The sequence below is a fragment of the Eleutherodactylus coqui genome, chromosome 6 (genome assembly GCF_035609145.1).
Source record: "Eleutherodactylus coqui strain aEleCoq1 chromosome 6, aEleCoq1.hap1, whole genome shotgun sequence".
NCBI lineage: Eukaryota > Metazoa > Chordata > Amphibia > Anura > Eleutherodactylidae > Eleutherodactylus > Eleutherodactylus coqui.
This window is the reverse complement of record NC_089842.1, coordinates 218,530,022-218,602,110: the sequence shown is the minus strand read 5'-3', so window position 1 is coordinate 218,602,110 and position 72,089 is coordinate 218,530,022. Positions and strand designations below refer to the sequence as shown.

The following is a 72,089-nucleotide window of genomic DNA, read 5'->3' as shown; positions in this document are numbered from 1 at the left end:
CTGCCTGTACGTGAAATACTGTCTACTTTGCCTTGTGTCAATGGAGTTGTTACCAAGTAAAGTTATTCCAGGCCCTGACCGTTCCCGGGGACCTAAGGTACTCTATCATTGTCTGTGGCTCAAGTATTTCCCTGCCGATGTTCATACTGGTGGGTGCCGGAACAGTGGCATGGTATTAGTGTATCTTGACGCCATCTGAAGCTAGGGGTTTGACAGAACGCCCCTGTCACACCCCCAGCTCCTGATAGGGTCAAGGCTGGCAGGTCGTAGCTGCAGACAGAGGTGAAATGACTGGGTTGTCTGCAGCCCTAATAGCACATATTATCCATACTCTAAGCTCACCAGCTCACATTTGCCGGCTTCCGCGCTTGTGCTCCGCAGCGTGGATGGTCACGTCGGTGTCAGACGCTCGCAGCTGCATCGCTGACATTTACTGCACCGTCAGGCCCCCGCCGTGACTGTGACGTTTGTGCACGGCGTCCCCCCCCCCCCCCCCCCCCGCTGACAGATGTCGCTTCTTGTCCGCCGCCGGCGTGACAGTGACATGTGTGGCAGCCGCTCCCCCACTGACAGCTGCCGGCCTCCGCGGTGATGGTCTGGCAGCGGGAAAGCCGCATGAGGTGTGTGGGGAAATGGTTGTTGCAAGGCGGCAGCGTGTACTCCTGCAGTCGGCGCCCCGCGGATAAGACTGAGTCTGCCCCAAGGCATATCGGCTTCCTGTTGGGCCCGCGAGGTGGAACTCACTGCGTTTGCGGGTGGCGGTGCCTGTGGTGCAGCGCTGGTAGCTGTGGTGCCCTTCCAGGACCTGTGTGCCAGGCTGCTGTGCAGCCAATCAGGTACAGGGGTTGTGAACCCCCTGTCAATCTTGACTCCCCCAGGACCTCCTGGTGGCGTCAAGAAACACTAATACCCGGTGGCATCACCTGTGACAAACTCTGCACCTGTTCTACTGTTTATTGTGCATCCCTATCCTAGGGGTGTCCAGAAGAGGCCAGCGCTGCCCTGGTCTTAGCTGCATGTGTCCCTCCGGGAAAGAGCGTGGTAAGAGCCGCCATGACAAGCCAGCATCTTGCCCTCCCAGCTCCTCAGCGTATGCCATGTGTCCTGGGTCACCCAATGGGACGCTGCACTACCAGCTGCAGTGCCCATCGCCTCACTACCAGAAGCAGTGCCCCCCGCCTCACTACCTGCCACAGTGCCCCCCGCAGCACTACCAGCCACAGTGCCCCCCTGCCTCACTACCAACCACAGTTCCCCTGCCTCACCATCTGCCGCAGTGCCCCTCACCTACCAACCACAGTGCCCTTCACAGCATTACCAGCTGCAGTGTTCTCTGCCTCACTACCAGCCGCAGTGCCCCTTGCCTCACTACCAGCCGCAGTGCCCCCTGCTTCACTACCAGCCGCAGTGCCCCCGCCTCACTACCAGTCGCAGTGCCCCCGCCTCATTACCAGTCGCAGTGCCCCCCGCTGCACTACCAGCCGCAGTGCCCCCCGCTGCACTACCAGCCGCAGTGCCCCCCACTGCACTACCAGCCGCAGTGCCCCCCACTGCACTACCAGGCGCAGAGCACTCCGCCTCACTACCTGCGACGGTGCCCCCCGCAGCACTACAAGCCACAGTGCCTCCCCGCCTCACTACCAACCACAGTTCCCCCCGTCTCACTACCAGCTGCAGTGCCCCCCGCTTCTCTACCAGCCACAGTGCCCCCGCCTCACTACCAGCCGCAGTGCCCCCACAGCACTACCGACCGCAGTGCCCCCTGCCTCACTATTAGCCTCAGTGCGCCCTGCCTCACAACCACCCGCAGTGTCCCCTGCCTCACTACCAGCTGCATTGCCCTCTGCCTTACTACCAGCCACAGTGCCCCCTGCCTCACTACCAGTCGCACTCACTACTGGCCCCTTTCTTTGGCACTGTAGAGAATGCACTGCGGGCCTATGAGCCTCGTCTACATAGCTTTGACGCCATTCCTGCAGTAGTGATGCATCTTCCTGCTCCTACAGGTACATTTGTGTGGCATCCAGGACCTGAGCCGGGGGAGAGGTCTCCTTTTGTTCACCTTGGCATCCTCGTGGTTGGCAGCAGCATGTAGTTTCAGCGCTGGTTATAATTACGGGTCGGGAAGATGGCGCTGCCATCAGCATGTGAGACTAATGACGGGATTTAGGCCGGATCATAAGGACAAGTCAGCAGTCAGCGCACGGGCCGCAGGACATGGCGTGATCCAGGCATGATGGCGGCCTCCGGTATACTGTGGGTTATACTACAGACACCCGCTGGAAGGCAAAGGAGGAGACTGTCAGCCCCCGAGGGGTAACGCACCCTCCTTTATATGTCTTATATGGGAGGACTCGGGGGGCCTAATGGAGGCACCTGACCGCATCTCCCAGCATCCTCCACCGGTCTACTACAGCGATTAAAGGGGAGTTCCATCCATTACAGGAAAAGTGTCACCAGGACAGGTTTCTTTAAGAGGAGGACGTCCGTACAATGTCCAACCCAAGGTGAACCAGATGGCGCAGTTGTATCCCCTCAAAGAGTTATGGAGACCAGCCTGCCTCACCAAACACTTCTTGTCATGTGACTGAGACCCATCTAGTTGAACACTAACTGTCATGTGATTCCTCACTGCTCTGCTGAATGGCTGAGATGTTCCCAGAGGGAGGGGCTTATATTCTAACCCAGTTCCCTGGCTGGCACTTCAGGAGGGTATTACAGTATCTATTTGAACCTACCCGCAGTTCCGCTGTGCGCCATTTCTTCATCTGCTTTTAGATGCAGGTATCGTTGGACGCACATGCCGCGTCGCTGCGAGTGTGCAGGATTAGTGATGAGTATATAGGCAGGTTCTCGCCAGGCTAAGGTTCAGTTGTTTGGCACCACAATGTGGCGGTCTCACATGAGGAGTTATCTGCCGGTGTAACTCCACCTTTACCGTGGCCAGAGCGGTCTGACACAGTGGGACGGGAGGATGACGGCTGCAGGAGGTGAACTGCTGTCGCCTGAGGGGGGCGGTACAGAGAATCACTGCGGGGGAGTTATTGTAAGTAATCACCAACAGCCGCTATTGCTGAAAGACAACCGCCAGGATCGTATTACAACCTAAAGGACTGTTTGAGCACTGCATTGTACATCACCTATCTCTACCCCCGCCATCTGAAATAACCAACGCTCAAATACCAGTCCGCCCCCGGCGCGGCCAACATGGTCCACAACAACATGAGGTACCTGTGCCCACCGAGAGCCCCCAGAACTGTGGACTGCTGGTACAGGCCCCATGTACCGTTAAAATCATATCTCGCCATCGTTCTACGGTAGATGGCGTCCTCCACATCACCCAACGGGCACAATCTATTCAGGGGGTTGTTTGCTGCCTTCTTGGAGGTGACATCAGTATCGTCCATCGTAACCTTCTAGGAACACGGCAATCATCATCATGATTTATTGTAATCCCCGTCATTAACCCTTCATTATCTTATTTGTATCTTTCATGTTTTTTTTGGATACAAAGTTTATTTTAATTTGAAATTACCATTTTTTCTCCCTGCCGCCGCCGGCTCCGTCCTCCTTGGAAGTGACCCAGGGAGTCTTAATCAGAACCCCATGTGGAGAGAGAGGATGTGGGAAGAGATGGGGGGGATCCTGGCTGCAAATGATGAAAACAGCTGGATGGTAGAAGAAGCGGGGAGACGAACACAAGACCCAGCTGATAAAGTATGGGAGGCGCTCTCTGACCGCGCCGTAATGTAAACAAGATGAAGGCTGGGTATAATATAATGACATGTGATCAGACATGAGATCCGCACACCTTATACTACATGACATCATCTATTGCTGCTGACAACCGGCCTGTATATCATGTCTGAGAAGTGGTCACAGCCCTGCCCCCTGCTGATGACATCACTGAATTAATGACATGTGATCAGACATGAGATCCACACACCTTATACTACAGTGACATCATCTATGACTGCTGATAACTTGCCTGTATATCATGTCTGAGAGGTAGTCACAGCCCCGCCCCCCGGTAATGACATCACTGATATAATGACATGTGATCAGATATGAGATCCACACTCCTTATACTATAGTGACATCATCTATTACTGCTGACAACCAGCCTGTATATCATGTCTGAGAGGTAGTCACAGCCCCGCCCCCTGCTGATGACATCACTGATATAATAATCTTTATTTGTATAGCGCCAACATATTCCGCAGCGCTTACAAAGACAGGGGAAATACAGAAAGACAAAAGTACAAAAATTTCAGAACCACGGTTACATGTAGTAATCAATTGATGGAGACAGTAGGGTTGAGGGGCTGCAATGAGCTTACATAGTACAAGTAATGGGGTGATACAAATGGTAAAGGGGCTGGAGATGTGCACTGTATGGCGAGGTGGAAAGTAAGGGATACTATACATATAAACAATGGTTAGAAATTAAGCCGTGTGACTGCAGAAACGGTGTGACTGCAGGGGCAGTTGATGATGGCTAGCAGGGATTGCAGTCAGTAGGTCAGGGAGCATGTTATCAGGTGGAGTACAGAGGGGTTTGTTTAGGGAATGCGGTATGCCTCCCTGAAGAGGTGCGTTTTTAGAGCACGCCTGAAGTTCTGCGAGTCCTGGATTGCCCAGATAGCCTTTGGTAGTGCATTCCAGAGGACCGGTGCTGCTCTGGAGAAGTCTTGGAGGCGGGAATGAGAGGTTCGAATTAAAGGAGCACTCAGCCTGGTTTTGTAAGCAGAGCGGAGAGCCCAGACTGGGTGGTGGATTGACATGAGGGAGGCAATGTAGGGTGGCGCTGCACTGTGGAGGGCTTTATGGATGAAGGTAGCGAGTTTAAATTGAATTCTGTATTTGACAGGCAGCCAGTGCAGTGACTGGCACAGGGCAGAGGCGTCCGAGTAGCGTCTGGACAGCAAAATGAGCCTGGCTGCCGCATTCAGGATAGATTGGAGAGGGTATAGTCTGGCGCCGGGAAGGCCGATCAGCAACCAGTTGCAATAATCGAGCCGAGAGTGGATGAGGGCAACACTGAGCATTTTTAGCGTGTCCATGGTGAGAAAAGAGCGGATTCTTGCGATGTTCTAGAGGTGCAACTGACATGTTCGGGCCAGAGGCATGTGATCAGACATGAGATCCAAACACCTTTTACTACAGTGACATCATCTATTACTGCTGACAACCGGCCTGTATATCGTGTCTGAGAGGTAGTCACAGCCACGCCCCCTGATGGTGTATATCCTGTCCTGGTTGTCACTATCTCTGTGCTGGGTACAGATTTCTTCTCTTCTTTCTCAGGATTCGAAGTTTCCACTTAAAATGAGAAAAGCAAAAGTTCTGGGTCTAATTTTAATATTGTGTCCCATGTGATCGGCGCATGTCTTGGCCAACATCCAGAGACTTCTCATCACCAGTCTTGGTAGATGATGAGTCTGGATCAGCGTCACTCGTGATTCTCCGTCTTCCCATGAGTAATATTTGCAGGAAGAGAGGATTCTGCGCGTCACTGCGCGTATGACATGGCGGTAATATACGAGCTGGGACGTCTTCCCCGTCATCTCCACTAACATGAGGGAACTTCAAGACATGCAAAGCAGAATTCTGGAAATAAGCAGATGGAGACGTGGCTGACGGCTAGGAGAGATCAGGACGCAGCGAATGTTACGCAATGTGTGCTGACTGGTGGAAGCCTTGATGTCATACGGGCCGGGAACAAGAACAAGCTGGTGTCCTCTGATATCTTACTGAAGAGCCACATGTCTTCCAGGAATATCTGCTGTAAACATACCTTCTTAGAGGGCGTCTTCAGGATAATTGTAGGTGGCAGCATTCATATACTTCGCCAAGAAGGGCATTATGACCCTTGGGTTGCCCCTAGATGTCCAGTGTGGCTGGGTGACAGGTGGCCAGAAGGGGTTTGAGGTGAACATGACCAGTGAAGTTGACTGGCAGGCCAAAATGGCGGTGATATCCCCCAAAACATACCTCCCAACTTTTGAACAACAAAAAGACAGAGCAAACTTTTATGACAGGCCACACCACTTTTATTCAAAGCCACACCGTCTGTATGCCACAAGGCCGCGCTCACACGAGCGTATGGCTGCGGTTTTTGATTGTGCAGGACAGCTTATGTCACGCACGCACCTCACGCATGCTTTTATACGCAGCCTTCCCCCTTTCTTTTTTTTTCTTTTAATTTCCTGCTCTGTCGCTTAGTGATGTTACGTATAAACGCTGCACATACGCAAATGTAAATGGATCAAGAAACTTTCATTAACGCCATTCACCACATATTTTGCGTGCGTAATACGCTATTAAATTACACTCCTATGAGCCTGTAATTATAATATCCCTCAGTGACCACCTCACAGTAATAGTGACCCCATTAAGGCCGCCTGCACACGGGCGGAAATCCCGCGGCGGTATTTCCCACGGGATTTCCGCCACTGAAAGTTTGCATAGGAGTGCATTACAATACGCACTCCTATGCAGACGGCCGCGGTTTGGCCGCGCGAAATCTCACGCGGCAAACAAACCGCGGCATGTCCTATTTTTGTGCGGGGCTCGCACTCACCCGGCCGCCGGCTCCGGTCTGCGCATGCGCCGGCTGCGCGGCAGCCGGTACATGAAAGAGCCGGGGCCGCCAGGCACGGGTGAGTACGCGCTCGTCCCTGCAGGCTCTCGGGTCCCGCGGCGAGAATTCTCGCCGCCGGATCCGACCCGCTCGTCTGCAGGCGGCCTAATAGTAGTGACCCGCCTATTGGCTCTAGTAGTAATAGTGACCCTGTTGGTGGCCCCAGTAGTAACACTGTGTCCTATAGCAGCCCCAGTCCTAATAGTCACCCCCTAGTAGACCTCCAGCCACCCGACAAGCATTTAACTCACTTGTAGTCCCTGGTGGCTGCTATAACCAGTGTGAACTCAGACCTCACTGGAGGCCCCTGAGCAGGCTGTAGATAGCCCAGGAGGCCTGCGGTGGTGAGGCATCAGCCTGTGGGAGGAGAGGGAGGCTTGCAGACTTCGGTCCATCCAAAGTAGAGGTCTTTTTTGGGGGGGGACTGTCCCCGGCTTTGGCTCAGTAATAACACCCCACTCCTGTGTAGTTCTGCATTGGACCTAATTGCATTGGGGTAGCCTGTCACATACTGGAGCCACCTCACTGGAGGTTGATGGGCGGACAAGATGGCCACCACCAGCCAGTTACTCCTCGCTATCCTCTGTGCTAGAACAATTCCTCCGGCGTGTTTCCCAGCTCTGAAGTCGCCCGTTTCAACCTGACTTGAAGACCCCCTAGAGATCCAGCGGTATCCCCCCATTACGTGCCAGCTGCATCTCTAATGACCAAACCTCTGATCCCCCATCATGGTAATGAATCAGCTAAGGCTGCCATCAAAATTACGTGGCGAGATGTTCAAACCACCAGCATCCGTCCGGCCAGCTGTTCCGTCACACTCTTAGTCACCGGATGTGTTGTATCTCACAGAAGTACCGGGATTTCCGGGACAAAGACCTCCATGCGGTGGCATCCATTAACACAGCTAAGCTGCATACTAGGTGTGACCACCATAAATGTCCCCCCTCTGTGATCATCATGTGTGACCTTGCCATAGACTGCAGTGGGCAGATATCCCTCTCCGTTGTGGTGATTTTCACCTGCAGCAGCCACATATCACACGGGATCAGCCACGATGCTGGCATGTACCAGGCTGAAGGCGCACGTGGCACTGCCCGCTATGTGACATGGTCGTCCTCATTAGGAGTAAACTACTAGTAAAAGCTATCAGGGGTTCTTCAGACCACCATATTGGTGCGTGTTATGGCGTGTGTAAAATACACGCTTGTAATACACAGAGAATAGAACATTCTGATGCCAGTGGGCCCAAACAGAAATACATACAGACATACATGTACTTTATATATATAATGTACATGTGTGTCTGTATGTATTTCTGTATATGTGTGTGTGTGTGTACATGTGTCTATATATATATATATATGACACATGTACACACACGTATACATAGACACACATACACACACACATGTACACATATACAGAAACATGTACACACAGCTGTGAGTGTCTGATGTGTATTGTGGCGGCCGCGTTCACATCGCTCTTCTGCTCTCAAGATGTCTCTTAATCTGCGCCGTGTGATCTTCTCTGGGTTCACGCAGGGTTGACGGTTTCTGAAGGTATCGCAGGTCACAGAGGCGTCGTTGTCATACACACAATAAAAATCTCTCGTGACATCGCTGTGAAGCTCTTAAAGGGTCCTCATCATCATCATCAACCATTCATGTCTTCCACTCCACTCACAGCCAGGGCAAACTGAACAACAATTCTGCTGCTGTTCAGTTTGCTCCACACTCTCCCTTCCGCCCCCTGCTGGCTCAGTAATAACATCCCACTCCTGTGCAGTTTGGCATCTGACTTCATTGCATTGGGGCGGCCTGTCACATACTGGAGCCACCTCACTGGAGGTTGACGGGCAGACAAGATGGCCGCCACCAGCCAGTTACTCCTCGCTATCCTCTGGGCTGGAACAAGTCCTCCCACTGGTTTCCCAGCTCTGAAGTTGCCCGTTTCTTCATCACGTCGGGTTTTTATTTTCCTCGCACTAGTATTGTGATAGACGGCCTCGTGCAATGTTTCCTGGGAAAGTCTGGGTGGCAGACACAGGCCCGGCCTCACAGGACATCCATGACATGGACCTCGTATTACCAGACATGGTGGGTTTCTGCGAAGGACACTACTTGTCCGTAAAAATGACTACTAACAGGATCCAGCACTGTTCTGAGGGGTGGTATGATAATGGCGTTGGCAGTAAGTGGGTGGAAGCAATATGGTTACAGCAAAACCACGACTTTCTTGTCTCTATAGGTATATACAGACAGATGCACGGTGTGTGAAGGGGGTCCTGGTCTTCTTGGGTTACACTGCTCGGCATGTGCAGGGGGTCCTGGTCTTCTTGGGTTCCACTGCTTGGCGTGTGCAGGGGGTCCTGGTCTTCTTGGGCTCCACTGCTTGGGATGTGCAGGCGTCCCGGTCTTCTTGGGTTCCACTGCTCAGTGTGTGCAGGGGGTCCTGGTCTTCTTGGTTCCACTGCTCGGCATGTGCAGGGGGTCCTGGTCTTCTTGGTTCCACTGCTTGGCGTGGGATGTGCAGGCGTCCTGGTCTTCTTGGGTTCCACTGCTCAGTGTGTGCAGGGGGTCCTGGTCTTCTTGGGTTCCACTGCTCGGCATGTGCAGGGGGTCCTGGTCTTCTTGGGTTCCACTGCTTGGCGTGTGCAGGGGGTCATGGTCGTCTTGGGCTCCACTACTTGGGATGTGCAGGCGTCCTGGTCTTCTTGGGTTCCACTGCTCAGTGTGTGCAGGGGGTCCTGGTCTTCTTGGTTCCACTGCTCGGCGTGTGCAGGGGGTCCTGGTCTCCCATTAAAGTGTGAGGTAGTAGGACTCCCCTGAAACTGAGGACCCCTTTAAGGTGTCTTTTTTCTATGTATGATGTGGAGTTCTGGGTGATAAACGGCTTTCAGATAACAAAGCTCTAATTGAAGCTCTTCTTGGTCACACAGGCCCCATTGTCCACGACTGGCAGTGGTGACGGCGAGCGTCGCGCTTTCCTGTTACTTATTTGGGCTCTTTGTTGGTGCTGAAATAAACCGTTATGATCTCATCCTCAGCGACGGATTCATCGCGGTGACACAGAGACATCCCCAGCTGGAACAACCACACTGCCACAATGACACTTGTCAGACAACGTCCCACTTCCACTTGCAGGTGCAACAGGAAATTGGGACCCCCCTCCCCCATCTATGATTAAAGGGGAACTCCAGCCTCAGTGTATAAGTTGAGAACAAGTGCAGGAACCGCTCCAAGTCACACAAGTCATATCCTCTATAAGGTAGGGGGGGGGGGGGGGGCTGTTCAGTTTCAGTAGACAAAACTGACTGTACATTATTTACAATGTATCCATAAAGTCCTCACACCCTCTCATCTTTTTACATGTTGTTACGTTGTGGCCTTGTGCCCCCCATCATTTTGCATTCAGAACCCCATAATGACAAAGTGACAACAGAATGGTAGTGTGAGAGTATTAAGGTGATTGTTACACTTGTCATTCATGGGTTAATATAACATTAAGTCTAAAACTTTTAAAGCAGCAGAGAGATGACTGTTCTATTCTTGGTAGTGAGGGACATTCACTAGAGACCATGTCTGGTTATAGTGTCTGCGTTCCTTTTACTGGGATAGAGCAAGCAACGAGTCACATTATTATTCATTAAACGTTATCATGATTTCTTACGTTCAGGTAGGTGGCTCCCATGATCGGCCACTAGACGCTCTGTGTCTGCTCGCACTATAAATAAAGTTAGAACTGGGCTGGACTCTTTAGAAAGAGCACAGTGGTGACATCACACAGCTTATGTCTCTTGTTCTTTCTCGGATGATCATCATTAATTAATTTGGAGAGAACCTGGATCCCAGCAGCCTTATTACCAAATCTAAAGTACTCTAACAGTAGAAATCTTTGTACAATAAAAAAAATGAAAAACTAGAATTTTGCATTGAGATAAGTATTCACATCCTATGGTATGACATGTCACATTCAGCTCTGGGGCCTCACATTTCTTTTGATCATCTCTGAGATGTTTCTACTCCCTGATTGGAGTCACCTGCAGTAAATTCATCTGATTGGACATAAAAGACCCCCCTGTCTATATAAGGTCTCACCGCTCACAATGCAGATCAGAGCCAAAACCAAGGAGGGGGACAGAACTGCCTGTAGAGCTCAGAGACAGGATTGTGTGGAGGTGCAGATCTGGAGAAACTACAAAAACATTTCTGCTGCCCTGAAAGTTCCCAAGAGCCCAGCGGCCCCCATAATACTTACATGGAAGAACAACCAGGACTCTTCCTAGAGCCGCCAACCCCCCAAATTAAGGGGGAGAAGGGTCTTGTAAGAGAGGTGACAAAGAACTCAACGGTCAATCTGGCTGAGCTCCAAATATCCTGTGTGCAGATGGGAGAAACTTCTAGAAGGTCAACCATCACTGCAGCCTCCACCAATCTGGGCTTCATTGCAAACAGGCCAGAAAGAAGCCTCCTCAGTAAGACTATGAAAGCCCCCTGGAGTTACCAAATAGACCCTAAAAGACCCTCAGACTGCGAGAAACAAGATTCTCTGCTCTGATGTAGATGGAACTTTATGGCCACTAAATGTTCTGTCTGGAGGAAACCAGGTGCCGCTTATCACTGGCCCAATATCATCCCTACAGTGACACATGGTGGTGGAGCATCATGCTGGGGGAGGGGAGACTGGTCAGGGTGGATGAAAACCAGGCGCCGCTCATCACCTGCCCAATACCATCCCTACAGTGGAGCCTGGTGGTGGAGCATCATGCTGGGGGAGGGGAGACCAGTCAGGGTGGATGGAAACCAGGCGCTACTCATCACCTGCCAATACCATCCCTACAGTGAAGGATCATGCTGTGGGAGGGGAGACCGGTCAGGGTGGGTGGAAACCAGGCGCCACTCATCACCTGCCCAATACCATCCCTATAATGAAGCCTGGTGGTGGAGCATCATGCTGGGGGAGGGGAGACCGGTCAGGGTGGATGGAAAGCTGAATGAAGCGAAGTACAGAGATAATGACAACCTGATCCAGAGCACAAGGACCCCAGACTGAGCAGATATATAATTAATTTCCAGCTGTCATTCAATAGGAAGCCTTACCAGGGAGCGACAAAAAAACTAAACTTTAGTGAAGCAAAATTCAATCCGTTCAGAACTACTACCGGCAACATTAATTGGGACAACATCCTCAAAAATATCAGTTCAGACCACAAATGGGGAAAGTTTAAAAACATCCTAATTACCTCATGTGAGCAGTTCATACCCTTCAAAAATAAAAGAACTACAAGTAGAAGGAAACCAATGTGGCTCATTAAGACCGTAAGGGCGGCAATAAGTGAAAAAAAAAGCATTTAAATTACTAAAACAAAAAGGCAGCGAACAAGCACTAAAAACATACAGGGAAAAAAACAAATTATGTAAGGAAAAGATAAAAACTGCCAAGGAGGAGGCAGAGAGACCGATCACCAAAGAGAGCAAAAATAACCCTAAACTATTCTTTAATTATATAAATGGTAAAAGGACCTGCACTGAGTGCACTGGCCCGCTAACAAATAATGCAGGAGAAATCATAGAAGACGATGGGGGGGAAGGCAAATCTATTAAGTTGTTTTCTCAAGTGTATTCACGAATGAAAACAAAATGTCACATGAGATGCAAGGGACAAAATGAACCCCCCACTAAATATCACCTGCCTAACTCAAGAGGAAGTGCAGAGATGGTTAAAAAGGATTAAAATCAACAAATCACTGGGCCCAGATGGAATACACCCAAGGGTTTTAAAGGAGCTAAGTTACATAATAAACCGCTATTTCTTATATTTAAGAACACTATTGAGACAGGGGTTGTACCGCTGGATTGCCAATGTTGTTTCAATATACAAAAAGGGATCAAGAAGAGAGCCTGGTAACTACAGGCTGGTAAGTCTCACTTCAATAATTGAAAAAATATTCGGGGAGTTTCTGAGAGATGCCATCCTGGAATACCTCAAGGACAACAACGGCATAACACCTCATCAGCACGGGTTCATTAGGGGTCGATCATGTCAGACCAATTTAATCAGTTTCTACAATGAAGTAAGTTCTAGGCTGGACCTGGAAGACTCTATTGATCTCGTATATCTGGGTTTTTCTAAAGCATTTGACACCGTGCCACATAATAGGCTTATATACAAAATGGGACAGCTCGGTCTGGGCAAAAACGTGTATCTGGGTAAAGAACTGGCTCAGAGATAGGAAGAAGAGGGTAGTAATAAATGGTTCATACTCTGATTGGGCCACCGTCACTAGCGGGGTGCCACAGGGTTCAGTATTAGGCCCCATTCTGTTCAATATATTTATCAACGACCTGATAGAGGGGGCTGCACAGTAAAATATCAATATTTGCAGACGATACGACATTATACAAGATAATTAATACAATGGAGGAGAATATGCGCCTGTATAAGCTTGGGTAGAGAAATGGCAAATGAAGTTCAATATTGATAAATGTTAGGTTATACACATGGGCAGGAGAAACGGATGTCACCAATATACACTAAATGGGGTACAGATAGGGAAAAGGGAGATGGAAAAAGACCTGGGGGTACTAGTGGACTGTAGATTTAACTGGAACAATCAATGCCAGTCAGCTGCTGCAAAAGCAAATAAAGTCTTGGGGTGCAATAAAAGAGGCATAGGGGCGAGGGACGAGAACATTATCCCCCCACTATATAAGGCACTTGTCAGGCCCCACATGATTACTGCGTACAGTTCTGGTCACCAGTGTTCAGGAAAGATGTTACAGTGCTTGAGGGGGTTCAAAAAAGGGCAATAAATGGAATGAAGGGACTGGAATACCCAGAGAGGCTATCAAAATTGGGATTATTTACCCTGGAAAAAAGACGGTTAAGGGGCGATCAAATAACTATGTATAAATACATAAAGGGACAATACAAGGATCTCTTCCACGATCTGTTTATACCCAGGACTGCGACGGTAACAAGAGGGCATCCTCTACGTCTAGAAGAAAGCAGGTTTCATCACCAACATAGAAGGGGGTTCTTTACTGTAAGAGCAGTGAGACTGTGGAACTCTCTGCCTGCGGATGTGGTGATGGCAAAATCCATAGAGGAGTTTAAGAGGGGACTAGATGCCTTCCTAGAGCGGTATGATATTACAGGAATATAGACATTAGGTGAACAGCGGGTTGTTGGTCCGGGTCTTACATTTAGCTAGGAAACATTGATAGTTATAGTGTCAGGAAGGAAATTTTCCCCCCAAATGGGCTAATTGGCTTCCTCCTCATTTTTTTGCCTTCCATTGGATCAACAAGGATGGGGGGTGGAAACAGGCTGAACTAGATGGACGTTGTCTCCCTACAGCCTAACATACTATGTTACTATGTATTGGGGCCACTAAGGAGGTGTACTATGACCGCTAAGGCGACTGAGAGGGGGCGCTATTACTACTGGTGCCACTTAGAGGTAAAATTATACGTTGTGATAAGCCGTAGGCCCTGTTCTATCGGTCGGTACCTTAGGTGTTATTGGAATAGCTGCCCCTATAGTGCAGCTGTCAGTGACATCACACGTATCCTCGTCGCCTGTAGCAACCGGTCAGTGACCTCAACTCTGTTCCTCAGTGAAGGTAACATAATGAAAGCTGGCTTCTGATTGGTTGCTTTGGGTAACATTAGGTTTTGGTCTGTGAGCTCTACAGGGAAGAGTTAAAAGTATCCGTGTAGTTGGCGAGCTCGGAGCGAAGTCACCGACGCATTCCTGAGTAGTTACTGGAATTCATGTTGTAGCGGGTGATTCACGGTGTTGTGGTCGCTGTCTGACCGCAGATACAAGATGTCCGTCCACCTTCAGACTCTCCGTGTGGACGCCATCTGTATTCAGCAGCAGACGCTGCTATCACAGCAGCACATTATAAATGCACTATGGCTGGCGCTAGTAGTAGATGGCGCTGTGGTGGGTGCTGGCGTGGCGGGTATTTTACATCGACTTCTATGGGACTGTGTGGGGTTGCTTTAGTACTATATGGCCGTATATTGTGCACCGCTTAGCGCTGTTGTTTGGGCCTGTATAGTTCGTGGAGGGTGAAGTGATGACCCCGTGTGATGCCTCATGTAAGATGAAGCTACGGTCCTGTGACAGTCTTTATAGTGCGATGCGGCAGGTGAGGAGTTAATCCTCGCACTTTCGATAAGGACCATCCGGACTTCCCAGGAAGTGTTTCCTATCCGCACATTTCCCGCTCGTCCCGACACGTATCCGCCCCATTATCACACCCAGATGAGGGGAACCAGGACCACAAAGGGAAATCCCATCACTGCTTCCTACAGCAACACCCTGAGCCCCATAGAGGGTGGAGCCAAAGCACCATATGAGTACATGTGTACGTGTGATACCGCCGACAGTATCTATTGCAATCCTGTGTGATACTGCTGATGGTATCTAATTTTATCCCATGTAATACTGCACACTGTATCTAATCCTATCCTGTGTGATACTGTCTGCTGAGCCATGCATCTAATCCTATCCAGCGTGATACCGTGTGCTAAGCTGTGTATCTAATCCTATTTTGTGTGATACCGTCGGTTGAGCCGTGTATCTAATCCTATCCTGCGTGATACCGTCAGCTGAGCCGTGTATCTAATCATATCCTGTGTGATATCGTCGACTGAGCCGTGTATCTAATCCTATCCTGTGTGATACTGTCTGCTGAGCCGTGTATCTAATCCTATTCCTGCGTGATACCGTCGACTGAGCCGTGTATCTAATCCTATCCTGTGTGATATCGTCGGCTGAGCCGTGTATCTAATCCTATCCTGTGTGATACCGTCGGCTGAGCCGTGTATCTAATCCTATCCTGTGTGATACCGTCGGCTGAGCCGTGTATCTAATCCTATCCTGTGTGATACCGTCGGCTGAGCCGTGTATCTAATCCTATCCTGTGTGATACCGTCGGCTGAGCCGTGTATCTAATCCTATCCTGTGTGATACCGTCGGCTGAGCCGTGTATCTAATCCTATCCTGTGTGATACCGTCGGCTGAGACGTGTATCTAATCCTATCCTGTGTGATACCGTCGGCTGAGCCGTGTATCTAATCCTATCCTGTGTGATACCGTCGGCTGAGCCGTGTATCTAATCCTATCCTGTGTGATACCGTTGGCTGAGACGTGTATCTAATCCTATCCTGTGTGATACAGTCTTCTGAGCCGTGTATCTAATCCTATCCTGTGTGATACCGTCGGCTGAGCCGTGTATCTAATCCTATCTTGTGTGATACTCTCTGCTGAGCTGGGTATCTAATCCTAGCCTGTGTGATAGTCTTCTGAGCCTTGTATCTTACCCTATCCTGTGTGATACAGTCTTCTGAGCCTTGTATCTTACCCTATCCTGTGTGATACAGTACTACACTCCCCAGCATATAACACAATACAGTGCCATCTGCTGGGATCGTTATTCTTGGCATTACCCAGGGGTACAGGATTCTGTAGGGGTTTTCGGCTCTTGCACAATCTCATAGTAGTGCTGTGAGCTGGGGACAGCGGGGTTAACTCTGGCACAGATGGGGGGCTCCAGTGTGTTCCCGCTGCTCTGCTCCACGTATTATGGTGGTGACTCCGCGAGCCGGGCGATAATGAAGGGAACATGTTCTGCTGCGGAATGGCGGATTTAGGTTACTGGGACAGGAGTCGAAGCCAAACCCGGAGCAAAAAAATGAGGCGGAGGTCTGCTTCTAGTTATCCCAGTGCCAGCCGCTACATACAGCACATGGGGGCGCTCTGCACCGCTTAACCCCTTATAGCTGGGCAACGACTTCAAGGGAAACTCCATGGAAGTAGAAAGAAACATTATCAAAGAAAGCAGGGGACGTCTGCAGAGGCTTCTGTAAACTGGCTCACTCCGAGGTCTGACCTCTGTGGGGATACAAGATGTAGCATTACATCCTGTTTTATACTCCAGAGCTGCACTCACTATTCTGCTGGTGGAGTCACTGTGTACATACATTACTTATCCTGTACTGATCCGGAGTTACATCCTGTATTATACTGCAGAGCTGCACTCACTATTCTGCTGGTGAAGTCACTGTGTACATACATTACTTATCCTGTACTGATCCGGAGTTACATCCTGTATTATACTGCAGAGCTGCACTCACTATTCTGCTGGTGGAGTCACTGTGTGCATACATTACTTATCCTGTACTGATCCTGAGTTACATCCTGTATTATACTCCAGAGCTGCATTCACTGTTCTGCTGGTGGAGTCACTGTGTACATACATTACTTATCCTGTACTGATCCTGAGTTACATCCTGTATTATACTCCAGAGCTGTACTCACTGTTCTGCTGGTGGAGTCACTGTGTACATACATTACTTATCCTGTACTGATCCTGAGTTACATCCTGTATTATACTCCAGAGCGTCTTTGTATCGGCTCGTGAAAATCGTGGATGCCTAGCTGTTTAGCGGTGACTGAAAGAAACTACATGTCTTTAATATAAAAGTAAACAAAAGACGGCTATTATAGGCGATCTATGTTAAGGAATTGCAAAAGAGTTATATGAAAAAACTAGGTGCTACAAACGATTGTATTTTGTCATTGGAATGTAAATAATCTCTTGGTCATCCTTGTAGTTTTTTGGATTGACCTATTAGCGAGCCTAAGAGAATCTGTGGTTCTGTTTAAGGAAAAACATGGGTTTTGTGAATTGACATTTAAAAAATTCTGTATGTGTCAAGTTTACTAATTAGTGAAAAATAAAACAATGGCCAGTGTAGGTGTTTGCCAGCTATGGCATTGGAAAAAATCAGTAGGTGATTAACGTATCACGATTAAACACTCCCCTCAAACTGCTGAACGGCTGATCGAATGTCATTTAAACCAAATGAAAAGTGATCTGCCGAACGATGGATTTTAAGCGGACGGAAATACAACGATGAACGAATAGGTAATGAAAAATGCACGATGGCCACACGTTTACACACAACGGCTTTTGAGCGATAATCGTTGTGTCTAAATCGGCCTTTAGCTTGCTGACTTTTTCTAATGACAACCAACAGAACTGTGAGTGCAGCTCTGGAGTCTAATATGGAGACACTTCAATGGCAAAGGCTCTCTCATGCATTAGCGCGGCATAGCACCGCAATTTAAATCGCAGCTCTCTGCCGTGCTTTTATTTTCGCTTTCAGAGGCTCCGAAAGCGGCTTTAGCATACCCCATCATTGATGAGGTGCGCTAAACGCATAAAATAGAACAGACAGCGCTTGAAAATCGCCGTGATTGAGCGCATGTCTGAGAGGCTCCATTGAAAACAATGAAAGCCTCTGATAGCGTTTAGTGCTGCGATGTAAGCGAAGCGTTAAACGCTGAGAAAACCATCTATGTGAGAGGAGCCTAACGGACTCTCAGGAGTATCTGCTGCATGTGAGCGGCACCTAAGGGGTTAATTCCCACAGACAATCCGGACAGCTGGACGGAAAATCAGAACAGAAGAAACTCCTCCAAATGTGGAGACCAGCGGATGGAAACACTGACTGCTGGCAGCGCCCTGATTATCTGTGGTCGCTGCAAGACAGCCGCAAACATAGGTCTGCCATCCAGGACAGGCAAACAGCGCCACCCCTGCCCTCCTGGTGCTGACTATAGTAGTGACTCCCTCACTACCTCCTGATAGTGATATATCCTGTAGATTATTACACCACTGATCTCTAGAGATCTGCAAATCTTTTTATTATAAAAGTAAACAACATAAAAAGATAAGAGAATAACAAAAAAATTGCCAAAATAAAGCATAATCTCATACCAATACAAGACAAAAAATACACAATAATCTAAAGCAAATAAAGTATATTTACAATATATTACAAAACCAAGAGAAGAGCCCGTCCGGCCGCAGAAACATTCATACCCATTTATATACAAACAAAAATATACAAAACATAACTAATAATTCTGCAGACTCCGTGTACTAAAAAGAAAACACAAACACATATTAGTTATCAAGTTTAAACATGTACCCTATACCCCATAGCCATGTATCCTATACCCCATACCCACACCCTGGTCCACTGCCAACACCTACCAATATATATGTAATACAGCTCTCGTTCAAGTCCTGTAAGCCTTATAGTCAACTTTAACTTGAAAAGCAAAACAAAAAGCTAGTGAGAAAGACCCCAGCCCCTCACCAGGAAAAGAGTTCTTCAGGCTAGGGAAACCCAAAGCAAAAGCCCCTCCAAAGCAAGGCCGCTGTTACATTTGTGTGGGCAACTAAGCACCGGGCCCACACGAACATGTCCATGAAGGATAGGGAACACATGGAACTATCACATATTTACACCTCTCCCTATCTTCTACTAAGGTTAGTGGCACAGACCTACCTGAGTGGGGACATTGCCCCTATAAAGGGTGGCCCAGCGGTCTTCGGATCTGGGCCCTTGCCGCTCCTAGGAACCACGCACCCAGGATAGGACACATAAACATGCCACCACGTCAGGGACAACTGGACAGAATAGGGAGACACACAGAGCCAGAAAACACGTCATACAGCAGCCAAAATGCAAACACTAGTAGCAGGTGTTAAGTTATAAATGCCAGGTATTAGTTGACATTTTGATCAAAATATGGAAGCTAGCGGGCCTCGTCACGGCTCCTGGCTATACCGCTAATACCTACACTAACCAGAAGTCCAACGACACCAACCTTTCTTTCAGCCACCTCGCATAGAACCTGTTCACACCACAAACAGCCACCGTGCAGACATCACCCATTTGACACACAAACGAGACATAAGACGTTTGAAGGCCGTAACTGACAGACCTGACAGAGGAAGGGAAGAGGGGGTCTGCATATGATACAGACAAGGACTACAGGTGTCCAAACCATCTTTGGGAAGAAGAAAGACACAAAAGACCTACATGCAAACACAGCTCTGAGTGGGTACAAACCATATATGTCCAAACAGTACAAAGACCAGCATCAGAGGTTTGCGATATTAATTTTCAAAAAGGTATTCACAAGGAATACCACTGGGTTGACCATACCCAACCCGCCTAGCCTTCTTGTATGGTAAGTAACCTCCCTCCTAACTGGGTTCAACCTATTCCCCCATAACAGATGAAACATCCTCACCCCCGCCAACGGTCTCCAATCTACCCTTCTGATGAAGGGATCGACAGAGAATGTGTAGAGCAAGGGGTTCAGAGTGCATCCCTGGTGGACACCAGACAGCCAACCCAACCGTTCACCAGCGGGAAAGTCTCAGTCCCTGAATACAAAGCTTTACTTAATTTACAAACCCCACCGGCAGACCGTATCTCAAAAGAACAGACCAAAAGGAACTCGTGATTTACTCGATCAAAAGTTTAAGCCTGATCCAGGGAAAGTAAAAACCCCTCCCGAGACCCCCCTGCTCCACTGCTTCCCGGACACTCAGCATGGTGCTAAACGTGCTTTGACCGGGAACAGAGCAGTGCTGAGCCCCAGAAAGGAGCTGGGGCGCAAATTTCACCAACCTACTGTAAAGCACTTTTGAGGAGCGCTATAGGATGCCAATTCTCAATGCAGAACGGATCTTTACCCTTTGACAGAATAATTAGGGTTTACTTGCTCATGGACCCAGGCAAAATGCCCAAGGATAGACAGGCATTCATTGAAAACCTTGGTCAAGAGGGGAACCAAAACTCAGATGTTAAGCTATCTGGACCTACAACTTTTTGGACTGAAGCCCATCAATCACCAGTCTAACTTTCTCTTCTGTAATTTCTTCTGTCAAAATGCCAAGAAAGGGATCCTACTCCTGGATCAGGAATGGTTTCCGCCAGGAAAGCAAAATTCTGTCCCGATTAAGTTCCCTCCTACCCAAGAAATGCAAGTAGAAGGATCTGACGACCTCCAGGATCCCTGATCTGGACCTTTTCAGGGACCCCGTACCGACTAACAGACCTGGATATTTCCCAAAATCCCTCTCAAAAACCAAAGATGCGTGTCTATCATACTGACATCTCTTGAATAAGGGTTTCACCCTGGAGATCTCCTCGTGGCTACCTCCAGTCAAGACCAAATGCTCAAGTTTTCTCCTCAGGCTCTGATACATACGCTTTCTGTTCAGGCTTCTGAGGTTGGAAATCTGTCGGAAGAACCTTCTCATCCGATGTTTGAACATCTCCCACCACTCTGACTTACTGCTGCATAGGCCCAGTAGCGGTTCCTGGCTCTGAAGAAAATCCTCAAACAACTGTCTTATCTCCGCTTCTTCCAGGAGTGACAAACTAAGCTTCCATAAACCTTTTCCCATCTGAGAGGTCTCTGTGACATTCAGAAAAAAAAGAATCATACAGTGATCAGAGAACTCCACCTCCACCACTGATCATGGTGAGGAGACGGCTTCCTCCTTTAAATAAAACCTACCTATCCTAGACCTGCAATTACAACCTTTGAAGTAAATGAATCCCATGTGGCCTGGGGTGTGCCGAACGTGGCCAGCCGATCAATGGAACCTCCTCTATCACAGAGCCTTGTGACATTATTAAAGGCTCCTCCAAAAACCACTTGCCGGCCTGTAAAAAGGTAAGGCTTAATTCTCATGAAGAGGTCTTTGCGCTCCCACTCTGACTGGGGCCCATAGATGTTGATAAGACGCAACTCAACCTCCCATGAGAATATCCAAGATCAGGCACCTCCCCATTTCCAGCTCGATAACCCATCTGTATTCTACATGTGCGGTCTTAAAAAGTACCGCCACCCCGCTATACGGCTCAGCTGGAAAAGACCAGTAGGAGGCTCCGCCCCTCCATTCACGCTTGGTTTTATATATGGCTGACAAGTCACTCAGCCTAATCTCCTGCAAAAATAAAATGTCAGTTTCAACTCGGCTGAGAAAATCAAAGGCCACAAATCTAGCCGCATCTGACTTAACGCTGGCAACATTAATGGATGCAAGCGTCAACAGGGTGAGTGCCTCCATCATTGGTGGTCGAGCTCGATGGCTTTCCTCTTACTCTCGCCCTCCTCCCTATCAGAGGAAGAGGTCTCACCTTTATTTCTTTTTAAACAAATAGAAACATCCACCTTCACCTTTTGGACCCAGGGCATCGGCCTTCCCAGAGGAATCCAGACCCTCCTTAGAAAGGGATCCAGCATCCCCCGGGACCTTCCACTTAAAGACCTCCACCTACACTTGTGCCACTACTTCCAGCACCTCACCCTCGGCCTCTACCCCTGGTGGGGAAGAGGAGGTGTTATCGTGGGCTTGGAACCGATTAGGGAGGTCGACTAGAGGGGAACCACTTGGGCCTTCCTTTGATATCTGTCCCAAAATGAGTGGGACCGAATCATCCCACTCTAGAGAGGAAGGACCTCTGTTGTTCCTTCTTATTCTTCCCTTACCCTTTTTCTTCTGTCTTTGCCATTTCTCACTTTCCTCATCCACACTGTCTTTACAGTAGGATGCAGTGGAACTGTCAGTCACCTCCTCTCTTTCCATCCTTCTGGTTTCCTCATCCACATTACTATCCCTCAGGGTCTCAGCAGCAGGACGCATTTCCCCACCAGGAGCAATCATGGATTTTCTGGGCTTCTCCTGGCAGTTTGACGCACCTCACGGTTGGGCTGGTTAGGCACTCCACTGAGACCCGCTAGCTCTTCCTCCTTTTTGCCCCCACCCGCCTTGCTTCCAGATAGACGGGCCTGCTGACCCCCCATCTTTGCCCATTATTGCTCCCCTTATCATTCACACCTGTATCTTCGACCAGACCAGTAACAGCTCTCCTCTTGGCTGGGGGAGCAAGAGGCACATGGAGGCCCAGAGAACCCCTGGTACCTCCCCTCATGCCTGCAGGGGAGCAACACATGGTAGGCTTCTTCAAGACAGCTTCCTCTGAGCCACCAGCCCCACACCCGGCTTTAGTAACACGGAGCACAGGACTGCCAACCGCACACACTGTTCTTGCCAACTCGATCCTGCCAAAGGATTTTGACAGGATAGGGCCACCAAGTCTTCCTTTTTAGAATAGGGACCACCCGATGTTAGACACCCATTCTTCACTGGGCACACCGCAAGGTACTTCTGGGGACCACCCGATGCCAGATGACCCCCTGCCTCCACAATTTTGGGATCACCTGATGTCAGGCGACCCCCTTGGCCCACCACAGGGTCCTTCTGGGGCCCAACCGACGTCGGGCGACCCCCCGCCTCCACAGTCTTGGGATCAGCCGATGCTGGGCGATCCCCTGCCTCCTCAGTTTTGGGATCACCCGACGTTTCCCCCTTTCTCTTGGCCCACGCTTCTGGGGGCCATCAGACACCAAATGACCCCCTGCCTTCTCCATCTGCCTTTTTGGGGCACCTGCTGCGAGGCAACCCCCCCATCTCTGGGCCCACCAGAGAACCACTCTGAAGACCAACCGACACCGGGTAACCTTCTACCTTTCCTGTAACCTTACAAAACTTTGGGTTACCTGACGCCGGATGACCCCCAACCTCACTGGCAGAAACCACCACTTTTTGCCCGTCACCCCTCCTGTTATTACGAACTGGAGGGATGTTTGGACCGGGGTGCCTAGCACTCTCCCCCTTTCCCTGCACCGAACCTACTTTAACAGAGTCCAGGCTGCGTCGGATAAGGGGGCTACCAATGCAGCTACCTCCTGGTTCAGAAGCTTGCCCTGGGAGGTTGACATACCTGAAATCCACCTGGGTGACCTTTTTGCTTTTCTTTTTCTTCTTGACCTGGGCGTCCCGTTCAGGCTCGGAAGCGGTGGGGGGTGTGGGGGGGGGGGTGTGACAGAGATCTCTCTTTCTCTCCCCCTCCACTGCCCGCCCAAGCCTGCTCGGACGAGAATGCAGTTACTCGAGAAGAGCGATGCTCGCTTAAGTAACTGCCTTATCCGAGCGTGCTCGCTCATCTCTAATAGTGATATATCCTGCAGATTATTACACCACAGAACTCTGCAGATGATACACCTTTGTGTGATGCGGCTTCCTTTAGATAATGAGGGATTATTTCGAATGTGGGGTGTGTTCGCTCTCCGGTTTCCCTCATTCACACCATCATACAAGTCTTCCGTTCGGCGTCCGATAATCAGATAGTCACATCATCTCCAGTGCAGGAAGCTTTATGAATAGACCGGCAATGGCCGGGTATGACGCTGCCTCCGGTCACACAAGCGGGAGGTGGCGGCGAGCTCCTACGCGGCTCCCAACCTCAGCGGAGAAACCATTTTTAACTTTAGTTGTTCGTTTGTTTCTGTAACGCTGCAGGGAATAATGGGAGTAGTGGAGACGAGTGAGTGCTGGTCACGTCTATACCCGAGGCTGCAAAGCAGGATGTGCGCAGTGCGGCACATCAGGGAGCAAATCCCTAATGGAGGCCTTATCACATGAAAGGATTAGATACAGGAGCACAGCAGACAGTATCATACACAATGGGATTAGATACACAGCTCAGCAGGCAGTAACACACAGGATAGGATTAGATACACAGCTCAGCAGACAGTATCACACAGGATAGGATTAGATACACGGCTTAGCAGACAGTATCACACAGGATAGGATTAGATACATGGCTCTGCAAACGGTATTAGACAGGATAGGATTAGATACATAGCTCAACAGACAGTATCACACAGAATAAGTATAGATACATAGCTCAGCAGACAGTATCACATAGGATATGATTAGATACACGGCTCAGCAGACAGCATCACACAGGATAGGATTAGATACACGGCTCAGCAGACAGTATCACATAGGATATGATTAGATACACGGCTCAGCAGACAGCATCACACAGGATAGGATTAGATACACGGCTCAGCAGACAGTATCACAAAGAATAGGAGTAGATACACGGCTCAGCAGACAGTATCACACAGGATAGAATTAGATACACGGCTAAGCAGACAGTATCACACAGGATAGCCGTGTATCTAATCCTATCCTGTGTGATACTGTCTGCTGAGCCGTGTATCACACAGGATAGGATTAGATACACGGCTCAGCAGACAGTATCACACAGCACAGGATTAGATACACAGCTCAGCAGACAGTATCACACAGGATAGGATTAGATACACGGCTCAGCAGACAGTATCACAAAGAATAGGAGTAGATACACAGCTCAGCAAGCTGTATCTCTTTTGATAGAATTAGATACACAGTTCAGCAGACAGTAACAGATGAGAGAATTAGATACATACTTCAATGGACAGTTTCACATGATAGATTTAGATACACACCTCTGCAGATGGTATCACACATGTAATTCTTTGCTGTCTGGTCTCGTAGTGATTTGTCGCTCTGGATGTAACTACAACCCAGGCAGGAGCGTCGCACATAAAAAGTGTCGCTCACGGATCGGCAGGTTACTTAGGTGTTGGCTCATCATTATATCGAGTTCTTCCACCTGGAGGACACAGAAATGCACCAACTTGTGGCTCATTTGGTGATTTCACTCGGTACCAGTAGAGCGCCGCTCCTGGCAACCAGACTGCAGCTCTCATTGCATGAACGTTGTGGTCTCATTAGCTGCTATACGCCGCTGCACCATTTTAAATTGTCACAATTGTCGCATTTCACTTCTGGATTATTGGATGCCATCTTAATGGACTCAGACGCAGATTCCGTCAGTGCTAAGCGTCCTGCATTGTAGATCCCCTAAATTAACGAGGCAGATCTACCACTCAGGGATGACAATGCCCGCCACCCCAGCAATGGCAGTACTGTTTGTCAACCAGCGGACGCCACGAAAGAACGGCCACGTGTCATGACTGTGGAGGACCTCCGGCTCCAGTAAGGGTTAATCTCGGTCCCATTTGGTGCCGGGCTGTGACACTGCCACAGTAAGAGAGATGAAAGAGTGAGCGGAGAAGACACGAGAGGGAACAGCCAGCCGCAAAGAGAAACAAACCCAGCGATTAAACCAGATGTTTGCAACAAAAGAAGAAAAGAGATACAAGAAGCCGCCATGACGCCATCCTGCCAACCCTCAAAGGGGGAGCACTTGAGGGGATCCTCGAGGAGTTCTGTTCTGTGTGTCGGATACTGTTCTCTTTTATCAACCGTGATTAGGGTTGCCACCATGTTACTGGCCAAGGTAAAAGGGGGTGTGGCTAATTATGACTTCCGTTATTCTATTAATTGTGCCCCCTCAGCTGCCCCCAGTAATAATGGTGCCACAAATAGTAATAGTGACCCCAGTAGTGGTCCCAATAGTATTAGTGCCCCCTGTAAAAATGGTGCCCCCAGTAGTGGCCCCAATACTAACACTGCCCACAGTAGTAATAGTGCCCCCAGTAGCGGAGCCAATAGTAACATTGCCCCAACTGGTCGCCCCAATAGTAACACTGCCCCCCAGTAGTAATAATGCCTTGAGACGCAACCCCAATAATAATAGTGTCCCCAGTAGTGGCACCAGTAGTAACAGTGGCCATAATAGCAATATTGCCCCCAGTAATGCCTCCTCTAGTAACGGTTTCCCCAGCAGTATTAGTGTTCCCAGTGGTGGCCCCAATAGTAATAGTGTTCCCAGTATTAATCCGAATAGTAGCACTGTCTCTAGTAATGCCTCCAATAGTGAAAGTGCATCCAGTAGCAAGAGTGCCCCCAGTAGCGGCCACAATAGTAATAGTGACCGAAGTAGTGATAGTGCCCCCAGTAGTGGTCCCAATAGTAACAGTGCCCCTAGTAGTAATAGTGTTCCCAGTAATGCCCCTAACAGCAATTGTGCCCCCAGTAACGACTCCACTATTAATGGTGCCTCCAGCAGTATTAGTGGCCCCAATAGCAATAGTGCCCCCAGTAATGACTCCCCTAGTAATGGTGCCCCAATCAGTATTAGTGTACCCAGTATTAGTGTCTCCAAGAGTAATAATGTCCGCAGTAGTAATCCTAATAGTAACATTGCCCCCAGTAATTACTCCACTAGTAGCAGTGCCCATAGTAGCAACCACGCTAGTAATAGTGCTTTCAATACTGGCCCCAATAAAAATAGTGCTCACAGTAGTGTCCCCAGTAGCAATGCTGCCCCCAATAGTAAAAGTATCACCAGTAGCAGCCCAAATAGTAATAGTGACCCCAGTAGTGACCCAAACAGTAACAAGGCTCCCAGTAGTAATAGTGTTCCCAGTAATGCCCCCAATAGCAATATTTCCCTCATAAGGACTCCACTAGTAATGGTGCCCCCAGCAGTATTAGTGTCCCCAGAAGTGGCCCCAATAGTAATAGTGTCCCAGTAGTAATAGTGTTCCCAGTAATGACTCCACTAATAATGGTGCTCCCAGCAGTATTAGTGTTCCCAGCAGTAACCCCAATAGCAATACTGACCCCAGTAATGCCTCCACTAGTAACAGTGCCCCCAGTAGTAAAAGTGCCCCCAGTAGCATCCCCACAAGTAATAGTGCTTTCAGTAGCGGCCCCAATAAAAATAGTGCCCACAGTAGTGGCCCCAGTAGCAATGCAGCCCCCAATAGACCAAAGTCTCTTTAGTAGAAGCCCAATAGTGACCCCAAATGTAACAGTGCCCCCCAGTAGCATCTCTAATAGAAACAGTGCCATCAGTAGTGGTCCCAATTATAGTTCCCCCAGTAGTAGCCCCAATAGTAATGGTGCCCTCAGTAGTAATAATGCCCCCGGTAGTGACCCCAGTAGTAGTGTTCCCAGTAGTGTCCCCAATAGTAATGGTGCCCTCAGTGATACCTCCACTAGTAACAGTGCCCCCCAGAGGTGGCTGCAATAAGTAAGTGTCTCCATGATTTGGCCCCAATAGTAACAGTTCCCTCAAGTAGTAATGTTGCTCCAATTAGTAGCCCTAATAGTAATAATGACAGCAGTAGTGGCCCCAATATTAACCGTGCCCCCTGTAGTAGTAGTCGTCCCAATAGTAATATTGTCCCCAGTAGTGGCTGCAATAGTCACAGTGCCCCTAGTAGTAATAGTGGCCCCATAGTAATAGTGCCCCTGTAGTGGCCACAATAGTAACTGTGCCCCCAGTAGTAGTAATAGTGCCCACAAGTAGTGGCTACAATAGCAACAATGCCCCCAGTAGCAGCTCCAGTAGTAATAGTAACCCCAATAGTAATAGTGCCAACAGAAGTGGCCCCAGTAGTAATAGTTGCCCCAATAGTTACATTGCCCCTAATAGTAATAGTCCTCACAGTGGTGGTTTCAATAGTAATAGTGTCATCCAGCAGTGGACTCAGTACTAATAGTGTTCCCAGTAGTGTCTCCAATAGTAATATTGACCGCAGTAATTCCAGTGTCCCCCAGTAGTAACATTGCCCCTACTGGAGGCCCAAGTTTTAATAGTATCCCCAATAGTAATACCGTAGTGCCCTCAGTACTGGCCCCAATAGTATTGTACAGTATAATATAGTGCCCCCAGTAGTGGCCCTTATAGTAGCAATGTCCCCAGTAGTGGCCCCACTAGTAAGTGTCCCCATTAGTAATGGTGCCCCTAGTAGTAATAACGGCCGGCCCCAATAGTGCCCCCAGTAGTAATAGTGCCCCTAGTAAATAATAGTGCCTCTAGCAGTGGCCCTAGTAGTAATAGTGCTCCCAGTAGTGGCCCCAATAGCAACAGTGTCCCCAGTAGTAATAGTGCCTCCAGTAGTGGCCCCAGTAGTAATAGTACCCCCAGTAGTGACCCTAATAGTAACAGTGGCACCAGTAGTAATTGTCTTTGGTAGTGGACCCAGTAATAATAGTGGCCCCAATAATAATAGTGTCCCCAGTATAGGCTCCACTACTAATGCCTCCCCTTCATGCCCCCCCTCACATCTGAACCTCTGGCAAGGTAGCAACCCCACTTTATGAAGTATTTCTCTCTCTCTAGCTCCTGTTAGGCCCCTGACTTCTCCTCCCAGCGTCTGCATCCTGCACCCATGGAGCTAGGCAGAGAGTGAAATACTTCATAATGTGGGGATGCGCCCCAGCCATGTTCTCAGCAAGCAATTATTTTTTACCGGCCATTGATATACCTGCTAAAAAATAAATACTGGCACCAGCCTATCAACTTACCGGTGGGTGGCAACTCTAGCCTCGACCAGAGTCGTACTGGTATCCTATAGGAATAACTCTACATATCACATAAAACATCACACTGTGATCTGATGAGGTGCACCCCAAGAGCTTACGCTCTAAGTAACGGATGCTGATTGGACACAGCAGGGAGGACTGCTCCTTTATGTTATGAAGGGATGGGGGACAGGCTGTGGCTTCCCCGATTGCGCAATGCGGGGGCAGTACAGGGATTCCCGTCTACACAGAAGACTCTGGAACTCTAGGAAGTTTTCTAATTCCTGTTATCAGTTAAGGAGAACAGTTCGTGCCGACGTTTGACTCACTGCGCCGGGATGTGTGTAATACTCCGTGTCATGGAGCCAACGTCATGCGTGCAACATAGATAGCGGGTTATAACACAACTGAGCAATGTACTTACAGAGTGTACACATCGGTATCCACAACATTTTTATACCGGCTGAGAATTGGCTCATTATAATTAGCACTAGTCGACAAGCAGCATATTAACTGGGGCTCATTACAGCTGTTCGCACAAGAAAAAAAAATCTCTAGTATGGGGACGGATAGTCATTTCTTCAGTCGTTTGTCCCCATACTCGGCAGCACGTCTCCCTGTCTACATGCAAGATGTGTTGCTGACCAGCGATCATTTGTATGCCAGCATGAAACACCCAATCAGCTAATGAATGAACGTTTTCTCATTCATCGTCTGATCACCGATATATTCAAATGCGCCTGTGTAAGAAAGACGGCCTTAAGTGAACGTCTGTGTTAATGACTTCTTCAAGAACTAATTGACAAAGGGTGTTTCCATTAAGGAGATGAGATAGGCTATGTGTGCTTTACCCATTAAATAAAGGCTTACAGAGCCTGGTTACTGACAGAGTTGTTCTTCTCAGTGACTGACGACCTGGATGTACATTATTTCCCCGTTATATCTACAGGTGCAGGATATTTAGAACTGTTCTACTCTCCCCAAGAGTGTCCTCTTATATAACTTTAAGAGTAGGGGATCTTGAAAGAGGGGAGAAAGAGGCCCAAGAGGTACAGCAGAGCACCTATAGAAGACCCTACAGACTACAGAGACCTGTGTTCATGTGTCCTCTAGTAGAGAAACACTGGTGATTATAGAAGGACAACACGAAAGAGGCTGCTTCTGGCCAAAAGTAGCAATGTGGCCCATCTCAAATTTGCCTGGGACCACCTGGATGTCCCACAATGCTTCTAGGAAATATTTTAAGAACTTTCTAGTATAAATGCACAACATTATTTTTGGAGTAGAAAGAAGACCAAACACCAAAGGAGGATGCATCGCGGTTTTGGTCTCTGGTGGAAGGAACATCATGGTTTTGGGGCTATGTTGAAGGAGGCCTTATGGCTTTGAAATATGGTGGAAGTATGCATCATGACTTGGAGCTATGATGGAGGTGGAATCATGGTTTGGGTCTATGGTGGAGGAAACATCATGGTCTGGGTCTATGGTAGAGGGACCATCATGGTCTGGGTCTATGGTGGAGGGAACATCATGGTCTGGGTCTATTGTGGAGGGAACATCATGGTTTGGGTCTATGGTGGAGGGAACATCATGGTCTGGGTCTATGGTGGAGGGACCATCATGGTTTGGGTCTATGGTGGAGGGACCATCACGGTCTGGGTCTATGGTGGAGGGAACATCACGGTCTGGGTCTATGGTGGAGGGAACATCACGGTCTGGGTCTATGGTGGAGGGAACATCACGGTCTGGGTCTATGGTGGAGGGAACATCACGGTCTGGGTCTATGGTGGAGGGAACATCGTGGTCTGGGTCTATGGTGGAGGGAACATCATGGTCTGGGTCTATGGTGGAGGGAACATAGTGGTCTGAGTTTATGGTGGAAGGAACATCATGGTTTGGGGCTATGGTGGAGGGGACATCATGGTGCAGGGCTATAGTGTAGGGGGTATGATGATTTGAGGCTATGGTGGAAGGGACATTATGGTTTGGAGCTCTTTGCTCCTCAGGGCCAGCACGTCATGTGATCATTGAGATAACAATGAACTCTCAGGTGGATCAGTACATCTTACAGGAGGATGTAAGGGCCATCCAGGAACGCAAGCTGAAGAGACATTGGTTGATGCAACAAGACAATGACCCAAAGCACCTAAGTAATTACCTAAACAATGGTGCAGATTTGTGTTCTGGAATGGCCAAGTCATGACCTTAACCCTATGGAGATGCTATGACCTGAAGTGGACAGTGCACACAAGGCATCCTGGAAATATTGATGTACTGAAACACATTTGCATTGAGGGTCCAAAATTCATCCTAAAATGGTGCAAATTTTATTTGAAGCTACAGAAAACATTTGATGGAGGTGATTACTGCTAAAGGGGGAATCGTCAGGTATTACATTCAAGGGTTCACTTTCTTCTTCGCCCTATAGTGTGGCTGTTACATGAATGGTACAGTTGGCTATGTGGTCAGAGGAGGTTGTGACACATACTTATCAAGAAGGAAATGTAAGACTCATTGGTTTCAGGGAACTACAACATATATTACACACAGAAGCCACAACCTGGATGTGGCAAATGTCTTAATATTACAGCAAGATTGTATATATCATCCGACATATAATGTAAACATCTTGGGAGAGAGAAATTATCTCATGTCACCAATAGATTGCAAGTCCTGTGCTCCACATTTCAGCATCTTACCATAATCTGAAAAGAGGAAGGCCACCTGAGAAGATGGAGAGCATCCTGGGCCAAGTAACATCATTGAGTCTGAGTGATGATGTCTCTCAGGCCTCATGAACATGGTCAGATTTGCATTGCTGAATCCAAAGTGGGCGTCCACCTCCAGATTCCGCAGCGGATGAAAAATCACAGCATGCTCTATTTTTGGGCAAATTCCGCCTGGACAGCTTCCATTGAAGTCAATGGAAGCCGTCCGACCCCAGCCCTTCCGCAATTCACAATTTGCAGGAAAAGCAGGAGTTTAAGAAAAAAAATTGCACTGCGCAAAAGTGATAAGCTTGAGCGGGTAGGTTTCGGCTGCCCAGGTCTACTCTGTACTATACTCTTTTCATAGTATCTATAGTGACAAGAACAGTCCTGGACAGATATGGTGCCTGCTGTGACGCCCTGACCGGTAATAAGCCCGAGGCCTGCCATGGTCTTCAGTCTGGCACCCAGACAATAGTTCCTGTTAGACAGCAGAATCTCAGGCTATATAAACTTAGCGGTTTACATTCATATGATAAATAAATTAACCCCCGGGCGTGTAAATATTATCCGATCCGTCTTATTTCATTAGTCTTGCAGAGAAAAGTTTTCATAGATGGAGATTTTGATTTGCTTTATCTACAAAATCCATAAACCACATTTTCCTGATGCGTCAGAAGGAGACGTGAGAGGAGGTGACCAGACTGGGGAAGGGTGTCAGGAGGTCAACAGTAGGGTCATAGAGTTTACATGAACATGCCCCAAATAACGCTTAACAGGGGGTAGAAGTGCGGCGGCGGGTCATACATGCTTCTCTTCTCTGCAAAGGTTTACAAAGAGTCAAGGGGCAGAGCTTACATCTTATGGTTGGCACTTCAAGGGTCATTTAATGATGTATATGAACCAATCAGTTTAGCTCTGATAGGGTATCATTCATCAGTCAGAATGGGTAGAAAATGGAGCGACAACTCCTGTGGTCAACTGTTTGTGATGGTCAATCAACATTTATTAATGATGCTGGACAGCAAGGCATAAGCTAACTAGTGTCATGGAATATAAAGTGTTAAGTTTCAGAATGCAATAAGTGTATGTTTCTTACCTTGTATTGGACTATTGGCCCTTAAATAGGAGACTAAAACCTATGCTTTGTAGTGCCAGTAACTAGGATTTTAAGATAAGAAGTCAACAGACAAATTAAATAAGGCTAAGCTATGTTAACAGAGAAGACACACAACTATAGCAGAAATACTGTCTAATGCAACAACAATATCCTGACTGCAGTAATTTCCATGTCCGAGACAGGCCTTAAGAGCTTTGAGACTATTTGGTAGATGTCAATAAGCCTTATGATCAATAAGCTTTGTCACCTATGTAACACTAATCTTTGTACCAAGTAACTTGTGAATACGCCCTCTTCTTTCTGTATAAGAGTTGGTACTGTTGATAATAAAGTAGAATTTCATTGAGATTCTCACTGGAGAAGTGTCTTGACATAACATGGAGTAATTTCATGCTATTGATATATAATTGCTAGCAAATCTTCTCATCAAGGGGTTCTATATCTACCAATTTTGCACCTGGCAACAAGGTCCTCAGATCGGTACTGCTGTGGTCCGATAACACTAAAATATTAAAATTCAGAGTCTTAGAGTAACATTTACTGGTCAGTAATTGATATTTGGTGGGCATGGCGTTGACCTTGTTATGAGTAGTGTAATCTAGAGTCAAGAACTAGAGAAGGTTCCCTGTAGAGGTATGGAGTAGACCAACATTTGGAGGACATGAAGATTATGAGTGTGTCATAAGGAAGAAGAGTGTTCATCTTGAGTCTTGACGATACATAAGAACATCCAAGAAAAGAAGGGTCATATAGTAAACTTATATTGGGTGATGGTTTCTAGGGATACACAGGGTAGACGATGGAGGTTGAGTAAGAGGCCCATGCCTGGGTCAAAACAGACCAAACTAGTGATTTACAATGTAAAAGTCATTAAGGCCATAAAAGGAGACAAAGAGTAAAGTAGACTAGACTGGTTATATAAATAATAGTGATCTTGTAGCAGACATAACATTACGGCAACGTGGCCCAAAGTAATCATTTATGAGTGGAAGATTGTGACGTCCATGGGACACAACTCAAGGTGGAGCAATTATACTGGTGGTCATGAATTAAAAGAGTTGGTAAATTTCAGAAAATGAGGATAGAAAATATTGTTAAAGTTCCGCAACTGATGAGTTGGTCGAAAGGAAGCACAAACTAGCACCGTTTTTTAGTGGCAGTCATTGGTGGATCTTGTGCTTCTATGTCCCAGAACTTCCTTACAGAAACATAGTAAACTCTATGTCACATTATGACCATAGCACGTGACCTCAACACCATTCTTGCCACCATGACCATTGCAAGGGACTTCTCTATCATGAGGCAACCTGAGCCTGCTACCTCAGGTAGAAGTCTACAGGACCTCAGAGGGGCAACACTAGGTTTGCCACCTGGCTGGTATTTACTTTTTACTGGCCATATTAATGGCCAAGAAAATTATTGCAAGCTGCAAGCTGGGGACGCAGCATCCCCACAAGCATTACACTCACTCTGTCCACAGCTCTGGTCAGCTACCATGCTGTATTCAGAGTGCGACCCCTGACTTCTCCTTCCCCCCTTGACAAGAGGTTAGGGTTCACACTCATTATAGCGCAGTCACTGCCCAACTGGAGTTGTGGACAGAGTGAGCGCAATGTTTGCAGGGTGCTGTCTGGCTGTAGGTCTACTATGGGTGCCACTATTAATACTAGGGCCACTATTGGGGTCACTATAGGGTATGCTTAATACTGAGGCCACTAATGGAGTCACTTATCACTGGGGCTCCTAATAGGGTCACTACTGAGACCACTAAACGGGCTACTATTACTACTGGGGTCACTGCTGGGGCCACTATTACTACTGGGGTCACTGCTGGGCCCACTATTACTACTGGGATCACTAACGGGGACACTATTACTGCTGAGGACAGTATAGAGCTCACTTATTACTGGTTCCAATTTGTGGTTCATTATTTTTATTATTAGGGCCACTAATTGAGCCACTTACTGGGGCCTCTATTAATCTATCATTTCAGACAAGTCTGAATGCCACTAATATGTGGGGTATCTCGTGTATTGGCACTTTCAATGCCTGTAAAATGAGTGTTTTGGGTGTTTTCTTATCGGGGGGATTTCACACTTCAGTAGCATAAAGGCTTGGGGCCCCCCCTGCCCGATTTCCAATCTTCTTGTTAGTTCAGGACAGATCCCCCTTCTATTCTGAGGAGCCAAGTTATGGAAGAGTTACAAGAAAAAATGAATACCAAAAGAAAAAAAAAATAATCAAAAAATAAAATAACGCTCCAGCAGCAGAGGACGGGCGGATTGAATTCAGTAATACTAAGCTGGGAACGAGGGGCGAGTAATACAGACATACATTAAAACAGCTGTGTCAGAAGTTGGAACCAAGCCTCAATCTTTGTTCTCTGCAGCCTTCTGAACTTGGAAGGCTGGATCGTTGCTCACTTAACCCTTTCAGAGCTTAACGACTTCCTTTCTGGGGTCCGTTTTTTTTTCTTTGAGTGGGGGGAAGTTGTGGGTAAAGGGGGGCAGGATATTAATCGTCATTTATGAAAAGAAATCTCCAGTATTCCCCTGTGCCTGAGTTGCATCAATTTTTGTTTAGAGAGAGGGAAAAAGTTCCAGCCAATCTCGGCTCAGCTGAGACAGCTGTTAAATACAGCCCGCTGCTAAATGATCAGTCAGTTCACAGAACAAGGGGGGAAAGGGAAGGAGAGTGCATAAGAGAACTGCAAGGAGCAAATCCAAGACACCTCACAAGATTCTCCAGCTTAGTTTTTTTTATATATTTTTGGGCAAAGAAAATTCATTCCTGGGTCCAGATCTTATCAAGTTTATTCCATTCCTGGATTCCAGCTCAAGTTTTTGATTTCTTTTTTTCTATTCAGTTTTTTTGTGAGAAATTGCTGGTGGAAGAAAACCAGAAAACTTTAAATTTCTAAGAAAAGGAAAATTAAAAAAAAAAAAAACGCCCAAAAATTGAATCCAAGACTGGAAAGATGGATTTTCTCCCAAAGAAAAAAAGTTTTTGAATTCTTAGGGGAAATCTTCAAAGTTCTCCTCCTAGTAGGAATACAGCGTTGTCTTCTTCACCTCGGGACTCTTAGTTCAGGTTCATCAGTTTTGGTGCTACAATCTTTCTGTAAGTTTTTGGGTTTTTAGCCTAGCCGATTTTTCTTGGTAGTTCAAGGGGGGAGTTTGTAGGTCCTCAGGGTGATGGTGAAGATGTCCTGCTCGATGTTCAAGCTCTGCCTCAGTGTTACTGCTGCTTGGGTACACGTGGTTTTTGCTCTTGGAGAGAGACCTCAAGCTGGTTACAAGGAGGAAATTGTGTTTCCGGAAAGACTAAATTCCAGCTTCCTCCAGGAGCAGCCTGGCTGGCCTGGGAATGGTTTTGAGGTATCCTCGGAAAGTCGCCTCATTTTCCGATTCCGGGCTTTCGGTGAAAAATTGGTTCTAGATTTGGAGAGAGATCCTAGCTTTATTTCAGAGGACTTGACAGTACAGTATGTTGGCAAAAATGGACAGTCAGATGCCAATGGTCTCTCTGAATCTGGCAGTTACTTTACTGGTGCTGTAAACTACGATCCGGAATCTATCGCTGCTCTGAACTACAATGGAGCCTCTCTCTTGGGCGTTCTCCAGTTCAAAGGGGCAGAATACCACATTCAGCCATTGGAAGGTGGAGGACAAAACAGTGCTGAGGGTGTTGGAGCTCACATCATACGAAGGAAAGTACCAGAGAAAGGTAACGGACCTATGTGCAACGTTGGTCCTCAAGTATCCACGAAATTGCCAGGAGACCTTGATGGCAATGATCACTATGGGAAACACAAAGCATCCTTATCAAAGAGATCTAAGGTAAGATCCACATGACATTGGTTATCACTAACCCCACAAAGGTTGCTAATGATAGATACTAAATGAGTTTGGTGGTTCAAGTCATCATGTTATAGTTGGCACCTATCTACTAATCACCAATTCCTAGTACAGTCGGTTGATCATGACGAGTTTTGGTTCTTTATTACTCTGTGGTCTCAAGGAGGAATGACCTTGGCTGCTCACCCTATCTTGTAGAACAGTCATCTTGCACTCAGATAGGACTACAGACCCCCACACACGTGAAGATGGTGCCAGTTAATCTGTCAGCACATATTTTAAGTGTAGGAGGGAAAACGGGAGAGTCTGCCAAATCTTGGTTGGACTGGAACCTATGATGCCAGAGATGCTGTGCCAACCACAGCCTCGCTCATCACAGTAGTCCTCACATGTTAGTCATGCAGCTGAAGTAGAATGATTAGTGTTGATCCATCAGTATCCGCAGTTTGCTATCGGTGGACTCCTTGATGGGTGTTAGTCATGAAATACAAAGAGGCAGGATGTACTTAGTGTCAAATTATTGCCAAAGTATAACCATTTATGGGCAGCAGAATATTTTTGGCAGAGGTTGCACATATTGGGTCAAATACATGGTTTTACGCCAACGACTTAGTATCAGTAGGAGGTGTAAGGAGCATGATGTGGGCTGGTCACAGTACTCCAGTAGATATCCTATTTCTCATATTACTCATCTATGGAAACATGGCAAAAGCTGAAAAGTAGGTCGGAAAAACTTAAACAGATATGGCTGATGGCATCTCCTAGGCTTTCATTAATAGGTGTGTAGAGAAGAAACCTATTCAAAGGGGAAGATAGAACAATGCTTCTACAGTGACATCTATTAGAAGGCAGCTTTTACTGCAAGTCGGTGTCAGACCTTTTTAACAAGCCTTGTAACACTCACTGGGAATATAACCCAAAGCTAGAGTCTTCTCCAGGAGGAAAGATAAATAGTCAGCCGTTTGGCTAGCAAGAGGTCTATAGATTTGGGTCAGGAAAATTATCATTTCACCATAGGGAGAGCATCTAGGATGAATGTGGCTTTTGCTCATATTCCCAGTCATTGTTACAAGGCTGGTTAAAAGGCCTGACACTGACTTGCAGAAAAGCTGCCTTCCAGTAGGTGGCACTGTAAAGGCATTGTTCCGTCTTCCCATTTGCACTAATTTCCCAAAGGAGCATGCATGGTCTTATAAGCCTCCTCATACCTTCTAGGTGCTCTCCTTATGAAGAAACAATACCCTGTCTAAAAAGAAACTATTAATTTGCCACAGGAGATTCAAATAGTTGCATTTATCATGGGTAACTTCCAGAGGCCTCAGTGTCAGACATCTCCTCTAACGCCGGATATTTTTGCTTTAATTTATCTTAAGATCTCATTCTTTGCAGGAATGTGGCACATGCTCAAAAGTGATCACATCTGCTATAGTTGGGATCTGGATGTTATTCCAGGGTCATTATGTAAATTTTACCATCCGATGGTGTGAAGTTAAAAAGGCACCCACTGTATTCTACTGTAACTAAATGGGAGCAAGGAGATACCAGATAGCAGAGGTAGAATCATCTTTGTGATATGTATCTGATGCTGATGATCCTAAAGACTCTCTCTACTCCTTGTTCTGACCTGTTCTACATTCCTCAAAGTTCCAAGAAACATTTCCTTTGAGCCTCATTCAAGAGCCCATCAAAATTGGCCCAGCTGCGACTCAGAGCCTTCACGTGGGGTTGTTGGGCATTTGCCATATCCAGTCATGCTCTGTTTAGTGTTTGGATCATTGCCTCCACTCCTTTTAGCCAGCTTGGTGGGGTCCATTGCCATGACAAACATCTCAAGCTTGTACAGGTGTGTGTTGACACAATGAGAACGTGTCATGAGATAAGAGGTTTGGCCTGAGATGTCCAATGACATGAATCTGATCGTAGAAGTACAAAATCTGGAAGATGATCTGTCAGTGAGCGCTCCTCAGACCTCCAGATGACTGTTTGCATTTAAGCACATGACAGCGCGTTATAAGAAAGTAAGACTAAATGAAAATCTGCCCCAAGTGATGGCAAGTCTATATAATCTACAGTCTATGTAATGGGAGCATTATACATCTACAACCACTAGAATAATACTCCCACAATAGTACTGCCAGTAGGGGATAGCATTATAGTAGTTATATTCTTGTACATAGGGGGCAGTGTTATCGTACTTATATACTTGTACATGGGGGGTAGTATTATAGTAGTTATATTCTTGTACATAGGGGGCAGTATTATAGTACTTATATTCTTGTACATAGAGGGCAGTATTATAGTAGTTATATTCTTGCACATAGGGGGCAGTATTATAGTAGGTATATTCTTGTACATAGGGGGCAGTATTATAGTAGTTATATTCTTGTACATAGGGGGCAGTATTATAGTAGTTATATTCTTGTACATAGGGGGCAGTATTATAGTAGTTATATTCTTGTACATAGAGAGCAGTATTATAGTAGTTATATTCTTGTACATAGGGGGCAGTATTATAGTAGTTATATTCTTGTACATAGGAGGCAGTATTATAGTAGTTATATTCTTGTATACAGGGAGCAGTATTATAGTAGTTATATTCTTGTACATAGGGGGCAGTATTTTAGTAGTTATATTCTGGTACCCTGGGGGCAGTTTTCTAGTAGTTGTATTCTTGTACCTAGGGGGCAGTATTATAGTAGTTGTATTTTGGTACCTAGGGGGCAGTATTATGGTAGTTATATTCTTGTACATAGGAGGCAGCATTATAGCAGTTCTATTACTCAGTACACTATTTAGGAGGGGTGACAGTAAGTACAGAAGGGAGCACCCTCAGAAAAACATGAAATCTATACTCCTTGGAGGTAGAGTTAGATCTGTTAGTTTTTGGGTCAGCTTAAAGCCTTGTAAGTTCTGAATTGCTATACCTGAGGGTGGAGTGTCCAGATGGTTTATCTCTAGAATTTCTAAGTTTGGATGTATTGCCTTTTGGATTATGAAATATGGCAGCCTCCTGGAGTGATTGATCCAGACGGAAGGACATCAGTAGACATCCCACTCAAGCAAGGAAGGAAGGAACTGATCAATAAAGAGGGCTCTTAACCTGAGTCATTGAAGTCTCCCACTGACTTCTGTCTGGGCCTTTTGTGGGGGCCGATAGGAGATGGAAAACTGACATGTCCGCGTTGCCAGGAGCTTTGAAGATACTCTGGTTGTCTGGGCACAAGCCAAGGAATGTAAGGTTACGTTGGTTAATGCCTTTACCACAAACCTATTTTTCCTACAATCATCCGTTTTCCAGCAAGACGCTACCAAGACGTTTTTTCCATCTTAACCCAGATATACGAGTAAAAGCGGAAAAACCTTATTAGAGATTAAGTCGTTCCAAGAGGTATTTTCCTTGCTCTTATATTATCTAAAGCTATGCCGGTCCTTGATAGGAGGTATAGTTTCCCAGCAGGTGAGGTGCCATATGGCTCACTAGCTGTTGCAAAACAGCAACTCCTAGCAATATGCCAGGGCTTACTGGTAGGTGTAGTTTGGCATCAGTTGGAGAACACTGACCTGGATATTAATATGCACATATAAATGTGTAGAACTATCCCAGCTGAAAGAACCTATAGCCCTCAACATTCTGGTGCACCTTATAAAGAGACTTGTGCTTAATTGAAGCCCCTTTGGCAGCGATTCCAGCCTCTAGTCTTCTTGGGGATGATGCCACAAGGTTTGTATTCCTGGATTTGGGGGTTTTCTGTCAGGTTGGGTGGGGGTCGTCTGTGGACAACCATTTTCAAGGCTCTCCAGAGATGTTGCATTGGGTTCAAGTCAGGACTCTGGCCGGGCCACTCAAGGACATTCACAGAGTTGTCCCTAAGCCCCTCCTGGTCTTAGGGTCATGGTCTTCATTATCGCTGTATTCTCTCCCATTTAGCTTTACCTCAACCCTGACCGGTTTCACTGCTCCCCAGCATGATGCTCCCCCACCAGGCTTCACTGTAGGGATGGTATTGGGCAGGTGATGAGTGGCATCTGGTTTTCTCCAGACAGAACACTTAGTTCTTAGTCATCAGAACAGAGAATCTTGTTTCTCACAGTCTGAGAGTCCTTTGGGGTCTTTTCGGTAATCTCCAGGCAGCTTCCATGTGTCTTGCTGAGGAGGCTTCTTTCTGGCCCCTCCGGCATAAAGCCCAGATTGGTGAAGGCTGTAGTGATTGTTGACCTTCTGGAAGTCTCTCCCATCTGCACACAGGATCTTTGGAGCTCAGCCAGAGTGACCATTGGGGCCTGGTCACATGTCTTACGAAGATCCTTCCTCCCCTTAGTTTGGGAAAGGAGAGGGGGGGGGGGGCAGCTCTAGGAAGAGTCCTGGTTGTTCTTCCATGTAAGTATTATAAAGGCCACTGGGCTCGTGGGAACTTTCAGGGCAGCAGAAATGTTTTTGTAGATTCTCCAGATCTGCGCCTCCACACAATCCTGTCTCTGAGCTTTACAGGTGGTTCTTTCCTCCTCATGGCTTGGTTATGGCTCTGATATGCATTGTGGAGTGGTCAGACCTTATACAGACCAGGATGGGGTGTCCTATGTGTAGAAACATCTCAGAGATGATGAAGAGAAACAGGAGCCCCCAGAGCTAAATGTCAAGTGTTGTACTGGAGGGTGTGAATACTTATGTCAATGCAAAATGGCAGTTTTTCATTAAAATAAATAAATAAATATTGCTAACATTTTGTTTTCACCTTGTCATTATGGGGTACTGAGTGCAAAATGATGGGGAAAACTAGATTTTTTTTATTATTTACACAAGGCTACAACATAACAAAATGTAAAAAGTGAAAGGGTCTGAAGACTTTCTGGTCCTACTGTAATTATAAAGCCTCATTCTCCTTACCGCTGGTTTTCCAGAAATGTGATATTTGGAAACGATCCCTGAATCGGAAACAATCGCCTTCCCCGCTCTCTCATGCCCAGCAGAACAGCACAGTCTGGCCCTGCCTGTAACTTGCTAGCTGGCAGTTCCACCGCCATGAGATCGGATACATTAACAGTGTTGTACTTTATTGGGAATAGACCAGCAACTAACAGCGTGAAGGAGAACTCTCTGCTTTGGTGGATCAATTTAAAAAAATACAAAAATGAGTTGGCACTGGAGCCAAGTTACCCATCTTCTTCTCTGTTCTGTAAACTCTTTCCTCCCTCCTATAAGTCAAAGCTGGTTCTTCAAGTTAGCCTTATTGGTTGTGGTTTACCAGTCATCCAGATTGGGTTGAAAAAGTGGTGGTTTTTAGGGTTCATCTCTGTTTCCTACGCAATGACATCCCAGCCCTCCGTCTCAGTTCACCCATAGCTTATGCTCCTTTGCCATTTTTTTGTACTTTCTCCACCTTAACTTGATTGTAGGCTTCCTTTTATATAAATCTGTACGTTTTCTTGTGCCATACTTCAGGTTGCTGGAATAGTAGGAGCCCACAAATAGTCAGGGTAGCATGGAAAGGCAGGCTTCTCTACAGGAGGTCCTAGAAGACTGTGTCAGTTGCTTATACAGTAAATGAATCAAGTTTGTGTAGCATGAATTAGCAGTTTGCTATAAAGCAGAGAAGACAAGTCTGTGTAACATGAAAAGAAAGTCTCTTCTACAGCAGATAATACAAGCCAGTAAGGCATGGAGTAGCAATTTTCTTTATAGCAGGGAAACAAGTCTGCATAATATGAAGAGGAAGCCTTTTGTACAGTTGCTAAAGGAAGCCTGTGTAGCATCAAGAGGCAGTCTCTTATAGAGTTGGAAAACAAGTGTAATATAAAGAGAAAATCTCTTCTACATCAGATAAAAGAGGCCAGTAAGGCAGTCTGCTATGTAACAAAGTAACAAATCTGTGCAATATAAAGTGGAAGTCTCTTGTACAAAAGATAAAGCCAGTCTGTGCGGCATGAAGCAACAGTTTCCTGCAGAGCAGACAAACAAGTCTGTATAATACAAAGAAGAAATTAATGCATACCCTGTTTCCCTGAAAATAAGACATACCCTGAAAATAAGACATAGCATGATTTTCCAGAATTTTTGAGGATGCAAAATGATTTTTCAGGCTTTTGGAGGATGCTTGAAATATAAGCCCTACTCCAAACTTAAGCCCTGCTAACAGTTAATTAAAAAAAGTCAATTTAAATAGTGTCCAGGCAGCTATACATGTAAAAAAGTTAAACCTTTTTGAACAAAAATTAATATAAGACACTGTCTTATTTTCGGGGAAACACAGTAGTTGATAAAAGAAGCCTGTGCGGCATCAAGAGGCAGTCTCCTATAGATTTATGAAGATGAGAAAATTTCTTCAACAGAAGAGAATACAAGCCAGTATGACAGTCTTCTATGTAGCAAGGAAACAAATCTGTGTATGAAGAGAATGTCAGTCTGTATGGCAGGAGGCAGCAGTCTCCTATACAGCAGCTAAAACAAGTCTGTGTAATATAAAGAGTTAATCTTCTGTATAGTGGATAAAAGATACCTTAAAGGGGTTGTCCCGCGCCGAAACGGTTTTTTTTTTTTTTTCAATAGCCCCCCCGTTCGGCGCGAGACAAACCCGATGCAGGGGTTAAAAAAGAAAACCGGATAGTGCTTACCTGAATCCCCACGCTCCGGTGACTTCTTACTTACCTGGTGAAGATGGCCGCCGGGATCTTCACCCTCGGTGGACCGCAGGGCTTCTGTGCGGTCCATTGCCGATTCCAGCCTCCTGATTGGCTGGAATCGGCACGTGACGGGGCGGAGCTACGAGGAGCCGCTCTCCGGCACGAGCGGACCCATTCAGAAAAGAAGAAGACCGGACTGCGCAAGCACGTCTAATCCGGCGATTAGACGCTGAAAATTAGATGCCAGCAACGGAACAGGTAAGTGAATAACTTCTGTATGGCTCATAATTAATGCACAATGTACATTACAAAGTGCATTAATATGGCCATACAGAAGTGTATAACCCCACTTGCTTTCGCGGGACAACCCCTTTAACGGCATGAAGTGGCAGTGACTTTTAGAGCTGATTGAACACGTCATGACTATTTCAGTACAAGTAGCTCAGAGTATCATGGTGGTCGCCTATACAAGCTGTTTAATTCGAAGAACAGACCAAGGAAGGATGGGGGTGGGGGGGGACATATGATTTAGTATAATCTGTGCAGCGCTGTGGCGGAGAAGTTAGACATTATTAATAGTTGGGCACATCTTTGGGCTCCATGGCACGACAATGTGATGGTAGAGTTTTTTTTGTATGTTGGCACTGGAGCATAGACAACTGAGTGGAGCGTTGCCAGCCATCACTCATCATGGGGTCCAAACAGAGGCTCCGATGTATGATTGCGTACTCAGTCAACCTATATTCCCCCCACCACAGACAATGAATGAATGAATGTTTTCTTTGTACGACTTGAAGGAAGGAGTAGGGTTACTGTACAATGCTCAATAGGTGAACAGCATCCAGGGCCAATGACCCATAAAATCCTGTGATGAGCGACAATACAGCGTAAATGGGATAAGGAGCCTTCTAGGAAATGAAAGGGAGTCAGAGAGGAAATAAGTCCCCGTTAGACTTTTGTCTGGGTAACTGTACCGCATCGATAAGATCTCCAGCTCGGCCCCTCAAGGTTTCTTTCACTGTACTCTACCTGTTCTCAGTCTATGATGGATCTTAGCCGTAAGCTTGAAAGGAGCCGTCTGATTGTTCCAGGTAGCGGCCGTATCAGAACACGTCTCCTTCCAAGAAAAATCCTTCTAAACCAAAGCCGAGTGACATGAAACGCAACAGCGTCCAGCTGAACATTTGTTGTTTAGGACTCCAGTACGTCCCGTACCCATCAGTTGTCTTCCTCTCCCATCCCACACATTATGCAGTGTTTATGTAATGCTCGACGAGGACATCCCATTAATACTGGATTTGCGCAAGCCTTATAGAGACAAGAATATAAGCAGCCGGCAGCCTTCGAACGCTTTTTCCAGGAAGCTGTCATCATAAAAAACACTGGCAATAGATTGGTATTAGGACTGCTATTTGGGTATCTGTTGCCGTTGAACGTCAGCGGTGACTGATACAATTTTGGAAAGGCAGGAGAAACGCGTCAGTGATGTAATCCTTATAGAAGGGACTGTAAAAGCCAGGCCTAAATCTGGGACCCCCCCCCTCTCATCCACGTTCTTGGGATTAAGATCTTTCTACAGTCATAACTCATATGTTCTGCCTTGCGACACTGTGTTGTATTATCTGTGCTCAAGATATCTGACTTTTCTCCAAGAGTCTTTTCGTAACCCTTGCCTTTCTGGAAAGGCACAAGAGAGGCAGAGCTCAAGGTTTCTTCAGCTGGGGGTTGCTGTTTTCTAAGGAGTTTCATCCAGAATAGTAATACATCTGGGCAGCTTGCTCTGGTATGCTTTAAGGTGGAACCCGTCTAGGATAACCGCTGTGGCAGCCATATTGGCTGAAATAGAATATTAGAGAGGTGTCGGGGAGGGTGGGGGGGGGTCATAGTTTTGAAAATGCTATTACTTTACTACATGATTTTTCTCTTTACTTATTCTGCAGCGTTTCGCATCTGTCCCTCGCTACGTAGAGACTCTGGTGGTTGCAGATGAGACAATGGCGACCTTCCACGGTGCAGGCCTCAAACGCTATCTACTAACGGTCATGGCAGCTGCAGCCAAATTCTTTCGACACCCAAGTTTGAAGAACCCTATTAACGTTGTGGTGACGCGTCTGGTAGTAATAGGCCGGGCGGACAAATCAAACACCTACGGGGGACTGAAGATGACCACGAATGCTGCTGAGATGTTGAGGAACTTCTGCGAGTGGCAGAAAGGTCTGAACAAGCCGAACGACTCTGACACTGAACACTTTGACACTGCCATACTCTTCACCAGACAGGTGGGTGGTTAGCATGTCTTGTACTCCAGTCACATCTAAGGGTATGTTCACACATAGCAGAAATGCTGCGGATATCCACAGTGGGAAAATCGACAGCATTTCTGCATCCAAATTCCGTCTTGGCCCGGCTGCTGGTCACCACCATCTCACTTTTGGCTAGTTGCAGTGAAGTTCAAGGTCTGGGGCCAGTGCCGCAGCCCCTTGGATGTAGACACTTGCGGATAACGTGCACCAGTAGTCGATACCTGGAAACCGGTATTGAGCACAAGCATCTTTTCCCTGGTAACAGGCAGCCCATTCTGCATGACACGACCAACGGAAGTGCTCAGTAGTGGTTGCCAGTGTCTGTGGCTATTGGGATTTTCCGCTGCAGACTCCATATCAGTTCAGCCGATTTCCCGTAATGTATGATACGCTGCATCTTCATCATCCGGCTGTCTGGTGAAAACAGCATTCTCTGTCCACTCTTAGTAGCAGAGGTCAGCGGTGAGATAGAAGTAATAGGACTATGACTGTAGCTCTGGCTAGAGAATAAAACACACAATCACATATATACTGATTGTACGTTTCATTGACAGAACCTCTGCGGATTGGCCACCTGTGACACGCTGGGGATGGCCGATGTCGGAACGGTCTGTGATCCATCACGTAGCTGTTCCATCGTGGAGGATGATGGCTTGCAGTCTGCATTTACTGCTGCACATGAGCTTGGTAAGTTTATAAAGGTCAGGTCGATACCGGCAACATGGCTGCCTAATCCTGTTTTTCAGTTGATATCATCATAGTAACATCTTATTTTCCACCATAGGGCACGTGTTCAACATGCTTCATGATAATTCCAAACCATGCATTGAGCTTAACCGCCCAGCAAGCAATACTAGACACATGATGGCACCAGTCATGTCCTACGTAGACCCAGAAGAGCTGTGGTCACCTTGCAGTGCCAAGTTCATCACTGACTTCTTGGATAATGGCAATGGTACGTATGATGACCCAATAGTGATCTTCACCATGACTCCATAGATACAAACACATTATCAGTGGTCTCATCCTCAAAATTCAGTGTGTCTATGGCATCAATATTCTTATAAGAGCCAATAAACCTGAGGAAACTACTAACATGCTTCTGCCCCCTCCAGGTCATTGTCTTCTGGATAAGCCTCATGCTCCACTCCGACTACCAGTTCCATTCCCGGGTAACGACTACGACTCTGATCGTCAATGCCAGTTGACCTTTGGGCCAGACTCTCGCCATTGTCCCAACCTGCACACTCCCTGCTCATCCCTCTGGTGCACGGGCCGGATAGATGGTCATTTTATGTGCCAAACTAAGCATTTTCCTTGGGCGGATGGTACCCAATGTGGAGTGGGCAAGACCTGCATGAACGGGCGCTGTATCAACCGGGTGGAGATGAAAGCCTTTAATGTACGTACTTTGGTCTCCTGGTGACCGTGTGTGGTGTGATGCTCAACAACAATAGCCCAAAACCAAACGCTAAAAATCTGCTGCTCTTCTCCCGACAGACACCAGTTAATGGAGGCTGGGGCTCTTGGGGTCCCTATGGAGTATGCTCCAGAACGTGCGGTGGTGGAGTGCAATATTCTCACCGTGAATGCAACAAGCCTATCCCACGGAATGGAGGTAAATACTGCGAGGGGAAGAGGACGCAGTATCGATCTTGTAATACCCAGGAGTGCGCTAATGGCAACGGTGAGTAGAACCCATCCTGCCAGCTAACTTTTTGAAAAGAAGCAGGATCGATTGCTGTAGACGGTGCCAGAGTTTAACTCAACGATGGGAATGTCAACAATGTTTTCTTTATATTGCAGCAATGACCTATAGAGAACAGCAGTGTGCCGTGTACAATCACAGAGTCGACCTCTTCAAGGGGTTTCCCTCCCCCATGGACTGGGTACCACGTTACAACGGAATTGCCGAGAAAGATCAATGTAAACTCACCTGCCAGTCCCGACCATTGGGATACTACTACGTCCTGGAGTCAAGGGTGAGTACCGAAACGGAGATCAAATTTTGCACTAGTATTCTTGAGTCACATCCAGAGCTGCGTTTACAATTCTGCAAACTGCAACTTGATATCTGTCAGCATTGTGGTGACAGACACACTTCTAATGGCTTGGATCTGAAGTTGGGTATAGTTCGTGCTAAAGGCAGAGTTGTGAAATCCTTAAGGCTGAAGTTGTTAATCCTTATTCCTAACCCTTCGGTGTTCTTCTACAGGTGGCAGATGGCACGCCGTGTTCTCCCGACTCCACCTCAGTGTGCGTTCAAGGCCGTTGTGTTCATGCCGGATGTGACCGTGTCATTGGATCCAAGAAGAAGTTTGACAAGTGCATGGTGTGTGGAGGAAATGGTTCGGCCTGTACTAAGACTTATGGATCCTTTACTAAACCCCGGTAAGTAGTTGTGTTCTGTTCTCCAAGCTTTTTGTCATGGATACATAGGACCTAATAGATCACTCTAAGGTCACTTACTTGCCTTGAAGCTCCAATCATAAGCTATTGGCATCCTGTTTGTTGTATATCTAAAGTCAGGAGATCCCAAGGTATGCAACGGGCTTGGGAGCTTAGTCTGCTCCTTACTCAATGGCTAGCAGCCGTCTCTGACAGTCACCAGTAACTGCTGCAATCAGTTAGCTTTGGTCACGGCCCTTAACTATATAGGTGCCGCAGTCAAAGCTGACCGCGCATCTAAACAGTCAGCGGGAGAGGATCTCAGACCCCTTCATACACCCCAACTGCATCCCTCGCAGCACGAGCAGAGGGTGCCGATGGACTTCAAGGCTGCCACGCATAGATGCCTATTAAGCCCTGAAAGACATCATCAGAACTGGCTATATACTGCAATACTGAAGTACTGCGGTATAAAATAAAAGCAATCAAATGCTTGCAAGTTCAAGGCCTCAGTTGGAACTAAATAAGGGCTCATGCCCACGGGCGAATATGTAATACGCCACGGGTCTCCTGCTGTGTTTTACACATTACAGCCCATATGCTCTGCCGGCAGCCAGCCAGCAGAGACCATGTATGGGCCGAGTACGGCACTGCGAATTTCCAAAAATCTGACGTCACGGACATGAGCAGTGTGATTTTTAATTTTTTTTTGTAGTTCGTCGCTCTGTTCAGAGCGGGGATGTGTATCAAAATACTGCCTGTACACAATGTCAGGGATATGGGCGGCGTCTCACGCACAGCCCATAGCAGAGCTCCGTATCATACCCAGAGAAATAGAGCATGCTGCGATTTATTTCTCTTGCATATGGATATGCTGTGGGATAACCCCCACATATTTCGTGTAGCCATCTAATTAAAAGTCTGAACTGAATGTCAGAATTGTGATTTTTAAATTTTTTCAATCTCGGCTCCCAAAAAATTTGCATAGAAGCTGATCCTAAAACTACAGCTAAATCCGCCAAAAAAACGAGCGGCCACACAGAGAAATAGATTAAAAAATTTAAAAAAGTTATGGGTCTCAGAATATGATGACGGACAATTTCGTTTAACAAAAATTTTAGGTTTTTAAAAACCTATATACATTTGGTATTACCGCAGTAATACTGACCCATAGAACAAAGTAATTTTTACTGCACTGTGAAAACTGAAAAAACTAAACCCACTAAAAATGGCAAAAATGTATTTTTTTCCCATTTCTGCCCACTTAACATTTTAAAGTTTTTCGGTACATTATGCAGTACATTAAATGGTACCATTAAAAAAATACAACTTAAACATAAACAAAACACTCTTGTAATAATAATCTTTATTTATATAGGGCCAACATATTCCGCAGCGCTTAAATTTTGTTCACGTCAATAAAAAATTTTTAAAAGTTATGGCTCTTGGAAAAAGGGGATGAAAAAAAAAAGAAAGTTAAAAAACAAGTGATGAATTTCTGGTTCTGAAGGGGTTAAGTAATCTTCCTCATAATTTCATTTCAGGTACGGATACAATGATGTGATTACCATTCCGGCTGGTGCAACCAACATCCTGATCCGTCAGAACAGCGGCTCATCCTCCACTAGCGATGGAATCTACTTGGCATTGAAACGTCAGGACGGATCTTATGCTCTCAATGGTAATTACATTTTGGTGCCATCTGAAGTAGATGTCAATGTTGGAGGAGGGTTGACCTTACGGTACAGTGGAGCCACCAAATCCATGGAGACCATCGGAGGACGTGGACCCCTCAAAGAGTCGCTGACTATTCAAGCTTTGGTTGTAAGTGACCAAAGAGCCCCAAGGCTCAAGTACACCTTCTTTGTCCCCAAACCACCCACACGTTCAACCCAACCAAAGAAACCAGCAGAAGACTGGATGAAAAGAAGAGCACAGATTTTCGAAATTCTGAGGAGGACAAGAAATAATCAAAAGTAGGCAAAACATAAGACCGAGATGGACTTATCTTTAGCCTTGTTATATTAGGCAGAAAATGAAGATGCTGCAAAAAGTCTTCAAACTGGATACAAAAATGTTTTCTTAAGTATCCTTACCCAAATTGGCCATGTAACTGTCATACCTACATCTGCTTTATTGGCTCATGGAGCATGTAATCATCCAAAGACTTGTAATATTGGGTGATGAGCAGTGGTACGGACGCCTCACAATGGAAATCTCAAAAAGAGCCTTAGAGACTCTTGTACAGAAACAATAAGACTCCTACAATAAGCCAGTGACGATGGCTGGTCCACCACTGGTGGCTTCTCCCAAAACATCTTCCTTTTGGCTTTTGATGTTGCGTGGACATTTCTTAACATCCAATATGAACTCTGAATGCCAAAAGGTCCTATGAGGATCACCCAATCATTGATGGAGGCAAAGGACTCATTAAGAAACTCTACCATATCTGGTTTTGAGGAGTTGATTCTTCATTAAGGACTGAGAAGTAGGGTCTGGATACCCGATATTATTTAAGAAGAACATTAAATATATAGGATAAATGTGTCAATACCAAAATCTTGAGCAAAGCCCTATAAGAGTGCTAGTAACTTGCTATGCCCAAAAGAAGAGTTGATGAATAATGTTGGTAGGTCAATGGAAGGTATTGAGTTGAGGAACCTACAAAAGGTACCTAGTGAACAAATACTAGTGATAGGTCTACAGAAATAGGGATTTTTGAAAGATTTCTGATGGGGAAGAGTTTGATCAGAAGTTTTGCTACTGTAACATCCCACCTCACGAGGTCAACCATAGAATACTTTCCTGGAGACCTCGCTTATGATGCTTTTACTTTTCAATGTCCATTAGTTTGTAGCTCATCTCTTCAGTTGCGAGATGTAGAGGTGCTATTGATGTTTCACTACCACAATCCTAAAACTTCACAGAATCAAGACTAGAGCTGGATACGGGTCAAACCTGTTCCTTGGAACATACCAAGCCTTGGAATGGTGCTAGTGTTACCAGGGTATGTAGCTAGAAAGTCCTGAATTAACATTAGGGCATGTAAGTTGGCCAAAAGTCTGTATAACCGGGTATCTCTAACTAGAGGGACCACATTTATAGACTCTTGGCACAGTCCGGGCCACTGTGCACAAATATCCTATTCTATTTATGTATTTATTCTATTATGTTATCCTTTCATGGTACAAATCGCCCTCAATACTGCAAAATACCTTATTTATGGCTACAGGTCCAACCAATGTAGTTTGATCATCATCAGTCAACTAGACATTCCAACATCTTCACTCATGGAATAGTCATCCCCATTGAAGTACATAGGAAGCACTACTTAACCTCCCCCATCCTCCATGTTTACTGGAGCCATAGTCCCATAATAAGATTCATGGTGCCCGACCCAGCAGAAGATGAGAAATTACCACAATTAGGACCATAAAGGAGCCCCCCACCCTCCCAAGTCTTCTGCACAACAGATGGTCTTCCACATCTTAGTTAATGACCCACAATGCTTTGTACTATAAACACTCAGCAGATCCACCAGCTAGGCACTGGTTTTAATTAATATGGAATAAAGCGTTATTTCAATGACAGCGCGGTTTGTGTCTTGTGACCACACAGTGAATTGTGCTAAGACAACATAGTACCGCCAAGTGGCTCCGCATCACAAATCCAAATCACAAAACTACTCAAAAAATACCAAACAGCGACTCCCCTCCCTCATAGAGCAAGACACAACTAATTTATAGGACACTACTCACAGTCCAGAACATAATTAGACCAACCCCTCTGACCGCGGAAGGCAGGGACCCGGCGCCATTACCTTACAATCTGCAGGCTTGGATCAAGGAGTCTCAGGTCTGGGAAGGGTTACACCAATTCTCGGTGATTAGTAGCGATGTTTTTATATAATTGTACTTTTTGTTTCTATTGTTAAAAATGCACAGAATTATTTAAAACTTATTTATATAAAATAAGAATGAGTCGCTCTTCATTGTTTCCGTGTGATGTATCAGCAGGATACAGAATAAAGAGAGGTAATGCCCAGGGGTTCCCCAAGCCTATGTGCGGCCTCAGGCGATGAAATGGTGTCCACTCCTACCACCAAAAACACTCAGTTTTACAGGCAATGACAGTGCCATTACACAATGTACCCAACACATGTGTGAACCACTGAGACTTTTCTGAAGTGACAGAGTAATAGTATCCCCCTTAATGGCCCTCTTAGTAATATCAACCCCCAATAGTGGCCCCAATATTAATAGTGATCCCAATAGTTTATATCTAGTGTATTCACGAATGAAAATAAAATGCCACACTCTCGAGATACAGGGGAATAAAACGAACCCCCCTCTAAATATTGCATACCTTAAACAGGTTAAAGAGGATCAAAATCGATAAATTACTGGCTGGCTAGATGAAATACACCCAAGGGTTCTCAGGGAACTAAATGACGTGATAGCTAGACCGCTATTTCTTATATTTATGGACACTATAGAGACCAGGGTTGTACCACTTGATTTGCACATTGCCAATGTGGTTCCAATATACAAAAAGGGGTCCAAAGGAGAGCCTGGTAACTACAGGCCGGTAAGTCTCACTTCAATAATTGGAAAAATATTTGAGGGGTTTATGAGAGACGCCATCCTAGAATACCTCAAGGAAAAAAACAGTATAACCCCTCATCAGCATGGGTTCATGAGGGGGCGATCATGTCAGACCAATCTGATCAGCTACTACGATGAAGTAAGTTCTAGGCTGGACCTGGGAGAGTCTATTGATCTGGTATGTCTGGATTTCTCTAAAGCATTTGACACTGTGGCGCATAATAGGCTAATATACAAAATGAGACAGCTCGGATTGGGTGAAAACGTGTGTAATTGGGTAAAGAATTGGCTCAATGATAGAAAGCAGAGGGTAGTAATAAATGGTTCATACTCTGATTGGGCCACTGTTGCTAGTGGGGGGCCACAGGGTTCAGTATTGGGCCCCATTCTGTTCAATATATTTATCAACGACCTGATAGAGAGACTGCATTGTAAAGTATCAATATTTGCAGACGATACAAAATTATACGAGAATTCATACAATCAATGCTAGTCAGCTGCTGCAAAAGCAAATAAAGTTTTGGGTGCATTGAAAAAGAGGTATAGGGGTGAGGGACGAGAACATTATCCTCCCACTATATAAGGCACTTGTCAGGCCTCACATGGAATACTGTGTACAGTTCTGGAGACCGCTGCTCAGGAAAGATGTTGCAGTGCTTGAGGGGGTACAAAGAAAGGCAACTACATTAATAAACAGAATGGGAGGACTGGAATACCCAGAGAGGCTATCAAAATTGGGATTATTCACCCTGGAAAAAAGACGGTTAAGTGGCAAATAACTATGTATAAATACATTAAGGACAATACAAGGATCTCTCCCACGATCTGTTTATACCCAGGACTGCGACGGTAACAAGAGGGCATCCGCTACGTCTAGAAGAAAGCAGGTTTCATCACCAAAACAGAAGTGGGTTCTTTACTGTAAGAGCAGTGAGACTGTGGAACTCTCTGCCTGCGGACGTGGTGATGGCAAAATCCATAGAGGGCTTTAAGAGGGGACTAGATATCTTTCTAGAGTGCTATGATATTACAGGATATAGACATTAGGTGACCAGCAGGGATGTTGATCTCAAATGTTGATTCAGGGATTACTCTGGCTGCCATTATGGAGGCAGGAAGGAATTTTTTTCCTCCATAGGAGCTAATTGGCTCACAGTTTTTTTTTGCCTTCCTCAGGACCAACAAGGGGGAGGTTAAAACAGGCTGAACTAGATGGACATTGTCTTCATTCAACCTAACATATTATGTTACTATGTTATAGTGGTCCCAGCAGTAATAGCGATCCCCACGGTGGTCCCAGCAGCAATAGCGATCCCCACGGTGGCCCCAGCAGCAATAGCGATCCCCACGGTGGCCCCAGCAGTAATAGCGATCCCCACGGTGGCCCCAGCAGTAATAGCGATGCCCACGGTGGCCCCAGCAGTAATAGCGATGCCCACGGTGGCCCCAGCAGTAATAGCGATGCCCACGGTGGCCCCAGCAGTAATAGCGATGCCCACGGTGGCCCCAGCAGCAATAGCGATCCCCACGGTGGCCCCAGCAGCAATAGCGATCCCCACGGTGGCCCCAGCAGCAATAGCGATCCCCACGGTGGCCCCAGCAGCAATAGCGATCCCCACGGTGGCCCCAGCAGTAATAGCGATGCCCACGGTGGCCCCAGCAGTAATAGCGATGCCCACGGTGGCCCCAGCAGTAATAGCGATGCCCACGGTGGCCCCAGCAGTAATAGTGATGCCCACGGTGGCCCAGCAGTAATAGCGATGCCCACGGTGGCCCAGCAGTAATAGCGTTGCCCACGGTGGCCCCAGCAGTAATAACGATGCCCACAGTGGCCTTAGCAGTAATAGCGATGCCCACGGTGGCCTTAGCAGTAATTGCGATGCCCATGCTGGCCCTAGTAGTAATAGTGATGCCCATCATAACCCCTGTAGTAAAAGTGATCCGCACAGTTGTCCCAGCATTCATAGTGACCTCATTGCCCCGCTTAGGTCCTGTAGAATGCCCTCTGAGGCAGCAGTCCCAGGTCGGCATATGGCAGAGGAGCCCTTCCCCCGTAATACTTGCCAAATCTCCCATAAAAAGCTGAAACGTCATGCACTTCTGGAAGAGTTGGCATTTTCGGGAAGGTGAAGAGCGCAAAGGAAAGAGTCGTCGTCCAGAGGCTTTAAATATATTTTTATATACCCGAATGCTGTGAATTAAAACAACACTGCACTCGCCTCTACCACTCCCCCTTCCAGGAAGCCCGATCATGTGCCTTCTGCACACAGGATGGCTGCAGCCAATCACTTGCCTCAGTGGTACAAACGCTGATGTCAGGGATTGGCCGCAGTGGTCAGGCAGCATGTGTCTTGACTGCTGAGAAGCAAGCCGAGTCTGGTGAGACCTATCCTCAGGACAGGTGATCAATAGTGGATCAGAGGGGGTCTTCGGACCAAGACCCCCACCAATATGCTGTTTTCTGAGCTCATGCATAGCTCCGTTCTTAATACAGTGGTCAGGCTTAGTATTGTGGGCAAAGTTGCTATGAAATTGAATGCGAACGTGGCCTGCAATACCAAACCTGAGCACTGCAGTAAGAACAGAGCTGTCTGCTTCCTGCAGAAATCGGCTTAGTGCATGAGTACACTGGCCTGGCAGATAGCTGATCAGCGGGGGTCTCAGGTGGCAGATTCAAGACTGATAACCTATCTCGAGGCTAAGACAGCAATAATTTTAAACTAGACAACTCATTTAAAGCCGATGGACAACACCTTCCAGGCAAAATGACCCCATTACTGACGGGGCCACAAAGAAGGAAGGCTTATCACTATGGGAACTCACAAGGGAGAGGGGCTTACTATTGTGAGGGCCACAAAGGAGGTGCTCATTACAGTGTGGGGGCACAAACGGGGGAAATTACTAAGCATGTAAAAAGGGGCCTGACCAACACAAAACATTTTTACCGCTCTCTAGGTTCTCCCTGCAGACAGTTTATAAAAATTGGCGAGTAGGAGACAGTCACACCCTCGCATGAAAGTGACAATGTCTGCCAGGTGCGAGCTGGCACGGAGCAGCAGACATAACGATGGCACACGGGCAGACAAGGCTGCTTATGTTCTGTGGATTAGAGAGGAAACAAACAAAGTCCAATTAAACGGCAGCTAAAATAATACAAGAATGAATTATAACGCTGCCCCTCCCCCTGCTGTATCAATCACATGTAATAACTCCGGAAAGTACAGAAAGTTTGGGAATCACCGAAGAGGAAGACAATGGCGCACATAAGTGTCTGGGAGTTACATCTAGTAATGCCGCCATTACAGTCCCCATCTGTAGATCACCCAGTATTTCCATAGTCGCAAACCCTCCTGGCTCTGAGCAACGGTGCTGGTCATGCAGGAGTTAATCAGTCTGTAAATAACGAGCTACTAATTGCGCCGGTAACATCCTCGAACGTTACCAGTATACGGTACCAGGCGATGTAGGGGGCACGGCTGATGACAGAGACAACAACCTCTTCTCCTATTATTTACGAGCCCGGACGATGAGGAGTCACAGCTGGACTTGTAGATAAATAAAGCAGATGCAGCGCGCCAAAGGAGAAACCACATTAAAGGGCCAGCACAAGACAGGCCCATCTACACAAAACCCAGCAATGGAGAAGACTGGGCTCACTACACGGGCGGCACGCACCGGTGCCAACAGAAACGCACCCGTGACTGCGTACAGCTGGCACAGCGTCGATCCGGGACACTGTCTCAGGGAACGGTCACACGTAGCAGAAATACTGCAGATTTTCCATAGTTTTAACTCCGCAGCATTGATGCAGATTCTGACTCTGATGTGGATCAGCAGCTGATTGCAGCCTGCACTCTGCTCCTCTCACCTCCGAAAACTAATGCTCCAGCACTGATATTACTACCAGACACATTGTATATGTGATATCAGCTGCTCCTCGTATAACGCTCCAGCACTGATATTACCATCAGAGCCATCGGGTATGTGATATCAGCCGATCCTCGCATAACGCTCCAGCACTGATATTACCACCAGAGATATTGTATATGAGATATCAGCTGCTCCACATATAGTGCTCTAGCACTGATAATACTACCAGAGACATTGTATATGTGATATCAGCCGATCCTCGCATAACGCTCCAGCACTGATATTACCACCAGAGACATCGGGTATGTGATATCAGCTGCTCCTCGTATAATGCTCCAGCACTGATATTACCACCAGAGATATTGTATATGAGATATCAGCTGCTCCTCATATAGTGCTCTAGCACTGATATTACCCCCATAGACATTGTATATGTTATATCAGCCTCTCCTCGTATAATGCTTCAGCAATGATATTACCATCAGAGACATTGTGTATGTGATATCAGCTGCTCCTCGTATAACACTCCAGCAATAATATTACCACCAGAGACATTGTGTATGTGATATCAACTGCTCCTCGTATAACGCTCCAGCAATATTACCACCAGAGACATTGGGTATGTGATATCAGCCTCTCCCCGTATAACACTCCAGCACGGATATTACAACCAGAGACATCGGGTATGTGATATCAGCCGCTCCTTGTATATCGCTCCAGCACTGATATTACCACCATAGACATTGTATATGTGATATCAGCCTCTCCTCGTATAATGTTCCAGCAATATAACCATCAGAGACATTGTGTATGTGATATCAGCCTCTCCTCGTATAACACTCCAGCAATGATATTACCACCAGAGACATTGTGTATGTGATATCAGCCGCTCCTCGTATAACGCTCCAGCAATGATATTACCACCAGACACATTGTGTATGTGATATCAGCCTCTCCTCGTATAACACTCCAGCAATATTACCACCAGAGACATTGTGTATGTGATATCAGCCTCTCCTCGTATAACACTCCAGCAATATTACCACCAGAGACATTGTGTATGTGATATCAGCCTCTCCTCGTATAACACTCCAGCAATATTACCACCAGAGACATTGTGTATGTGATATCAGCCTCTCCTCGTATAACACTCCAGCAATATTACCACCAGAGACATTGTGTATGTGATATCAGCCTCTCCTCGTATAACACTCCAGCAATGATATTACCACCAGAGACATTGTGTATGTGATATCAGCCGCTCCTCGTATAACGCTCCAGCAATGATATTACCACCAGAGACATTGTGTATGTGATATCAGCCTCTCCTCGTATAACACTCCAGCAATATTACCACCAGAGACATTGTGTATGTGATATCAGCCGCTCCTCGTATAACGCTCCAGCAATGATATTACCACCAGAGATATTGTATATGAGATATCAGCTGCTCCTCATATAACGCTCCAGCAATATTACCACCAGAGACATTGTGTATGTGATATCAGCCGCTCCTCGTATAACACTCCAGCAATATTACCACCAGAGACATTGTGTATGTGATATCAGCCGCTCCTCGTATAACGCTCCAGCATGGATATTACAACTAGAGACATTGGGTATGTGATATCAGCTGCTCCTCATACAACGCTCCAGCACAGATATAACCGCCAGAGCCATCGTCAATGTGATATTAGCCTCTCTTCTTATAACGTTCCAGCACTGATATAACCCCCAAAGACATACAGACATTAGCTGACCAGCGGGGTTTCTGTTCCGGGTCTTACATTTAGGTAGGAAATATCAAAGGTTGATCCAGGGATTGTTCTGACTGCCATTATGGAGTCGGGAAGGAGTTTTTTTTCCCCTGAATGTGCTTTTTGCCTTCCTCTGGATCAACAAGGTGGTTGAAACAGGCTGAACTGGATGGACATAGTCTTCATTAAGCCCATGGTCGCCTGCAGACAGCCGGGTCGGATCCCGCTGCGAGAATTCTCTCAGCAGGATCCGACCCACGCCCATGCAGTGACCAGTGCGGTTCACCTGCTTCCACGTCTCCGAAGCTCTGTGATGTGCCGGCTGCCGCCCAACCAGCGCGTCCGTAGTGACATTTCTGTGCGGGCCCCCGCGAGACCCGCGCCTAAATAGAACTTACCGCGATTTGTTTTCCGCGCGTGTCTTCACGCGGACAAATCGGCTTGTTTGCATAGGATTGCGTTTTGTAATGCAATCGTATGCAGGCGGGCGCAGGCGGAAATTCTGTGGGAGGAGAGAGTGGTCACAGCGGAACAAAAAAAAAATTGGACATACTGTGGCCGGCGACAGATTCGCCGTCCCGTGTGGACGAGATTTGAGAAAATCTTCTGCAGCAAATCCGCCCTGTGTGAACCCAGCCTTAGGGATAGGGTTGACTTTGTGAAGTCACTGTGAGAGATGAAGCACAAGACAGACAACCACTGGTTTTATTTATTACACCCCAAGAAATCCAGCAGGGGGCAGTATTTATATACAAAGCATAGAAAGAGACAAAAGCAATAAATATATCATACAGCGAACAAAGAAGAGGATGTTGGGGATTTTGGTGTTAAAGCTGAAAATACCGGATGATACCTGCGTCAGCGCCACATAACACTGCAGCAGCTCTGCCGCGCTATTACCCACAGTGCACTGGTGCAGAGCGCCATGTACCCCACCCACAACTGTGAAGAGCAATTACCTTCTTGGTCAGAAGTAACAGAGGTGACTGCAGTGGTGGCCCCAGAGGACGGTGGGGGTTGTAGTGTGCAGCCCGCCAGACCCTCATGCCTCCTGCAGATGGCTTACGTGGCTCTCTTGAACAGCCTAAGAAAAGTGCACAATGAGCGCCCTCTGCTGACCACTCAGAAAAGTGCAGCAGTGGATACTGTATAACAACAATTTACCTGCAGGGGGCAGTAGAGAAATAGGCCACATCACAGGCTGAGAAGTCAAAAGGAAAGTAGCTTCGGGTGTGCCTAGAGTATAATATGATGCAGCTCTGGCTGTGACTGGGGGAGGAGAACCCTAGCCATGCAGTGCGGGGGATGGACTAACAAGGCTGATATAAGATAGCACACATGATGCGCATTCCGACCGATTTTACGCTGACTGGAAAAGTTAGGTCTAGACCTATCTTTTGGCCGGAATACGTCGGCCTATGGGAGCTGCTGGAAAAGGGAGGCGGAAGGGAGTTTAGGAGCGGTTCTGCTAAACTCCCCCCTCCTCTCCGCCACTTGCCGGCTGCTGGCAAGGGGAGGTAGCGAGACGCGGAGGGAGTTTAACATACTAGCTCCCCCCTGTCCTGCCTCCTCCCTTTACCGGCAGCCGACAAACGGCGAAGAGGGAGTTTAGCAGAGATAAATTCTCTTCCCCCGTCCGACGGTATTTGGGTCTGCGGCATACACTGCACCCTGCCCATCTGAATGGGCGCTTAAATGGGAAATGCAGCTGTGACTTGGTTGCGGTTACCACTGCTCATGCAGTTTTCGGTCCCTTTGCGGCCGTAACATGTGCGGCCAAGAATCGCATTACCCGTGTGAAGGAGCCTTTAAACCCGTGATTTGCATGTGTGCCATGTTCTTGCAAGACGAAAAAAAAATAAATAAATAAATCACACGTTTTGTATGCGGGTGGAAAAGCGCATGTTGTTTCAATAGGAAACAATAAAAACTGCATTGCGCTCGCATGAAACTTGGATGTAAACTGCCGGACAAAAGTTTTAGACCACCTCCATTTTCCCAGTTATTGACATTTACAGTTAATGCCTCGAATACTCTGCGATGGCAGCTGTAAGTCACAGGGGCAGTGGAAATACTTATATCTAACTTAATTACCGAAAAATAATTAAAACGTAACTTTTATTGATTCTCGTTAACAACATATGTATTTAATAAGACGGACAAGTACTGAACATCAAGAACAAGAGCATATATGTTTTGGATCGGGTTTATGTATGTTCACCCAAACTACACATATGTAGTCTGATATATGGGAGGAGAGCCCACTGACGTATATAGAGACTGTCATTTAAATAAATAAAAATAAATCTTGGTATTTGTATAGCGCCAACTTATTCCGCAGCGCTTTCAGGTAATTATTACTTATTGACCTCGAAAGGATGGAAGGCTGAGTCAACCTTGAGCCGGCTACCTGAACCATGTGGGGATTAAACTTGCAACCTTCAGGTCGTAGGCAAGAGCTTACACTCTGCGCCACACAAGGCTCTATAGGTTTGTATCTCCAGCAATGGTGTCTGTTTCTTTTCTTCCACCAGAGGGAAAAGAGATAAGAAAGTTGCGTAAATTTATATTATATATATAATCTCTATCAGATCTTATGGAAAGGATATTGACATCCATGGGCAGAATGATTTTTTTTTAATTTTATTTTCTCTACTCCCTTATACAATAATTCCATCTAAGCTAAAGTCGGGAGTTTTACAACTAAAACTATCTGCAATTGCTAAGAATGATGCACTGCGCATGCGCCATGTTGGATCGTTATACATAGACACTAATAAGCTCTGTGTCTATACCATGGAGAATACTGATGCCGTGTGGAGATACTGATCGTTGTGAGTGATATACATAGGTATAGGGATATCACTCCTGTAATTCATAACTCAGAAAATGCCTCAGATAAGCAATACCCATGTGCTAAATATTGATACCTTTGCAAGAGCGGAAAAGGAAAGGAGTGGGGGGGGGGGGGGGGGGGAAGAGACAAACATATGATCTTGTTCTTGATGTTCAGTACTTGTCCATCTTATTAAATACATATGATGTTAACAAGAGAATCAATAAAAGTTCAATTTTAATTCTTTTTCAGTGTTGATGAAATGAAAGCGGAGAACAAACAAGTTAACATGAATATAAATAATGGAATAGCTTTGTTTCACCAAATTAAATCTAGATTTTAGACTCTTTGCAGTCACCCCCTGTAGATGAGATAACAGCTTTACACAATCGAGGCATTCAGATATTGTTCAGAAATTTCTTCCCAACGTTGTTGCAGAAGTTCTCACAAATGTGCTGCACTTGTAGGTTGCTTTGCTTTCACCCTTCTGTCCAGTTCATCACAAACAAGCTCCATGGCGTTTAAAGGGGTTGTCCCGCGCCGAAACGTTTTTTTTTTTTTTCAATAGCCCCCCCCCCCCGTTCGGCGCGAGACAAACCCGATGCAGGGGTTTAAAAAAAAACCAAAACGGATAGTACTTACCCGAATCCCCGCGCTCCGGTGACTTCTTACTTACCTTGCGAAGATGGCCGCCGGGATCTTCACCCTTGGTGGACCGCAGGTCTTCTGTGCGGTCCATTGCCGATTCCAGCCTCCTGATTGGCTGGAATCGGCACACGTGACGGGGCGGAGCTACGAGGAGCAGCTCTCTGGCACGAGCAGCCCCATTCAGAAGGGAGAAGACCGGACTGCGCAAGCGCGTCTAATCGGGCGATTAGACGCTGAAAATTAGACGGCACCATGGAGACGAGGACGCTAGCAACGGAGCAGGTAAGTGAATAACTTCTGTATGGCTCATAATTAATGCACGATGTATATTACAAAGTGCATTAATATGGCCATACAGAAGTGTATACCCCAACTTTGTTTCGCGGGACAACCCCTTTAAGTCTGGAGACTGCAGGCCATTCCATTCTTTGAAGTGCATTGACTTCTTGTCTTCTCAAGTAGTTCTGACATAACCTAGAAGTAAGTTTTGGATGATTGTCTTGCTGCAATATGAACCCCGGACCAACTAGGCATACACCAGCGGGTATTGTATGACATATCAAAATGCTGTGGTAGCCCTTTTTGTACAGTGTGCCAGTCATCCTGTGCAAGTTGCCAGCTCTGGATCCAGCAAGAGAGACCCAGAGCATCACGCTGCCTCCTCCATGTTTGACAGTTGGTGTCACTGACTGAGGAACCATCCTTTCACCTACTCAATGGTGTACAAAAACCCTGCATGATGTACCAAAGAGGTCAAATTTAGATTCAATCCCTAAGACCTTCTTCCAAATCAGTCCGTGAGAGGTGGGGCTTGGCCAGGCAAGTATTTTTATTTCGCAGTCTTAGCCTTGCTTTCTTCCTGATCCTCTACCGGTCAGACCTACAGATAGAAGTCTTCTCTTCACAGAGGAATTTATTTATTGCTGCATTAAGCTGTGCCTGAAGATTCTGTGCTGCGAGGTGCCGATCACACAAATTGTTGATTCTCAAATACTTGCCATCCGATTTTGCAGTTGCCTTTGGTCGGCCAGACCTCTTCCTGTCAGTTTCCTCCAGATTCCAATTGCCTTTTGATGGTATAGAAAACTCTACTGACTGCCACCTCAGCTTTTTTGCTGTAGGACAGACCTACACTTCTAAGGGTTATCAATGTCCAACTGTCTTTGTTTAATTGCCCTTGATAATAGCAATGTTCTGTCCTGAGGAGCAAAACTGTCCAAATCCCACCCTGTTGTAATGTAGTCTGTTCCAACACTGAGGGTTGGAAAGTCATCTACAAAAGTTAAGACGCCTGCTGGAATATTTGCATCCAATTTCAAACCATTATTTGCCCTATGGTTAAAATCATAAATTCAGACTATTGTGTTTCAGGTAAATATTTCATAATATTTTTAGGTTTCCAACTTACACTTGAGCAATTTCATGTTATTTGCTGGACTTGAACTGTGTTAATGTCAAAGATAAGTGGACAAACTAAGGAGTTCTAGAACTTTTGACCAGTAGCGTACATGCTAGTTTCATGCGATTTTTAACTCACCCATAGCAAATAAGGACCGAATCTTCAGCAATCTCGCTTTGAAAAGGAACTTCCTGCAGTTTTTCCCGTCTCGCGGCATAGATGTGAAAGGAAAGATACCAGCGTACATTAACCCATTACAAACAATGGGTTAATACATCACACAAGTTCTGTGTTGCACAAACATACAACGACTTGTATGACTTGATCACTTTCGCACGTCAGAAAGTAAGCGATTAATGGTCGCCAGATACACCAAAACCCTTCCACTTATCTGCCTCCTATCATTTACTTAAAATGACTCCGGCATCAAGGAGGGCATCGTAACATCACGGCAACTATATGATACAAACAGTTCCAATGTCCAGGCTCCACCCTCGGCAGAAGTTTTCCAGACAATGATTTATAATAAGTCTGGCCTCGTTGTAGAGTAAATTAGCTCTGCGCGTACCAACTTCCTGCTGATTGTGCGCTTATACATGGCGGTCAATGTAAAGTAGCAGAGCTGCAGTGTAAAGGATGGGGGACAGAGCAGCAATCTGAGTTTCTGAGGAACGCTGTGCCATAACCGAGAAGAGTAAAGCGGTAAAAAAATGAAAAAAAAAAGGTCAATCTAAAAATACATAAATAAAACCATCCAGTGCCTATGAGCGTCCCCTACTGCTAAGTGCTGTCATTTACAGAATTAAATTTGAAGCATGAGCAGGTAAATGTCCGTCAGGTTTGACAATGTAGAAAAATCCACTTCGGTAGCGACAGCAAAAAGTGATCAAATCCAACACCACAATTAAAAACACACAACAGGAGTACAAAAAAAGTCTGAGGAGCAAAAATGAAGCCACCAGTGCATTCTACACACTGACCACAGGAGGGCAGCAGAGGAGCCATGGGATTGTGCAGATGTAACAGTAAATGAGTAGTGCAACCAGATCAAGGAGCCCCAGGACCCCCACTGTGGAGACAGCAGGGCCCCCGCCAACATGTAATACTGACCGGCGACAGAACCTCAGATGTGACGGGACACTAGTGGTGGAGGCCGAGAAGAAGGTGCAGACTCCATCCAGAGCCCTAATAATCAGGACTGGGACTCTAGACGTCATAGTCAGGGAGGTAGCTGTACGCGGGGCGACCAGACGATGGGGGACTGTTACACGGGAAGAGCCAACAGATCATATAACCTGTGGGGGAGAAATACTGCATTATATCACATCACAATCCAAGGAGGAATAGGCTGCATTCTCAGTGATGTCACCGCTGCTTTCTAGTGATGGATAGGCTGCATTCTCAGTGATGTCACCGCTACTCTCTAGTGATGGATAGGCTGCATTCTCAGTGATGTCACCGCTACTCTCTAGTGACTGGATAGGCTGCATTCTCAGTGATGTAGCCGCTGCTCTCTAGTGACTGGATAGGCTGCATTCTCAGTGATGTCACCGCTACTCTCTAGTGACTGGATAGGCTGCATTCTCAGTGATGTCACCACTACTCTCTAGTGACTGGATAGGCTGCATTCTCAGTGATGTAGCCGCTGCTCTCTAGTGACTGGATAGGCTGCATTCTCAGTGATGTCACCGCTACTCTCTAGTGACTGGATAGGCTGCATTCTCAGTGATGTCACCGCTACTCTCTAGTGACTGGATAGGCTGCATTCTCAGTGATGTCACCGCTACTCTCTAGTGACTGGATAGGCTGCATTCTCAGTGATGTCACCGCTACTCTCTAGTGACTGGATAGGCTGCATTCTCAGTAATGTCACCGCTACTCTCTAGTGACTGGATAGGCTGCATTCTCAGTGATGTCACCACTACTCTCTAGTGACTGGATAGGCTGCATTCTCAGTGATGTCACCGCTACTCTCTAGTGACTGGATAGGCTGCATTCTCAGTGATGTCACCGCTACTCTCTAGTGACTGGATAGGCTGCATTCTCAGTAATGTCACCGCTACTCTCTAGTGACTGGATAGGCTGCATTCTCAGTGATGTCACCACTACTCTCTAGTGACTGGATAGGCTGCATTCTCAGTGATGTCACCGCTACTCTCTAGTGACTGGATAGGCTGCATTCTCAGTGATGTCACCACTACTCTCTAGTGACTGGATAGGCTGCATTCTCAGTGATGTAGCCGCTGCTCTCTAGTGACTGGATAGGCTGCATTCTCAGTGATGTCACCGCTACTCTCTAGTGACTGGATAGGCTGCATTCTCAGTGATGTCACCGCTACTCTCTAGTGACTGGATAGGCTGCATTCTCAGTGATGTCACCGCTACTCTCTAGTGACTGGATAGGCTGCATTCTCAGTGATGTCACCGCTACTCTCTAGTGACTGGATAGGCTGCATTCTCAGTGATGTCACCGCTACTCTCTAGTGACTGGATAGGCTGCATTCTCAGTAATGTCACCGCTACTCTCTAGTGACTGGATAGGCTGCATTCTCAGTGATGTCACCACTACTCTCTAGTGACTGGATAGGCTGCATTCTCAGTGATGTCACCGCTACTCTCTAGTGACTGGATAAGCTGCATTCTCAGTGATGTCACCGCTACTCTCTAGTGACTGGATAGGCTGCATTCTTAGTGATGTCACCGCTACTCTCTAGTGACTGAACAGGCTGCATTCTTAGTCATAACAATGCTACTCTCTAGTTACTAGATAGGCTGAATTCTCAGTGATGGCGCTGCTACTTTCTAGTGATGGATATGCTGCATTCTCAGTGATGGCGCCGTTACTCTCTAGTGATGGATATGCTGCATTCTCAGTAATGGCACCGTTACTCTCTAGTGATGGATATGCTGCATTCTCAGTTATGTCACCGCTGCTCTTTAGTGTGACTGGATAGGCTGCATTCTCAGTGATGTAGCCGCTGCTCTCTAGTGACTGGATAGGCTGAATTCTCAGTGATAGCGCCGCTACTCTCTAGTGAATGGATAGACAGCATTTTTGACATCACTTACCTCTGCCGAACACCTCCCGCAGGAGCGCCATCTTTGGTTTGCGGGTGTGACTGACTTCCTTGTTCGCCTCCTTCAGCAGTCGGTTCCTCAGCTGCTCGATGGGCGTCTCGTCTGTGATGATCGACACGATCTGGAAGAGCAGAAAGCATAGAAATATCCAATCCCCACGAACCAGCGGGCTTCCTGCAGCATTCTGGGCGACACATCCAGTTCCTGCCGCTGCATGGCTGACAACAGAGGACAAACACTGCGTGGGACACTTACCTGGTCATAGAAGATAACGGTGACAAAGAGACCAAAGAGGATGGACTCCACAAGGAGGAGGATGCAGTGAACGCTGAGGGAAGAAGAGGTCATATAAGAGCTGCGGCGTCGGTGCGCATAGTCACTCAGAGCTGCGCTCTCCGAAACAACTTACGTCTGTACGTGGCTGTGAGCAGGGGCCGCCTTCTCCGTGTCCTCCACTGATCCCTTCCTGGTAGGCCACAGCCAGGTGGCCAGCACTAAGCCCATAGCATAAAGGCTTGTCAGGCCTGCAACAAGTAGTAATGATCAGCGCCATTTGCAGGAGCGCGACTACCCAAACCCTAACCAGTAGGATTACTGACTAGGGTGTTCTAATGGAAGCAGCACCACCTGCTGGACATGATGGGTAAAACCCAACACAATGGCCTCCTTCCCACGAGCGTGACGGGCTCCGCAGCGTAATATTCCGCTGTGAAGCCCGTCACGGCGCCCCCCAGAGCCCCTATACTTACCTGCGGGAGATAGCGTGAAATCGCTTCCCCGCCCACCACCGCCGCGTCACCGCTCGTCACCGCTCGTCACCGCCCACCGCTCTCGCGTCACCAGCCGTGTCACGTGACGCGGCCGGACCGCGTCATTTGGCGTCATATGACGCTCGGCGGTGGGCGGGAAAGCGTTTTTTCACGCTATCTCCCGCTGGTTACAGCGGGAGATAGCGTGAATGGACGGCTTCCATTGACTGCAATGGAAGCCGTCAGTGCGTACAGCCCGTCCTCACCCGCAGAAAATAGAGCATGCTGCGGGTGAGGACGGGAGAAATCGCGGTGCGTAATTCCGCGGTGGAATTACGCATCGTGAGCATGGAGCTATTAGGTTCAATAGAACCTAATAGCTGCGTGCAACGCAGCGGATTTTCGCCGCGAATTACGCGGCGGAAATCCGTTCGTGGGAAGGAGGCCTAATGTAGGATACTAGTTAGAAGCATCACCTGCAAGGAGACAACATGTAATGCCCCAAACTAAGGTAAAATACTAGAGCAGAGCTAATGAGAGCAACGCCACCTGCTGGACATGATGAGTAAAACCCAATACTAATGTACCATACTAGTTGAGAGCAGCACCACCTGCTGGACACAAAAACCTAATACACAATGCTAATGTGCAATACTAGATCACAAATAATGGAAGCAGTGCCACCTGCTGGATACAAGGAGTAATACACAATAGTAAAGTGCGATTGTTCTTAGCAAGAAAAACCAAGTAATCCTGTAGATATGATACCTTGTAACCCCTTAAGGACATGGCCTATTTTGGGTTTAAGGATGCAATAGTTTTTGGCGGATTTTAATCTCCATTATTCAAAAGCCATAACTTTTTTATTTTTTCGTCTACATGGCCGTATAAGGGCTTGTTTTTTGTGTTGCGAACTGTAGTTTTTAATCGGTGCAATTTTTGGGTAGATAGACTACAATGTAAAACTTTTATTTAATTATTCATTTATTTTTGATCGCAGGGAAAGAAAACGCATCAATTCTGCCATAGATTTTTGGTCTCTGATGCACCCCTGCTGTTGCAATGGGAGGCTGGCTATCCGTGACAGCCGACTCCCGCTGCTGGATAGAGCGAGATCACTTATGATCTCGTGCTATCCACATGACGTAAGGGTACGTCCAGTTGCAGAAAGTACCTTACAGCCATGACGTACCCTTACACAGTTTATCTGTGTGTAATATATATATTACATACACACACGTTAATTTGCACTTAGAACAATACCAGAACAAGATGAGTGGAGGAGTAAATACTTAGTCCACTGATAAGGGATGTGAAAGCTTTGTGGTCTCTACATTGGTGCTAGGGGGTCACCGGGCCAGCATATTATCTGTGCTATAGTATTTCTCATTCTCCACTGATGCATGAATCCTCTTCCAATGTTTATTCCGGTCTTGAGAGCGTCAAAGATGGTTATAAACTTCTACTCCCAAATTCTATGAAACACATCAAAAAGTCCATTGTCTACAGCCAGGCCATCAGATACAACCGGATCTGCTCCAACCCAACAGACAGACAGAGGAACATTTACACCATCTTACAAGGACATCTATAAATCAGGGCTATCATCCCACCTCAACTGATGACCAAATCACCAGAGCCACCAGGATACCCAGGAATCAACTGCTCCAATATGCAGAGAAGGAAGAAAATGATTGTGCACTTCTAGTAGTGACCTACAATTAACAGCAAGAGGTACTAAGGAAACCTGCAAAGAAACTCCATCATACCCGACACAAGGATGACCGTCTGAGAACCATATTCCTGGACCCTCTCCTTCTATGTTACAGGCAACCTCAAAGTCTGAGGAACTTTATAATCCCCCGGACACACAAAAAGAGGAATTATTCTTACAGATGGACTTATTGAAAAGGAACTATCATGACAGCACACGTGGAGGTGGCCCTTTGACCTTGTTGGGACAGGAAGAGGAGGGTTTTTAAGGCCGCCTCCCACTGCTATTCTCCAGTGACTTTCCAATCACCACAACGGTTATGAGGCCAAATCCTTTTTATTGTTACTACAAAACAAACAAGTGTGCTGAACATTACATATACAGTAATCACAATAGGGGGGGTAAGTATGTGCTGTCAGGACGGACTCATGGAAAAGGAACTATCGGTAAGAATAATTCCCCTTTTCCCACTTCGTCCATCCTGACAGCACATATGGAAGCAATACCAGATTATTATGGACACAAGGGGAAGGGGGTGGGTGGGGAGCTATTATAGCCTGAAGGACCTTCCGTCCAAAGGCCAGCTCCCTCTCGGAGTGTAGGTCCAACCCGTAATGCTTAGTGAAGGTGTGGATGCTAGACCAGGTAGCAGCCTTACATATTTGTTCGGCCGATTGAAACCACCAAATTTTTAGATTTATATGCTTCCTGTATGGCTAATCTTAACCATCTAGCAATGGTATCCTTTGTAGATGGCTTTCCTTTGTTTCTACCCTGAAACTGGAGGAATAGTTTTTCTGAACTTCTGAAGGTTTGCGAGATTGGTGGATAAGCCAATACGGCAGCCTGACATCTAGGCTATGCATGCTTGTTCTCTAGCATTTGTGAAGTTTTGACAAAAAAAAAAAAAAAAGGGGCAGGAAGGAACTCTATGTAAAAAAAACTAGACACTACTTTTGGAAAAAACCCTGGGTCAAGTTTTAAAACTATCCTGTCGTCCAAGACTCTTAGATAGGGTTCCCTACAAGACAGGCCTGAAGTTCACTAACTCTTCTAGCTGTTATGGCCATCAAAAAGGCCACTTTAATTGATAGACTCTATTGGTTCAAATGGAGGATGGCATAAGCTATCCAGAACTATATTAAGATCCCAGGCTGGAATTGACTTCCTGATGAAGGGTTTAAGTCTGCCGCGCCCCCCCCCCCCCCCCCCGCAAAAACCTACGTATCCATTAATTTTTACTTAACTGGCGATCGAACACTGAGCTAAGAGCTGCGACTTGAACTCTTAGAGTTCTGGGACTAAGACCCATGTCCAGACCATTATGTAAAAGTTCTAAAATTTTTATCAAGTCAGGTTCATCCGTGTCAGGAATATGAGGTCTATACCACTGGGAAATTTTTTCCCAGACTTTAGAATATATTTTTGAAGTGGATTCTTAAGCAGCGTTTCAATGACCTTGTCTGGCAATCCCCACTTCCTCAGCCTATGCCGCTCAGGAGCCAAGCCGTTAGCTTCAACTGGCGAATCTCCTGACAGAAGACTGGACCTTGGGACAGAAGGTCCCGCCTCACGGGAAGTGCAATTGGAGCATCTATGAGTAGGTATTTTAACAGCAGGTACCAGGATCTTTTTGGCCATGCTGGTGCTATAAGAATAACCTTGGTTTGACTGTTGCGGATTTTTCTCAGGACTCAAGCCATCAGTGGAAGAGGGATAAAGGCATACGCTGGTTCCATCTTACAATTTTGGGACAGAGCGTCCAGTGCCAACGGTCTGTCCCTGGTGTTTAAGGAATAGCATTTCCGACATTTTGCATTGTTTTTGTCTGCAAACACATCACTATCAGGGAGCCCCACCGGGCTGTTAAAGATCGGAATACGTCCATATTCAAGACCAATTTCCCGAATTTAATTTCTTCTGGCTGAGATAATCCGCGACCACATTCAGAGAGCCCTTTAAGTGTACTGCTGACAGGGATCTCACATTCTCTTCTGTCAAATATCCTTTTTGCCAGGTGTTGCAGGTGAGGGTTCCTGGTTCCACTCTGGTGGCGAAAGAAACTGCTATCTCATTATCAGATAGGATTTTGACATGCTGTCCCTGCAGAGCATCTTCTGCCTGTCTGCCTGGATTAATGTCTGCCAAATAGCTCCAAATTCCCTATAATTTGAAGATAGGGAGCTGACGTAAGGTGACCAGGAACCTTGTAAGATAGTATCAGCAACTGTTGCCCCCCCATCCTGATCTACTAGTTACCACAACGCGTGGAGAAGAATCCCACGGAACTCCTTTCCCAAGATTCTGCGGTGAGACACCAATTTAGGGATGTTTTGACCGCTACTGATAATCTAAAAATTTTACATCTAGGGAAGATTGATTTCTACCCCACACTGACAACATTTCTTGTTGTAGAGTTCTGGAATGAATCCTGGACCAGCTGACTATGGAGAAACAAGCTGAGATCTGGCCCAGAATCCCCATGGTCTCTTATCGAGACCCAATCTTTCCTCTGAAACTTTTTGATGGAAAGCATTAAGTCCATCCTTTTGCCGGAAGGTAAAAAAGAGCAATAATTGCGGGAATCTAACAAAACCTGCCCTCGAAATTTTTTTTGGGGTATCTGGCAGAAGGCTTGATTTTTCCAAATTAATCAACCATCCCAGATCAGTAAAACGACTCAGCGTCTCGTCTGAGTGTTGTTCCATGGTTTGGGCATTTTTTGAAATAAGCAATAAATCGTATAAATAAGGTACTATACAGATTCCTGATTTCGGGTCTTGGTGGAAGGAGAGGGAAAGGTTTACCCTTACCTCCCTTTGCGGAAGACCACATGCCCGTCTTGCCTTTGCCTCTTTGGACCCTAGAACCAAAAGGCTGCCTGAACCCTGCACTGCTCCTGGCGGGGAAATCTGATGGGAACCCCTTCTTCTTGTCTCCCGCCTTTTCCAAAATTTTGTTCAGCACAGAGCCCAATAGGAATTCCCCTTGGAAAGGAATGGAACATAATTTGTTTCCTGAAGCGGTGTCACCCGATCATGCTCGGAGCCACAGCGCACGCCGAGCGGTATTTGGCTGAAGCATCAGCCAAAAAGCCTGTAGCTTTTTTTTTAAATAAGGCAATGCATCCTGCTAATTCTTCGCTAGAGGCTTTTTGCATCAGATGGGACTAACTGAGATAACCAGATGTACATGGAGCGGGCGACTGACGTTGCCGCGATGTTGGCGTCTATCAGGTTTGCCGTGGTCTCCCAACCACGCTTGAGGAGCCCTTCCACCTTCCGATCCATTGAATCCTTAAGCTGTGAAGCATCCTCAAATGGAAGTGATGTTTTTTTGATTTAGGGCTAATGCCTACTGCCAGATTTATGCCGCGTTTTACTCAGCGAAAATCCGCGGCGTTGCCCCTCAGCTATTAGGTTCTATTGAAACTAATAGCTCAATGTTCACGCTGCGGAATTCCACCGCATCTTGTTCTCAGACCGCCAAACACTTCGTCCTGAATGGACCTGGGTTGTTGGACGTCCGACACTTCCATCGTGTTACGCACTGCTGTTAGGAGTTCTTCTGGTTCCTGGTTCAAAAAGTAATATTTTTGATCATCATCCTCTAAGAGGACCGGTGTGGAAAAGTCTGAAATCTCGGACATTTTCTATGTCTGAAATATCAGAGGCTGAAGATGCCAGGACCTGCGTTCAAGCCTTTTTTATAGACCTAGAAGGCCCAGGCTGAGGTTGGGAGGCATGTGCTGTTTTAATCGCCTGGACTTCCTCCCGCACAGTCTGGCG

The 72,089-nt window shown here is 46.6% G+C and overlaps 2 protein-coding genes across 2 annotated transcripts in view; one reads left to right on the top strand and one right to left on the bottom strand.

Moving 5' to 3' along the window:
- The first annotated feature begins 35,153 nt into the window (after nt 1-35,153).
- On the top strand, nt 35,154-51,636 carry ADAMTS4 (ADAM metallopeptidase with thrombospondin type 1 motif 4). The gene is made up of 9 exons (XM_066608766.1): nt 35,154-36,319; nt 44,896-45,234; nt 45,813-45,945; nt 46,043-46,213; nt 46,374-46,660; nt 46,759-46,945; nt 47,065-47,240; nt 47,474-47,649; nt 49,191-51,636. The coding sequence occupies exons 1-9, from the start codon at nt 35,675-35,677 to the stop codon at nt 49,624-49,626; spliced, it is 2,550 nt and encodes an 849-aa protein (XP_066464863.1). The 5' UTR covers nt 35,154-35,674; the 3' UTR covers nt 49,627-51,636.
- Nucleotides 51,637-61,304: 9,668 nt separating this feature from the next.
- The window catches only part of LOC136633218 (palmitoyltransferase ZDHHC3-like), a 14,093-nt gene continuing 3,308 nt past the window's right edge, over nt 61,305-72,089 (bottom strand). The window contains exons 6-9 of the mRNA XM_066608765.1: nt 66,248-66,362; nt 66,094-66,166; nt 65,830-65,959; nt 61,305-64,055 (exon numbers count right to left, since the gene is read on the bottom strand). Coding sequence (XP_066464862.1) covers nt 63,967-64,055; nt 65,830-65,959; nt 66,094-66,166; nt 66,248-66,362 — 407 coding nt within the window. The 3' untranslated portion in view covers nt 61,305-63,966. The remainder of the gene's footprint in view (nt 64,056-65,829; nt 65,960-66,093; nt 66,167-66,247; nt 66,363-72,089) is intronic.

Excerpts from the sequence above, each read along its gene's own strand:
- ADAMTS4 (XM_066608766.1), top strand. The coding sequence starts at position 35,675 with ATGGTGAAGATGTCCTGCTCGATGTTCAAGCTCTGCCTCAGTGTTACT. Across the intron at positions 45,946-46,042 it reads TACTGCTGCACATGAGCTTG|GGCACGTGTTCAACATGCTT; the intron begins GTAAGTTTATAA and ends TTTCCACCATAG. Across the intron at positions 46,661-46,758 it reads TGGAGATGAAAGCCTTTAAT|ACACCAGTTAATGGAGGCTG; the intron begins GTACGTACTTTG and ends TTCTCCCGACAG.